The sequence below is a fragment of the Schistocerca cancellata genome, chromosome 6 (genome assembly GCF_023864275.1).
Source record: "Schistocerca cancellata isolate TAMUIC-IGC-003103 chromosome 6, iqSchCanc2.1, whole genome shotgun sequence".
Lineage (NCBI taxonomy): Eukaryota > Metazoa > Arthropoda > Insecta > Orthoptera > Acrididae > Schistocerca > Schistocerca cancellata.
In genome coordinates this window covers 496,553,265-496,625,353 of record NC_064631.1, presented here as the reverse complement: position 1 = coordinate 496,625,353, position 72,089 = coordinate 496,553,265, and positions in this window count along the sequence as shown.

The window sequence follows — 72,089 nt, the reverse complement described above, 5'->3', positions numbered from 1 at the left end:
CGAGATGGCTGCTTCCTTTCCCCATCCTTCCCTAAGCCGATGGGACCGATTACCGCGCCGTTTGGTCCCCTCCCCCAAATCAAGCAACTAACCAAGTGCAGATGGAAGAACGAAAGGATTTTCGCCGACAGGACAGGAGTCACCGGTCGCCCGCCTGAAACCACATCGAGCACGTGGAGAGACGTGTTGCAGCAAGCCAGCTTGGGACCACGTTGAAGAGCAAGCATTCAGACACCCTATTAAGATCCATAGACCACCTTTATTAATGTCCAGGAGTCCATTATAAATCGCAGTTTTAGTGTAATTATTTAGTTTAAATCTTTAATCTCTCTACCTACTAAATTACTGTCTGTACTAGACTGTAGCAGTTCTTTCTACTTATGGTAAAAGTTTCCTCGAGCTACACTGCTACACCAAGAAGAAATGCAGATGGTAAATGGGTATTCATTGGACGAATATATTATACTAGAACTGACATATGATTACATTTTCACGCAATTTAGATGCATAGATCCTGAGAAATCAGTACCCAGAACAACCACCTCTGGCCGCAATAACGACCTTGATACGCCTGGGCATTGAGTCCAACAGGGCTTCGATGGCGTGTACAGGTACAGCTGCCCATGCAGCTTCAACACGATACCACAGTTCATGAAGAGTAGTGACTGGCATATTGAGACGCGCCAGTTGCTCGGCCACCATTGACCAGACGTTTTCAATTGGTGAGAGATCTGTAGAATGTGCTGGCCAGGGCAGCAGTCGGACATTTTCTGTATCCAGAATGCAGTCGTGCATTACCCTGCTGAAATGTAGGGTTACTCTGAGATCGAATGAAGAGTAGAGCCGCGGGTCATAACACGTCTGAAATGTAACGTCCACTGTTCAAAGTGCCGTTAATGCGAACAAGAGGTGACCGAGACGTGTAACCAATGACATCACATATGATCACACTGGGTGACACGCCAGTATGGCGATGACGAATACACGCTTCCAATGTGCGTTCACCGCGATGAAGCCAAACACGATTGCGACCATCATGATGCTGTAAACAGAACCTTGATTCATCCGAAAAAATTACATTTTGACAATCGTGCACCCAGGTTCGTCGATGAGTTCACCATCGGACGCGCTCCTGGCTGTGATGCAGCGTCAAGGGTAACCGCAGCCATGGTCTCCGAGCTGGTACTCCATGCTGCTGCAAACGTCGTCGAACTGTTCGTGCAGACGGTTGTTGCCTTGCAAACGTCGACATCTGTTGACTCAGGGATCGAGATGTGACTGCACGATCCGTTACAGCCATGCGGGTAAGATGCCTGTCTTCTCGACTGCTAGTGATACGAGGCCATTGGGATCCAGCATGGCGTTCCGTATTACCTTCCTGAAATCACCGATTCCATATTATGCTAACAGTCATTGGATCTCGACGAACTCGAACAGCAATGTTACGATACGATGAACCGCCATGGCGGTAGGCTACAATCCGACCTTTGTCAAAGTCGTTAACGTGATGGTACTCATTTCTCCTAATTACACGAGGCATCACAACGTTTCACCAGGCAACGCCAGTCAACTGCTGTTTGTGTATGAGAAATCGGTTGGAAACTTTCCTCATGTCAGCACGTTGCAGGTTTCGCTACCGGCGCCAACCTTGTGTGAATGTTCTGAAAAGCTATTCATTTGCATATCACAGCATCTTCTTCCTGTCGGTTAAATGTTGCGTCTTTAGCACGTCACCTTCGTGGTGTAGCAAATTTGATGGCCAGTAGTGTATATTGTTTGGCAGTAATACATTATGTGAAAGGTACTTTCGTCCGTAGGCTTTGCACATCAGTGAGTGGTAAACATTGTATCCTTGCCTAAAGGGTACTGTTAAAATTTATGTGTGTTTACGTCCCACATATATAATTTTTAAATACCACACAAGTATTTTATAGCCTGAGTCTCAGAATCGTGGATGTGTAATAATTAGCTGTGCATGTTGATAATAACTTCGTAACTGGATCTCATCAACTCCCATATGTTGTACACTAGCTGGTTCCACAGACGTTACCGTGTCTAAATGTTAAAAAAAAATGTTTGTGATCGTTTCCCCTGTATGAGAAAAACTGTTGGAAATGTGTAGAAAACGTCAAAACGAAAAATAAACGTTCTGTTTTAGTGATTGTTGTATCTGTTAGCTGTTGTGGCCACAAATATTCAGTCTAAGGATGAGTACATTCAGAAGCACGTCAATAGGGAATTTTACATGGGAGATGAATCCTGTCCGCATTAAAACTTTGAAATGCTGGAAATGAATAACGTGCCTGAGAAATCACCGACTTGCAAACAAGGCATTTATGTTCCAAAATCAGTTGAAAGGATTTCATTTCGACAGAATGATTTTTTTTCCTTTAATTAAATTGGGAATCAGAACGCAACTCAAAATGTTTTATCTACATTTTGTTTTCTCCTCGGTGTCATATTTCACTTAGTAATGGTAAATATGTAATATAAAAGTGATAATAATGTGGTCACTTTTATATTACATATTTACCTTTACAAAGTGAAATGTAGTCCTACCCCCATGAACCATGGACCTTGCCGTTGGTGGGGAGGCTTGCGTGCCTCAGCGATACAGATGGCCATACCGTAGGTGCAACCACAATGGAGGGGTATCTGTTGAGAGGCCAGACAAACGTGTGGCTCCTGAATAAGGGCAGCAGCCTTTTCAGTAGTTGCAGGGGCAACAGTCAGGATGATTCACTGATCTGGCCTTGTAACACTAACCAAAACGGCCTTGCTGTGCTGTTACTGCGAACGGCTGAAAGCAAGGGGAAACTACAGCAGTAATTTTCCCCGAGGGCATGCAGCTTTACTATATGGTTAAATGATGATGGCCTCCTCTTGGGTAAAATATTCCGGAGGTAATATAGTCCCCCATTCGGATTTCCGGGCGGGGACTACTCAAGAAGACGTCGTTATCAGGAGAAAAAAAAACTGGCGTTCTACGGATCGGAGCGTGGAATGTCAGATCCCTTAATCGGGCAGGTAGGTTAGAAAACTTAAAAAGGGAAATGGATAGGTTGAAGTTAGGTATAGTGGGAATTAGTGAAGTTCGGTGGCAGGAGGAACAAGACTTTTGATCAGGTGAATGAATACAGGGTTATAAATACAAAATCAAATAGGGGTTAAACAGGAGTAGGTTTAATAATGAATGGGAAAATAGGAATGCGGGTAAGCTACGACCAACAGCATAGTGAAAGCATTATTGTGACCAAGATAGACACGAAGCCCATGGCTACAACAGTAGTGCAAGTTTATATGCCAACTAGCTCTGCAGATGATGAAGAAATTGATGAAATGTATGATGAGACATAAGAAAATATTCAGGTAGTGAAGGGAGACGAAAATTTAATAGTCATGGGTGACTGGAATTCGACAGTAGGAAAAGGGAGAGAAGGAGACATAGTTGGTGAATATGGATTGGGGGAGAGAAATGAAAGAGGAAGCCACCTGGTAGAATTTTGCACAGAGCATAATTTAATTATAACTAACACTTGGTTGAAGAATCATAAGGTGATATACATGGAAGAATCCTGGAGATACTAGAAGGTATCAGATAGATTATATAATGGTAAGACAGAGATTTAGGAACCAGGTTTTAAATTGTAAGACACTTCCAGGGGCAGATGTGGACTCTGTCGACAATCTATTGGTTATGAACTGTAGATTAAAATTGAAGAAACTGCAAAAAGGTGGGAATTTAAGGAGATGGGACCTGGACAAACTGAAAGAACCAGAGGTTGTACAGAGTTTCAGGGAGAGCATAAGGGAACAATTATCAGTAATGGGGGAAAAATACAACTGAAGAAGAATGGGTAGCTCTGAGGGATGAAGTAGAGAAGGCAGCAGAGGATCAAGTAGGTAAAAAGACGAGTGCTAGTAGAAACCCTTGGGTAACAGAAGAAATATTGAATTTAATTGATGAAAAGAGAAAATATAAAAACGCAGTAAATGAAGCAGGCAAAATGGAATACAAACGTCTCAAAAATGAGATCGACAGGAAGTGCAAAATGGCTAAGCAGGGATGGCTTAGAGGCTTATCTCACTAGGGGTGAGATAGATACTGCCTACAGGAAAATTAAAGAGACCTTTGGAAAAATGAGAGCCACTGGTATGAATATCAAGAGCTCAGATGGAAACCCATTTCTAAGCAAAGAACGGAAAGCAGAAAGGTGGAAGGAGTATATATTGGGGCTATACAATTGCGATGTACTTGAGGACAATATTATCGAAGTGGAAGAGGATGTAGATGAAGATGAAATGAGAGATACGATACAGAGTGAAGAGTTTGACAGAGCACTGAAAGACCTGAGTCGAAACAAGGCCCCGGGAGTAGACAACATTCCATTGGAACTACTGACGGCCTTGGGAGAGCCAGTCCTGACAAAATTGTACCATCTGGTGAGCAAGATGTATGAGACAGGCGAATTACCCTCAGACTTCAAGATTAATATAATAATTCCAATCCCAAAGAAAGCAGGTGTTGACAGATGTGAAAATTACCGAACTATCAGTTTACTAAGTCACAGCTGCAAAACACTAACGCGAATTCTTTACAGACGAATGGAAAAACAGGTAGATGCTGACCTCGGCGAAGATCAGTTTGGATTCCGCAGAAATGTTGGAACACGTGAGTCAATACTGACCCTACGACTTATCTGAGAAAATAGGTTATGGAAAGGCAAACATACATTTCTAGCATTTGTAGACTTACAGAAAGCTTTTGAAAATGTTGACTGGAATACTCTCTTTCAAATTCTAAAAGTGTTAGTGGTAAAATACAGGGAGCGAAACGCTATTTACAATTTGTACAGAAACCAGATGGCAGTTACAAGAGTCGAGGGGCATGAAAGGGAAGCAGCGGTTGGGAAGCGAGTGAGACAGTGTTGTAGCCTGTCCCCGATGTTATTCAATCTGTATATTGAGCAAGCAGTAAAGGAAACAAAAGAAAAATTCGGAGTAGGAGTTAAAGTCCATGGAGAAGAAATAAAAACGTTAATGTTCGCCGACGACACTGTAATTCTGTCAGAGACTGCAAAGGACATGGAAGAGCAGTTGAACGGAATGGAAAGTGTCCTGAAAGGAGAATATAAGATGCACATCAACAAAAGCGAAACGAGGATAATGCAATGTAGTCGAACTAAGTCGGGTGATGCAGAGGGACTTAGATTAGGATATGAGACACTTAAAGTAGTAAAGGAGTTTTGCTATTTGGGAAGCAAAATAACTGATGATGGTCGAAGTAGAGAGGATATAAAATGTAGACTGGCAATGGCAAGGAAAGCGTTTATGGAGAAGAGAAATTTGTTAACATCGAGTATAGATTTAAGTTCAGGAAGTCTTTTCTGAAATTATTTGTATGGAGTGTAGCCATCTATGGAAGTGAAACATGGACGATAAATAGTTTGGACAAGAAGAGAAGAGAAGCTTTCGAAATGTGGTGCTACAGAAGAATGCTGAAGATTAGATGGGTAGATCACATAACTAATGAGGAGGTATTGAATAGAATTGGGGAGAAGAGGATTTTGTGGCACAACTTGATGAGAAGAAGGGACCGGTTGGTAGGACATGTTCTGAGGCATCAACAGATCACAAATTTAGCATTGCAGGGCTGCGTGGAGGGTAAAAATCGTAGAGGGAGACCAAGAGATGAATACACTAAGCAGATTCAGAAGGCTATAGGTTGCAGTAAGTACTGGGAGATGGAGAAGCTTGCACAGGATAGAGTAACATGGAGAGCTGCATCAAACCAGTCTCAGGACTGAAGACAACAACAAACAACAATAATGCGGTCGAATATGTGTCGAAATATGTGTATGGGTGTTATGTGGAAGTGTCGAATCGTGTGAAACATGATTGTGTTGTAATTATCGTGAAAGTGGGCATGAAATAAAATATCCCGAAGCGGGATTGTTGTACTAAATGAAATAATTTGGAAGCGACTGCTGTGTTTCTAGATTTAAGGTAGGACACGTACGGAAACCGTTCCTGTTCTAGAAAGCAATGAACACGATGGCTCTGTTGGCGGGACCAATGACGCCTGGTTCGTTATGTCACCTACACAACATAATACAGGGGTTTCACTTGTGTACTTCAGTTCCTCACACTGTGGGCACACAACTATCGACGGTCCTACAGCAACAGATTGGTTAGCACGGCAATCAGTTGTCACGCTGTAACGGAATGCAGCCCGATGAGTATTCAACGTAACATTTATTTGACTTCTTACGCGATACTTCAAATTCAGCGTCGCACGATTGGTTTCCGCTGACTGACATCTTATTCGAGCATATTATCTCCGTTTGAATTTTTTTCTCTCTCCTTGTGTAAGTGTGAAACGTGTTTGTGATAACTGATTCGGTTCAGTTTCATTTGGCTCTTAACATTGCTCTGCAGTTCGGTCCGAGCCGGCCGTTGTGGCCGAGCACTTTTAGGCGCTTCAGCCTGGGACCGCGCGACTTCTACGGTCGCAGGTTCGAATCCTGCCTCGGGCATGGATGTGATTAATATCCGTAGGTTAGTTAGGTTTAAGTAGTTCTAAGTTCTAGGGGACAGATGGCCTAAGATGTTAAGTCCCATAGTAATCAGAGCCATTTGAACCATTTGAAGTTCGATCCGATAGAAAATTTGTTTTCTTTGTAGAATGGCGAGTTCCGCCACCTAAACTGCTCCGTCTTAATAGCGGCATTGCAATGTATTTAAACTGTGTGTATTTAGTTCAGCTGTGCGGATTGATAACACAGCGTCCATGCGAATAATCGCAGCTCAGCTGAAAGTGGACAATTGATTAAGTTTGTTGTTACAGTATAACCGTTTCTTGCATCAAAATTCACCTCATTTCGTAGGTAAATCTGTAAATTTGTTTCAGATAAAACACAATCAAATTCGTCTGAAAATTTATAACTGAATCAATTTTTCGTCATTACGTAAGCTACTGGCTTCATTCACAATTTGACAATCAGATTCAAACGACATTTGCGCTGGTAATAGAAAAATAAATTGTAACTGGAATAGAAATAAAATACATTTGCTGGACAAATCGCGAAACAACGCAAAAGAAATATCAAATTTAATTTTATATTAATTTAATTTGTAATTCGTTTTTTCAGGTTTTCCCCCAGATCCTCCAACTGTTTCTCAACTGATAATACTTGATTTATTCTCATCCCCGGAGCATAATGACCAAATAAAAATGAATCTATCAAATAGGCAGTTCCTATGGTTGGTTATTATCGGGAGTGCATACAAAAATTATGATTTTTGCAGTTTGACAAATTTTCCGACTTATCTTTGTAATTGTTCTGATTCTTCTTCATGTAAACTCTTAGAAGACCATAACCGACAAAACAAAAACAGAAGAAGAATTGCGCATATCCAACGTTCGAACCTTTAGTTATGGTCTTAAATTCAGACAAAAGTTCCATAGAGATGGGTTGTTTTGGGGAAGGAGACCAGACAGCGAGGTCATCGGTCTCATCGGATTAGGGAAGGAAGACGGCCGTGCCCTTTCAGAGGAACCATCCCGGCATTTGCCTGGAGTGATTTAGGGAAATCACGGAAAACCTAAATCAGGATGGCCGGACGCGGGATTGAACCGTCGTCCTCCCGAATGCGAGTCCAGTGTCGAACCACTGCGCCATCTCGCTCGGTAAAAGTTCCATAGAATAGATCACTTTCAGGTTTTGACGCATTCTCCATTTTTCCGGGAACATTAACAGTTTTTCTTCACCAAAAAATCTTATTCAGACAATCACGAAGATTTAAAAATAAAATTAGTCAAATCGGACAAGCCATTCTCAACTGACGCGCTTACTAACTAGCTACATTTAATTAATACTCACGTAGTAAATCTGTGTGTTCTTGTGTCTACTGTACGATTTATTTCTGTCAGTTTCCGATTGAGTAACTGCATACACTCAGACATACAAGTCCCTATAACTTTCCAATGTGTGTTACAAGCTGGAGTAATAGTAATATTTATGACTGAGCTGTGGAAAATAATTTATACTTTGAGAATTGGAGCTACTATAATTTTTGTATAAAATGAAAGTACGGAAAATTGTTAATAACTAAATTACGAAGAATTAGCCCGAACATTTCGTGAGAAAACTTCATAAATTTAATTATCTGAAATGAGTGAGCGTTGTTCGTTAACGATGACAGTGCACAGTTTGTTGAACAGGATAGACAGTAACATTCTTTTCAGGCGATTGAAAAAGCCCAGACGTGTGGGACAGGTCTAAACTGGAAACTGCAGTGAGCCTAGCAATACCACTCATTGGTCGGAAACTGATGCGTGAGTCATTATAAAGAACATCTGCGACAAATAAACGAGCATGGGCTTTGTAGTATTAGTAATTAATAGGACTGGAGCCGCGAAATATATCAGAGCGTAATCAGCGCCGACGCTGATATTAATACAGACGGGTCGCTTAAGCATGTATAAGGCTGATCCGTGCTCGCCAATTTCACTCTCATTTTACCAATATATGCTAAGTACACAACATAATGTGTGTTAGAGTCTGTTACCTCGTCCATTTTATGATTACTAATTCTTCTGCCTGCCTTATAGGTTAACAGTTACTGTGATTCATTAGTCAGAACACTGAATTACTTTAAATCAAATCAGAATGCTTGATGGTAAGTGATTTACGAGTGATCTAAGAAGCCACATTGCGAAGTCATGTCTGAGTAAGCATGGTCTATTTTTATTTCTCTGATGATAAATGTGAGTGTATTAATTTGGAATTAACTCAAGACTCTTCTTTCTCATTTTTTGCTAGCAATGTTATGTAGTGTCATCCAGTGTTGCTCTAGTTCGATTTTTTCATGAATTCTTTTTAATCTGTTGTGTTTATCTACTTTTGGTGGAGAGATACGCTATATTGTACTGTATTGAAATGGAAGTTCTCTATTGTTCTCATTAATAATGGAATAGTAAATCTCGACAATGTCTAGTATAAGATTACTTACTGTAGCCATGACTTAAAATTTTTAGAACAGGCCCTCACTTTTGATTAAGGACGGATGAGGCCTAAGTTTGCATATATAATAACTTTTATTATAATGTGGTTCCACAGCACACGTTCACATTCCTTGGTACTCAAAAAATATATTGTAAAATTTACATTCACTACACTCTTTATCCTTTAGCAAACCAATTTTGAAAAAAATACCATCACTATCAAATTCTCTTTAAACCATTTCAATAACACCGAAAATTTAAGCAAAGGCTTTCGAAGTGAACTCAGAAGGAAACTCGCCTCACAACCAGGCAAAAGTTTACCTTTACCTTAAATAAAATATACAAAAAAACTCACCGTTAAAAAGACACAAGCATAATTGCAAAAAAAATATTTACCCAATTAATAAAATTATTGAACGTTCAACATTATCTTAGCAAAATTTCTGCAAGCTTAATTACCAAACATTTAAGCATAATCTACTCAGTCAATTATAGCTCAATAAGAGTACTAAATTACAGGAAGAAAATACAATTTAGAATTTTACAGTCCTGCTCTGGACACATGCCCTTCTTGCTCTCCGAACGGACCCTCATGACCCGCGTACTCCTCCGGGCCAAGGTACATAAACATTGAAACCAGGACAAGAAAGCCTTCTTGAACACACAGAAATTTGCTATTAGAAACATTTCTACCCACGGCCTTATACATACGTTAAAGTCTTTAACATGCAAATAAACCACAATAAAATAATGGACATACAATTAAGAAAACAACCCCGCAATTTAATTACGAGTAAAAAACCTTAACAATTACACGTCTCTCTTTAACTAATGAAAAGAACATTCTGATGTACACATACGAAAACGAAAATGCCTATTTCGCAACCAGTTAGCATGTCCCGGCTTAGTCGAATATTAATTAACGACAAGTAATTAGCAGCACCAGTATCATAATCTTAAATTGAACTGAGAAAGTTTTTATACGACGGACGAGCGTGCGCAATTCTTTAATTTTTGCGATGACCATAGTTGTCATTGGAATGATGCTCACGAGAGAGATTATCGGTAAGACTGAGACTCCAGCAGATGGAAACGGAGCCCCATAACCAACGTCTGAGGGCCGGGGAGCAGACCATCGTCCGATGTTAACACCAAGGCAGTCCAGGCGTCACTCGCCTCTCTCGCACACTGTGCTCCAGCCGCAGCGCACCACAGTTGCGCCTCCTGGTCGCTCAGTTCCGTCAGCCTCACTGCTTGCCTCCGACATGCGCTATATGTAGAATTGTAGAATTTTGGAAAACGTATTATGTTCGAGTATAATGACCTTTCTGGAGACTAGAAATCTACTCTGTAGGAATCAGCATCGACGATCGTGTGAAACCCAGCTCTCGCTGTTAGTCCACGAGACTCAGAAGGCCATAGGCACGGGTTCCCAAGTAGATGCCGTGTTTCTTGACTTCCGAAAGGCGTTCGATACAGTTCCCCTCAGTCGTTTAATGAACAAACTAACAGCATATGGACTATCAGACCAATTGTGTGATTGGATTGAAGAGTTCCTAGAAAACAGAACGCAGAATGTCATTCTCAATGGAGAGAAGTCTTCCGAAGTGTGCCGCAGGGGAGTGTCGTAGGACCGTTCCTATTCACAATATACATAAATGACCTTGTGGATGACATCGGATGTTCACTGAGGCTTTTTGCAGATCATTCTGTGGTGTATCGAGAGGTTTTAACAATGGAAAATTGTACTGAAATACGGGAGGATCTGCAGAGAATTGGCGCATGGTGCAGGGAATGGCAACTGAATCTCAATGTAGACAAGTGTAATGTGCTGCGAATACATACAAAACAAGATGCTTTATCATTTAGCTACAATATAGCAGGTCAGCAACTGGAAGCAGTTAATTCCGTGAATTATCTGGGAGTAGGTATTAGGAGTGATTTAAAATGGAACGATCATATGAAGTTGATCGTCGGTACAGCAGATGCCAGACTGAGATTCATTGATAGAATCCTTAGGAAATGCAATCCGAAAACAAAGGAAGTAGGTTACAGTACGCTTGTTCGCCCACTGCTTGAATGCTGCTCAGCAGTGTGGTATCCATACCAGATAGGGTTGATAGAAGAGATAGAGAAGATCCAACGGAGAGCAGCGCGCTTCGTTACAGGATCATTTAGTAATCGCGAAAGCGTTACGGAGATGATAGATAAACTCCAGTGGAAGACTCTGCAGGAGAGACGCTCAGTAGCTCGGTACGGGCTTTTGTTGAAGTTTCGAGAACATACCTTCACCGAGGAGTCAAGCAGTATATTGCTTCCTCCTACGTATACCTCGCGATAAGACCATGAGAATAAAATAAGAAGGATTACAGCCCACACAGAGGCATACCGACAGTCCTTCTTTCCAAGAACAGTACGAGACTGGAATAGTAGGGAGAACCGACAGAGGTACTCAAGGTATCCTCCGCCACACACCGTCAGGTGGCTTGCGAAGTATGGATGTAGATGTAGATGTAGATACATACCCAGCCATCGCGAGACAAAATCTATACTGGCTAGCTTACATAGTATTTGAACCAGAGGAGATTCTGTTACCTCGATGTGATCACATCACTTACCTACATAAATTTATATGATACATTTGTCGCCATCTATAAATATGTATATAAAGTTACAGCGTTATTAACAAACATCTCGAATAGTACTAGACTGATTTACTTCAAAATTCGTGGCCAATTTACTTCAAATTTCTACATTCAGACGAAAAAATTAAGAAAATTATTTCAAAACTGAATGGCTAATAAACGAAATACATCGTGGTAAACTGACTTGAGAATTACCGCACAATCAGCATAATATTCCACGCATCCAAGTTGCTGACAAGAATAAAATACAAAAGAATGGAAAATAAAATTGAGGATGAGCTAGATGGCGATCAGTTTGAGATTGTGAATATACAGTATTTACAAGAGCCAATGGGGAATAATAAGAGTGTCCTACCAAGAACGAAGCGCTCCGATTAGTAAGGTTGTAAGACGTGGCTGTAGACTTTCGCCCCTACTGTTCAATCTGTACATCGCAGAAGCGATGATGGAAATAAAAGAAAGGTTTAGGAGTGGAATTCAAATTCGAGGTGAAAGGATATCAGTGATACGATTCGCTGATGAAATTGCTACCCTGAGTGAAAATGAAGAACAATTACATGATATGCTGAATGGAATGAACAATCTAATGAATACATAATATGGACTGAGAATAAATCGAAGAAAGAGGAAAGTAATAAGTAGTGGCAGAAATGAGAACAACGAGAAACTTAACATCGGGACTGATGGTCACCAAGTAGATGGGTTTAAGGAATTCTGCTAGCTAGGCAGCAAAATAAAGAGGACATCAGGAGCAGGCTAGCGCGTGGATAGAAAGGCATCCTTGGCCAAGAGAAGTGTACCAGTATCAAAAATAGGCGTTAATATGAGAAAGAAATTTCTGAGAATATAGATCTGAAGCTCGGTATTGTGTGATAGTGAAACATGGTCTCTGGGAAAATCGGAAAAGAAGAGAATCGAAGCATATGAGATGTGGTGGTACGGAATAATGTTGAAAATTAGGCCGACTGATAGGGCAAGGAATGCGCAGGAAAGGAATATGTGGATAAAAAGGGATAGGATGATAGGTCATCTTTTAAGACATCAGGGAATGACTTCCATGGTACTAGAGGGAGCTGCAGAGGCCAAACACTGTAGAGGAAGACAGAGATTGGAATAAATCCACCAAATAATTTAGGGCGTAGGTTTCATGTGCCACTCTGAGATGAAGAGGTTAGAACAGGAAAGGAATTCGTGGCGGTCCGCATCAAACCAGTCAGGAGTCTGAAAACTCCCCCCCCCCCCCCCCCCCGTCCCTCGGAAAAAAAGACAGTAATTCCCTTAGTGAGAAAAAATTACATCAGCAATAATCGTCTTGCGGATGCCACTAGATCACGGGACGATTGAAAGATCGAGAAATTTACAGAAACATGATTGCAAACTCATATTTATTGATTAGTTGACGTTGTTACATATTACATACATCCTAGAAGTTATTTCAGTCCGTGTTTCACAGTTATTTTTATTATTAAAATCTGTTTAGCCGTACAAACCCCAAGGAAAGTAGCGGCTTTTGTATCAACCAAATTCACTAAAACACAGGTCGATCAAAAGGTCGAACAGAACCCCATGGCTTCCCGAACTCTGACGTAACCGTTCGAACCGTCCAAGTCAAGCATAAACACATCTCTACTTCTAATAGAGAAAACTGATCTGCAAATGTAGAACACAAGTTATGTAAGTCTGCAGACTTTCGTGGCCGTTTTCACTGAAGTTAAAGTCTTCTGGGTTGTTAGGCCTCGTCATGTTTCTTCTAAAATGATCGACGTCTCGACTCCTCTGCTCGGATCTTCCTCAGGATCTTCTGGTGTTCACTACTGCTGTGTTATAGTCAGTGAAATGAGAGGCTTAAAGTAGTAAATGAGTTTTGTTATTTGGGGAGCAAAATAACTGATGATGGTCGAAGTAGAGAGGACATAAAATGTACACTGGCAATGGCAAGGAAAGCATTTCTGAAGAAGAGAAATTTGTTAACATCTGGTATAGATTTAAGTGTAAGGAAGTCGTTTCTGAAAGTATTTGTATGGAGTGTAGCCATCTATGGAAGTGAAACATGGACGATAAATAGTTTAGACAAGAAGAGAATAGAAGCTTTCGAAATGTGGTGCTACAGAATAATGCTGAAGATTAGATGGGTTCATCACATAACTAATAAGGAGGTATTGAATAGAATTGGAGAGAAGAGAAATTTGTGTCACAATTTTACTAGGAGAAGGGATCGGTTGTTGGGGCATATTCTGAGGCCTCAAGGGATCACCAATTTAGTACAGGAGGGCAGCTTGGAGGGTAAAATTCGTAGAGGGAGACCAAGAGATGAATACACTAAGCAGATTCCGAAGGGTGTAGGTTGCAGTAGGTACTGGGAGACGAAGAAGCTTGGACAGGATAGAGTAGCATGGAGAGCTGCATCAAACCAGTGTCAGGACTGAAGACCACAACAACAACAACAAGTAGATAGTGAATCAGCGTGAATAACGTGATTGATTCGTATGTTCGGTCTATTGTATTGTATTGTGTGTAACTGGGGACGTACACTCCTGGAAATGGAAAAAAGAACACATTGACACCGGTGTGTCAGACCCACCATACTTGCTCCGGACACTGCGAGAGGGCTGTACAAGCAATGATCACACGCACGGCACAGCGGACACACCAGGAACCGCGGTGTTGGCCGTCGAATGGCGCTAGCTGCGCAGCATTTGTGCACCGCCGCCGTCAGTGTCAGCCAGTTTGCCGTGGCATACGGAGCTCCATCGCAATCTTTAACACTGGTAGCATGCCGCGACAGCGTGGACGTGAACCGTATGTGCAGTTGACGGACTTTGAGCGAGGGCGTATAGTGGGCATGCGGGAGGCCGGGTGGACGTACCGCCGAATTGCTCAACACGTGGGGCGTGAGGTCTCCACTGTACATCGATGTTGTCGCCAGTGGTCGGCGGAAGGTGCACGTGCCCGTCGACCTGGGACCGGACCGCAGCGACGCACGGATGCACGCCAAGACCGTAGGATCCTACGCAGTGCCGTAGGGGACCGCACCGCCACTTCCCAGCAAATTAGGGACACTGTTGCTCCTGGGGTATCGGCGAGGACCATTCGCAACCGTCTCCATGAAGCTGGGCTACGGTCCCGCACACCGTTAGGCCGTCTTCCGCTCACGCCCCAACATCGTGCAGCCCGCCTCCAGTAGTGTCGCGACAGGCGTGAATGGAGGGACGAATGGAGACGTGTCGTCTTCAGCGATGAGAGTCGCTTCTGCCTTGGTGCCAATTATGGTCGTATGCGTGTTTGGCGCCGTTCAGGTGAGCGCCACAATCAGGACTGCATACGCCCGAGGCACACAGGGCCAACACCCGGCATCATGGTGTGGGGAGCGATCTCCTACACTGGCCGTACACCACTGGTGATCGTCGAGGGGACACTGAATAGTGCACGGTACATCCAAACCGTCATCGAACCCATCGTTCTACAATTCCTAGACCGGCAAGGGAACTTGCTGTTCCAACAGGACAATGCACGTCCGCATGTATCCCGTGCCACCCAACCTGCTCTAGAAGGTGTAAGTCAACTACCCTGGCCAGCAAGATCTCCGGATCTGTCCCCCATTGAGCATGTTTGGGACTGGATGAAGCGTCGTCTCACGCGGTCTGCACTTCCAGCACGAACGCTGGTCCAACTGAGGTGCCAGGTGGAAATGGCATGGTAAGCCGTTCCACAGGACTACATGCAGCATCTCTACGATCGTCTCCATGGGAGAATAGCAGCCTGCATTGCTGCGAAAGTTGGATATACACTGTACTAGTGCCGACATTGTGCATGCTCTGTTGCCTGTGTCTATGTGCCTGTGGTTCTGTCAGTGTGATCATGTGATGTATCTGACCCCAGGAATGTGTCAATAAAGTTTCCCCTTCCTGGGACAATGAATTCACGGTGTTCTTATTTCAATTTCCAGGAGTGTAGAATGACAGAGTGGCTTCGTCCCCGCCTTAGTCCTCATTGGTTCACAACCCCAAAACTGGCTACAACCGTCTACTAACGCCACCGAACCCAGGGTTATTGTGCGGTTCGGGCCCCCATTGGACTCCTTCCCCCCTGTCCGGGAACGTCACACCAGACGAGTGTAACCCCAATGTTTGCATGGTAGAGTAATTATGGTGTACGCGTACGTGGAGAAAGTGTTTGCGCAGCTATCACCGACATAGTGTAACTGAGGTAGAATAAGAGGAACCAGCCCGCATTCGCCAAGGCAGATGCACCGAGCGGATTTGTGCCGGGGACCGGCACGTTTCCCGCCCGGAAAGCAGCGCTTTAGACCGGACGGCTAACTTGACGGATTATTTTCGGGCTAACTTTGCATAGCTAAAATTACACAATATGCGTAAAATTTTCTTTAAAATAGCCCCCTATTCCCTGTCTCTCCGGCGTATGGTTGCGTTTTATGAACACCAAATAATACATAATTCGTGAACCTCCTTTTCTCTGTATAACGTAATATTGCCCACATGCCAGAACGGCATAATCAACCGGATTTCGGCGATGTAATATTACTGTCCTATGTGAAGTCAAATAGTTATTCCCAGTAGTTTTTCGTTACATCATACATAAGATGTCATTTGCTTACGAGAGGTGGCACTTATATTTCGATGAGTGTACAACTGCTGGTCGTTTCGTTTGGAAATTGCAGTGGCCTGCACCCTCACTTCCCTACCAGTAGAGCGGACACTGGCCATCTCACAGTAGCCGCGACTCAAGTTAACACTAATCAGCAGTCACAGTCTCAAGACCCACGACATCTCACACTTTCTCTTACACGTATGTTACAAAAGAGACAGATGTACGGGAATGTGGTTTGTTATCCTTAGAAGTACGCGCTATGCAAATGTGTGGAGACTACTGTGGGCAGAGGCAGTGCACTTATTTAACACATTGGTGGCATTTGTGGTCAGAGCAGCTTTCAAATACATGGTCCTGTCAAGAAGTATTAGGAATTTCAATAATTCCTTAATTCTCGACATGAAAATGATGCGATGGCTCCACACACACGTACAGACATTTTACTCAAACCTCTTTCTTTCCGTGATGCATGAAGTAAATCATTACGACACATTTGTCTCTACTAAATATTTAGCGTTTCCTGGGAGTATCCTCACCAGATAAGGGCGGAGATAAGGTATGTGAAGAAATGCAATTACTTTTCGAAACTTAGAACCATATTTCTATTTCAGTCTTTCTTACTATTTGATACAAGGGATTACCGATTTCGGCTAGTATGGAACATCTTAAGATTCTTTCTACTTTCTCACGGTGTAGCCAACTTTGTCGCCTTTGATGGCCCCCTCAAAACTGACAAGGTCTGAAGACTTACTATAACTACCAACACCGGTTATTGTGTACATTAAATCGCTACTGGGACTGAAAGGAAAAGTCAGCTTAACATATTTTTTTGTAAATAACGTGAAATACTTCAAAATTGTCAATTTCTCTCTCGACATTCACCGAGGAATTTGCATCGGTCTTTATTAAAAAACCTTGGTGGGCGCCAAACGTGACATTAGTATTAAGGTTTGGCATGAATACAAGCGTACTTTGGTATGCAAATAATTAATTCATTGTTCCTCAATTAATATTGTAGCTCACAGTTTAGTGGTTACTAAATTGAGATCTCCATTTTTCACGATCTGTTCACGTTTCCATAGTGTACAGTGGAATAAATTCCGCATTCTTTGCTAAAATGAAGTTAATCGTTGTATTCAGAGACTAACTTTTAGGCAGAAATGTATTGTCGAGGGTGATTCTCATAGCTTGACGGCTTTCTTTTTTTTTTTTAAGTGTGGATTTTACTGTTGTTTGCCGCTATAATTTTGGGAAATACTGTTTAGATTTTATGCTGGTGTAACGAATGACATGAATCAGGTTTTTTTCTCTTTACTTTAGTGTTAATCAGAAATCAGCTAATTATGTTTCTCGTTCCGACTGAACTGCAATGCAATCTAACTGTCTGTAATTGACGTTCCAGCGTATTTACCAAAATGAGGCAACCGACTGTGTAAGTGTGAAGGTAAATGTGTCATAAAATGTCCAAAACATTCACGCTCGTTTAGAACGCTTTTGACGTCTGTACGATACGAAATGTAGATCGGGGAGAGTTGGGATATTTTAAGTTTTGTGTTATTTCCAGCAGTTCGTTCATTTAAATGGCACTGCTCCTAAAAATCGTATCGTTCATCATATCTTTGGCATTATGAAATATCATCGTTTTTGGCAGTTTGACAATCGTTCACGTTTACCATCAGAATCAACGTTTAATTAAGCACAACATAAGTTATTGAGAAAGTTGACCTAGTGTGTGTAGGAATGATGTGTCGAAATAGGAGTCAATGTTTGAAGCTGCAGACATTGTACTAGAAGAAGGCTGTCATTTGGAACAATTTGGAGCTTACGGCCTTGAATGCTTTCTACAGGAGATAATGTTTTCGAAACGAATAAGATGTTATGATTAGTTGTTGACAGACGGTAGATATCTGGACGTCATCCATATAGGCCTTTTTGTGCAGCAGCAAGCATTATTTGCAGCCCAGGAAGTAGTAAATCTCTCATTGCATTCACCGCAGTGTTCGAATTAGCTTTTACGAAAATCATCACGGATTTATATAACTTCGTAGGTACAGAATATGAAGACGTATCTCTCTGTGGAGGTAACTGCAGACAAAGCTCTTAGCGTACCTATAGCCAAAATCTATGCAATTTATCGAGGATACAGGTGTAATTTTCATTCACGAATAAGTTACTGGAAGGTGTGTTACACGTACAGTACGATTTCACAGACCATTGTACATGTAACAGCATAAGGAAATTAAAATTTTAGTTCCTTTATAATATGCCAGACTCTAAAGCTCAAAATCATATAGACGAGTGCTACGTGTCCATAATTGCTAGGTTTGTTAAATTAATCGTTATGGCGGTCCAACTAGGTGGGCCTGGAGTACGGCACGACTTCATCCAGCGCCTTAATACAAGGCTCGACGATCTTAAGGATTTTTAATTGGGGCTTTTTCGACATGATTCAGTACCTTCCGTCTATAGGTTGGTGACACACCGAATTTCCTGTCACTATTATAATTCACAACATATACACCAACTAGTTGAGTTTTTTGTAATAACACTGACAAATGCATCGAATCGACTGTTAATAAGCACAAAATCGCTAATGTTAATAAATGACTACAGATATTACACAATACAGAAAAAGGAAAATATCTTGGATGTGGAAGAATAAACCGAAATTTACATCTATCCAAAAGACCATTATGACAGTATAACTGAACAAAAAAACCTGTGAAATGGAAAATTCCTGGACAACTTCTGAGCAAATCTACGACGAAGACTCACAGTACCAAAGAACGTAAAATCATCACTACAGCCATTGATACTAAGAGCGATCAAGCAGCCATAAGGCAAGTAATGAAAAATTTTATTCGATCCGTAATGATTTTCATAGGTATTGATATAAGCAACGCTACTAGAGAGCTGATAACCGCTAGGGTGCTAAATCTTCCCCGGAGTTAGACAGAAAGAACTTCAAACAAGAACTTTCTAACTATGGAGAGGTAAAATGCATCGAAATCCCATACTGATGCAAGATGCACTATTGCTACGGGACTAGATTTATACGAATTTTTGTTACGCCAAATATTCTGTCCCACCCTCTTGTGGGTGGCTGCAAGGCAACTTTAATACATGTTGAGCAAACTAACACGTGACACTGGTGCAAATAAGTCAGGATATCTTCGAGAAAAGTGCCCAGGGTGCTTACTTACTTCACAAAACAATCAGAAACAGAGCATAAGGTTGGAAATACAAGAACAGATCCCTTAAGGTACCGAGAATGCTCACACGGAATCCATTGATGTACCCCTTAGTGTAGCTGAAGAGGAATTCCTGACCTTGATCAAGGAACCAGCGGAAAATGAAGTCCGCAAGAAATCAGACAACGATCAAAAGGATGAAACCGATAAAGACCGGTCTGGAACTACTGTTCAGGGAAGCAGTTACAGAGTCCATGAGATTGCAATCTGACACCAAGAAAACGAAACTGACATTTATATCCAAGTTAAAACATCAAGGAACTGTCTTACATATAAAGGCAGTAGAAGCTCCGAAGAAGATCGTGAAGATAAATGGGCAGAGATACCAAGGAAACAGAACAGCCATATTAAGTTGATCCGAGATTGGGATGGAAACTCATTCAGACACAAATATTGTTCAGTCCCGATAACTGCAATTAGCTAGAGCTTTGAGCCATACTGGACAGAGGTTTACTGAGCACCTACAGTCCAACTGTTTGAATGTTGCAGCTAGCAGAATTTGAAAATACGGCGTCATAAACACGAGGTCCACCGACTTGTACCGATATGTATCGAGCAGAACTAGAGCACAAGGTGATACTGGCACGGGGACAGAAGGTAGCACCTTGTGGGGTGGCGGGTGGAATGATTGTTAAATGTTCCTATTATTTATTTAATGCTGTTGTTTGCCGTTCTCAAAACTGGCTCTCTAACTACAATATTGGCAACCAGAAAGTCATTAGCAAAACGTGAAGCCTGTAATTAGAATTCCTAGTGCCCACTTCATCTGAGAAATACATTTATAGCTACAGCTTATAGCTTTGAGGAATTAGGAGATTGTCTGGGATTCATAATCAAAAACCATTATCTATAAAATGTTCACTATATTCTGAAAGTCACAGACCAAAAAGAATCCACACAATCCAACTACCAGAGCAGTTCAGAGTCTAATGCGCTGATGCAACTATAACTGTTCAAATTAAATGTTTAAGTGAATGCTCGCCATAATTTGATGATAATGTTCATCAAACGCCACGCTAATAATGGTAGAATGTCTGTCCTGTGGCGCCACGTGAAAATACGACATACGCAAACTAAAGATAGATCATTAATGTCATCCCAAAATTAACACTTCACTCGAAAACGATTTCATGGTTACGCGTATCCCGAGTAACTCATTACTGCATCCGAGGATGTTTATATCAACAATACCGATGCGACGCGACTCCCGGCACAGGTGGTCCGCTAATCAGCGTCTGGAGAGAGCTGGGGCTTTCCTACTCTCACGCAGCGTTCTTACGTATAAAGCCGCGGTGCGGACGGCTGAGGGAACGCCTGATCAAATCTGCTCTCCCGACTAGCCGCTGGGCTAGTAATGCACCACTTTAAGTTATCGAATAAATCATCGCTTCCTTTGCTGATGGCCGATGAAGCTTTCAATTTAATTGTGCAATCAGCACACAAGTAAGTAATCATAATAAAAGTCTGACATGGGTAAGTCAAATATTTTGGGCGAGAGAATTAATTTAATTATACTACACGCAGTAGACGAGCTCTGAACTTGCTCTTTGGAGATACGCTATAGCTATAGTTTTATAGTTATTCTGTTGAAACTTCTCACATTTTTATGATTATAGCGGATCTCCCTTCTACTTAAACTTAAACATCCTAGCTTTATTTATTCGCCTACTTAATCTATCTTGCTTCCTTAATTTCTAAGCCAAAAACCAGAAAATCATGAATTTTAACTCAAATTTCAATTTGTGAGATCCAGAATACTGTTTCTACTAAATTATTATGCAAAAGGAATCTAAATATAAAGTTTTAAGTTTCTAGCTCTTTTCTGTTGCGCCAATGATTTTTAGAGAAAAACGTCCAAATTTAGAAAATGGTAAAAATTATTGAACTGATATCCAACACATATTGATTTAGTATTACTCCTGACCTGCTAGAAACGTTTCAGGTTTTTTACTTGATATTTAAAGTATTGCGCAATATCTATGACGTCAGAGCTAGTTACAGCGGACTAGGCTGGCACACAACGGAAAGACTTATGTGAATTTTATAATGTGTGAGTATGCTGCTTCCCTACAACCTGTTGGTTATATGAAATCTTGTCGTTTTATTGTTTTGATTATAAGTAATTATCTTTCACAAATCTCAGTTTCTCAACAGTGTTTTATAAAAAGTTATTTCCTTTTGCAAGCTTCATCCCAAGTTTTCAAAACTCGAAACTTTTGGTTTCTGTGGCTTGGGAGAGGGGTAGGTTGTGTGGTTGAAAATGTGCGGTCCGGCACATAAAATTGAGCACTGTCTACTTCTGTCCTGGGCAGTCCCATTACACACTGCAACCTCGCACCAGTCGGTGTACTCTTAACCAGCTGTGGTCACCAACTGAGCTCATATCCCGGCGATGTTATGAGCTGTTTTACAAGTAGAAAATACTGTACAGTTAAGTATTTGTTATCTGCCTTTCTTGTTAGTGAATGAAGTGTTGTCTAACCATTACACACAGATTTTCATTTGCTATTTTCTTTACGACAAAAATCGCGTTGTTGACTTAACTGAAGTTTTGCTAAGGTACGCTGGAATTTATAGCACACCTTATCTATCAAAAATTAATTGCACACCGGCGCGATTCTGTTGTCGTACTGATAATAAGAGAAATAGTCTAACGGCGTAGTTGAGAGAAGACCTCGAGGATTGGTTCAGGTTCCTAATGGAAAAGGGTTTCTTTACTCCCCGCTTGAAGACCCATTTGCACGCGAAGTATGAGATTTGTGTTTTTAAGGGCAGCTGTTGAGTGTTGGTTATTGCAACGGTCGTTTGGATACTGTGCTGACATGTTAGTGTTGTCTGACAGTGTGAGAATGTTGCCACCACATACCCTACTGAATATTATGAAGGGCATCTCTGACTGATCGCACACCAACAACACTGACGTATGCCCTCATTTCAGGAGGCGAAGAAACTGGTCGCTGCTGGCCAGGAACGTTATGCCGCCACCTTTTCTCCCTTATCCGACCAAACACTGATGGCGGAAATTTCTTGGGTAACGAGCAATCGACCTGGCAAATATCGAGTCTAGGTCCACCGTAGCCATGTCTCAAAGACCTAGGATTTGGAGGATTTTTAAGCTATTTGTATGGAAAATTACTCCATGCGTACCAGGGATGCAGATGTTCATTTATCTTCAAACCCTTACAGTTAGCATAATATGTGAATGTAGTAATCTCGTATGCAAGCGTACTGGAAGACCTACAGAAACTTCATGGTGATTCAGAAGGAATTATTCATTGTGCCATTAATAACAATCGAAATGGGCCATTCGGCTCGACTTAAGAGAAACTTTACTTCCACCTTCGTGCAGGACTGAAGATAACCATCGCGTGCATGTTGCTTTCGGCCTCGGCGATAAATGTGTGGGTCGTTTAATTCAAAGTTTTCGTGTCAGAATTCCATTCGCCTTTCTCTGAGATGGTAACATGAAAATGTTATCGGCAGGAGGAAGTGCTAGCGCGCGTGCCGGGAGAGGTCATTAAGGCAATTTTCACGTCCGTCAGCTGTTACAAAGCGGCGCGCCGGAGCGACGGCACAGCACATCAGGCTGCAGTGAAATGTACGTCCCATCTCGAAGACAGGGATAGCCTATCGATAGAACAGCGTCAAACAAATGATCTGCAACTTTTTTGCACTGACTCACTATCGCGTCACTTTCAGATAGTGATCAATTATTACCCCTCCCCTCCACCCCACCCATAAGAAATCAGTACGAACGGGACAGTGCACGGTACTGCTATGTTAAAAAACGCTGCTGGTGAAAAGGCGAGTTTTCAGGAGGTCACATCTCGGATTCTATTCATCACAAGGCGGTCTAATCTTTTATATATACCTTGGCCTAGCGACCATTTGCGCCCAGAGACCATTTGCGTACATAACGTAAGGACATACATAACGGAAGGACGGGCACACTGTAGCTACCCTACACTAGAGGGTCGAAATTTCAGCATTATACACTTCCTCCAGCCCACGGAAATTCAGCAGATCTATTGCTTCCTTTGAATTACGTGTGATACAGCGTGCGTCTTAGAAGGCTTATAGAGGCAGCATTTATTCTTGGGTGGTTTGCGATAGAATTCCGAAATACCATGATTGTGGGGATGGCCACTTCTATAATCTCTATTTATGGCAAATCGTCGGAACTTTCACCGTACATTGTTCACATGATTTTCTGGAGGACTTTAGAAATTTTTTTCAGTATCGTTATCTGTTACCGAGACAGAGAGGATGAAACATACAGAACATAAGCAGAAAACCGCAAAACCATGTTTTTATCCGTTTTAGCACCAGTGGCCGCCACTATTTAAATAGCTTACAATAGAAAAGGGCTAAAATTTTACATGTACATTCCTTAGAAATTTATCTAGAAACACCATTTTCCCATTTTTGAAATCCTTCATTGGTTATCAAGATTTAGTACCCTTCACCAACACTTCTTACGTATGTACATCTTTATGACCAGGTAGGAGACTTACATAATGAAAGTCAAAGTTACCATAAATTCTATTGTTTATACTAAAAGCTGAGATAAGCATGTGCAACAGTTGCTCTGAAGTACATTATAAACAATTTTAAATATCCTATTCAGTGACAAAGATCCGCACAAGTACGTGAGACAAATATGAGCAACTATGGTTGGCGAAGATTCAAGATAAGGTACGGACAAGTTAAGCTGGAGCACTAATTGTCAAAAGTCTGAATGTCTAACGTAATGCAGGCCAGAAGGACGTAATCTTCCAGTCATCAAAAAAATCTAATGTTTACTCAGCACAACGTGAACTATGAACAGGATCTGGTCCTTCGGATCAACCTTAAAACCAGTTTCATATTATACTACACGTTCGTGACAAATACCGAGAAACTGTTGACCATAAGTACTCGCAGCTTCCCCACAAGGACCACATACTGCATCCAATCTTTCTTACTATGGAGCTAATTTTTATGTCTGGGTTTTGCAAGGTGCAAGGACACGACAGATAAGTGGGCTCACCGATAACAAGAAATGGAAACTTGTATTGGCAACAGGAAAAGTAAACAGTTCACAATTCTGACATGAAGGTTGAAAGGAAAGTCATAAACTCTGTTCTGGTGGGAATAAATATGTTTTCCAACAGTCCACACAGATGTCTAGATGGGTCAGTGTCAGGCTGGTGACCTGATTGGAGACAGCGTCAGTGTCGTGACAGGTGTCCAGATCGGTCGGATGCTGGCCGATCGTTGTGTCCCTGGGTCAAAGTCCTGTCGAAGTTCCCTACCGACTGATGGGCTGCACGCTGCAGCCGCAATGAGCCCAAAGCGAGAGTGCGTCTAACTGCGACCGCGCTTTCACTCATGAAATCCGACGGATAGATTTCCGTGTGGATGGTGTAACGCCCCGATGAAAATTACTGCCGCGACTTGTCGCGCCGCAGTCGACTGCGCACGCTGCCGGACGGGCGATGGTGCTGCCTCTCGGGGAACTCACTGGACTCTCGTCTGTGCACAGAGGAAAGTCAGTGTTGCTGTTGTCCTTCAAGTGCACAGCGGGAACATTGCAGTTGTGGTCTCGCATGTGCTCAGCGCGGTGTTTACGACTATACTCCGGGTTTTATTGGGGACGCCTAGGCGTATGGCAACACGCTAGCCTTGGATGCGTTCCGTGGTACTACGTTGCCAGGAGAGTGGTCAGATACTGCACTTACTGCCACTTGCTTATCAGTGTTTGTGTGTGTGTGTGTGTGTGTGTGCGCGTGCGTGTATGTGTGTGTGAGAGAGAGAGAGAGAGAAAGAGAGAGAGAGAGAGAGAGAGAGAGAGAGAGAAAGAGAGAGAAAGAGAGAGAGAGAGAGAGAGAGAGAAGGGACCAGACAGCGGAGGTCATCGGTCCCTGACTTACACACTACTTAAACTAACTTATGCTAAGAACAACATACACACCCATGCCCGAGGGAGGACTCAAACCTCCTATGGGAGGGGCCTCGTAATCCGAGAAATGGTGAGCTGCTCTGTGCGTATCACATCCACTTCGGAAATTTCCAGGCGAAGTCGTTGGAGTATGATCCGTTTCAGTAGTTTGGAGAGTGTTGGCAGGAGGCTGATGGACCAATAGTTTTGTGGCTGGTGGTGGTCCTTCCTCAGATTGGTAGAGGTACTATGCAAACAATCTTCCAGTCCAATGGGAAGTATCCCAGCAGAACTGTTAAAGATGGGTATTATCAACACATGTGTTTTGTACGGCAACTTCTTCAACCATTCGTCTTTATATTGTTCGGTTTGGATGTTGATTGGTTGCCGAGTCGTCGAATGGTCGATCGGGGCTCCCCCAGTATCGTTAGGAGGGGTTCCGTTTGTCGTGCTATCTCCCGTATGCATCGCGTCATATTCTTATTTCCTCCTCTTCAGCGGCTCCTCAAGTGGTAAGACATTTTGTGGCACTTGTGCCTTGATCAGTGGATGAAACAATGGGTCCACTGAACCCAGAAGCACCAGTTTCGCAGGTCTTGTGTTTAGGAGGGCCCAGAGCAAGCCCAATTTATCCGTGGTGTGTAAAGTGAGAGCAGCCATCTTACGTTCCCCCTTATCTTCGCGGAATTCAGTGATCCTGTAATGTAACTGGCGACAGAGACGCTTAATTTCTCGGCTGTCCTCTGGGTTACGGCACCGGTGCCAGTGCTTTCGCACCCAGTTTTTAAGGTTCTTCAAATCCCGGATGAGGATGAAAATTCTCCACTATGGAATGCTCAGCGTTCAACTGTGACCGCAGCGTGACGATAAGGTCCTTCGGGTCTTCCCAGTCAATGCAGAGACGGCTTTCTCTATGAAAACTGTCGTCGATACGCCTGTTGTGGAGCGAACATTATTGCTAAGGAACGCCTGGGACTGGTTCCAATTTCCGGTCTATTGTAGAGGGCGTAGATGTTGCAACGCCTCTGTGATGATACCGACCAAAGGATTGTGATCAGATCGTTAAAATTTTGAAGGCACAGATCGAGTCTTAGATTGTTCACTATCCCCTACGAGACATCTTGATTATGTAGGGTCCGTCGTCCCGAGGGAGAGGTGGAATCGCATCCGAGTACCCCGCGCCGAGGCACCACAATGACAACACAGGAAACACAAGTTTACAAACAAAAACGGGAGAAAAAGTAATGTAACGTTCTGTGAGATAAATGTAGACTAAACTGGAACAGAATGTAACATTAGATGAAATATTATAAAGTAACTAAAATCTGAGGAGGGTCAAAGGACCATTACCGTTTTCACGCGGAAATAAAGTGAAAATTACACCATCACCTTTCACATCTAGGAAGTGCAGACACGAGAGAGCTGTACTTTATGACACCACACCAAAAAATAATACATAAATAAATAAATAAATAGCAAAAAGAACAAATTTAACATACTTGTTTGGCACTTCTGCCAGTTTTAACATTCACAGATTCATTTGTTGCTTCCTTTTCTCTCAAACTCTAAATACACTTGTTTTCTCCATTCGCACTACTAAGTTATACTCTCGCCCTTTCTCATACTCTTGTGATCCAGCGTACCGGAATCTCGACTAGTGGTGATTTATGCTGACATTCGGCTCTCCGCCTCAAAAGAACAAAAGCCATATAGAGCAGAATTAGAGCCACTGTATCACAAGTTATAGCGACAGCCAAAGACAGTCATGCGTCGTTGTCCTTGTTTGAACTGCTCTATGCGCTGCATTAACCGCTCGGCTAAAAAGTGTCCTACCTATCCGGCGATGAATAGATCCAATGAATGGATCAGATCAGCTTCTAGAGGTCGATACATGTAAAATTCGAAGCTGGCAGTAATTCCAAAGGTACCTCTGACCCATAGAACTGTCGTTATGAAATGTTCACATGCTCGATTCCCGTAATCGTGCCCGGTAAATGGAAAGTTGACCCCGTTATGTTGAACGTAGTTGATTAATAACCAACTTTTAGTAAGTTGAGTGGGGCCCTGTTCAGGCCTCCGTGACCTTCGTTGCTCATAACAACTCGTCACTATTAAAGTGTAATCATAAGTGGAGAAAATCCAGTAAAAACCTGTTTGCAGGGAACGCACTTTGGTTTCCACGATACCCATCGGACTGTACAGTCCCTTCTGTCTGCCTGAGAACGAGTGTAACGCGCATGTGTTCTGACTCTGGTGCGTCTGTGTTACCATGTTCGGATACACTGTGACCTTCCCCCTCAGGCAATGTTGAAACTCCTTGTCGCCCCTGTTACTGGGGATGGAATTAGAGCGTACATTAATGCTCGATCAGATTTCACTACTACTGATTCTATGCGGTAGCAAAAGGATAGGTTTTTATTTTATTTTATTTTATTTTATTCTTAACACGTCAAGCTCGCTGGGACCAAATTGAGGAGCAAATCTCCAAGGTCATGCAACGTGTCAGTACATGAAATTACTACGTAAAAGTAATAACAGATAAATATAAACGCTTATGAACCCGCAAAAAGTCAATCACAAATTTAAGTAAACGCAATCAACAATACAACAAGAATCAGCCTAATTCTTCAGGGAACTCCTCGACAGAATAGAAGGAGTGACCCACGAGAAAACTCTTCAGTTTCTGTTTGAAAGCTTGCGGATCACTGCTAAGATTCTTGAATTCCAGTGGTAGCTTATTGAAAAGCGATGCCGCAGTATACTGCACGCTTTCCTGCTGAAGACTTAAGGAAATCCGAACTACATGCAGTTTTGATGGTTCAAATAGCTCTAAGCAATATGGGACTTAACATCGCAGGGCATCAGTCCCCTAGTATTAGAACTAACTAAACCTAACTAGCCTAAGGACATTACATACATCCATGCTAGAGGCAGGAATTGAACCTGCGACAGTAACAACAGCGTGGTTCCGGACTGAAGCACCTAGAACCGCTCGGCCACAGTGGCCGGCTTTTGATTTCTGCCGAGTATTAACTGAGTGAAAGCTGCTAATTCTTTGGAATAAGTTAATATTGTTAACAAGAATTGACAGTAAGGAATATATGTACTGAGAAGCCAATGTCAAAATACCAAGACTCGTGAACAGGGGTCGACAAGAGGTTCGTGAACTTATATCACTAGTTGCCCGAACCGACAGTGTCTGATTGTGAGCCAAAAATATCCTTTTAGAATGGGAAGATTTACCTCAGAATATAATACCATACGACATAAGTGAATGGCAATAAGCAAGGTAGACTAATTTTCGTGTCGAACGATCACTCACTTCTGATACCGTTCGAGTAGTAAAAATGGCAGTATTATGTCTTGGAACAAGATCTTGAACAAGGGATTTCCACGACAGATTACTATGTATCTGAACACCTTGAAATTTGAACTGTTTAGTTTCACTAATCATATGCCTGTTCTGTGAAATTAAAATGTCAGGTTTTGTTGAATTGTGTTTTACAAACTGTAAAAACTGAGTCATACAGTGATCAAGCGTTAGTTTATTTTCTACAAGCCATGAATTTAGGTTATGTACTACACTATTTGAAACCGAGCCAATGTTGCACACAACATCCTTTACTACCAAGCTAGTGTCATCAGCAGACAGAAATACGTATATCAGAATTAGCCGTAATACTAGAGGCATCTCATTTATATAAATAAGGAACAGGAGGGGCCCCAAAACTGATCTCGAGGGTACCCCCCACTTGACAGTACCCCACTCAGACTCCACATCACAGCCGTTATCAAAACTGTGAATAATGACCTTTTGCTGTGACTACGTAGGCTTTCCCGGCGTAATAAGTCTAGAAAGTCTCTTCGGGTTTGCTGCCGGATCCTAAAATCAACTTGACTCGATATTTCGGCGATCCAACTCTTCGCCAACTTCAGGAAATGCTGCTTCTGCTGATGAGTCCCGCTGAGAACTGACGCAAGATTGCAATTCGACGTCCTATATACGCCACCGTTCAGTACACGGCGCATGCGCCGCCCGTCACGGTTTCTGGCTTCCAAAACAGGGAGGTGGCGCCGCCCTTAGTGAAATTAGGTTGGCTGATAATTTAATCAACAGGGACAATGGGTTTCCTCTTAGCAAAACGTGGAATCCTGTATTATCTCGCATCAAAACTGAACGTTCTTCGATGCGGCCTTGATTGCGATATATCGTTGCCAGCAGTGTTTCACTAAGGGCCGCGCCACCTCCCTGTTTTGGAAGCCAGAAACCGTGACGGGCGGCACATGCGCCGTGTACTGAACGGTGGCGTATATAGGACGTCGAATTGCAATCTTGCGTCAGTTCTCAGCGGGACTCATCAGCAGAAGCAGCATTTCCTGAAGATGGCGAACAGTTGGATCGCCGAAATATCGAGTCAAGTTGATTTTAGGATCCGGCAGCAAACCCGAAGAGACTTTCATGACCTTTTGCTGTCTGTTCCTAAAGTAAGAGGTGAACCAATTGTAGCTACTCCCCGTATTCTGTAATGGTTCAACTTCTGGAGCAATATTTTGTAATCAACATAATCAAACGCTTCAGTTAAATCAAAAATATGTGCCTAGCTTTCGAAACCCTTTGTTTAACTTATCCAGTACATCACAGAGAAAAGAGAGAATATAGCATTTTCAGTTGTTAAACTACTTCTAAAGCCGAACTGTGCCTTCGACAGAAAGTCGTGTGCTATAAAATGATCAAGTACCCTGACGTACCCAGCCTTTTCTATAATTTTGCAAACACTGATGACATAGAAATAGGTCTAAAATTATCCACATTATCCCTTTCTCCCTTCTTATAAAGCGGCTTTCCTACTGAGGTCTTTAATCTTTCAGAAATTGACCATTCCTAAAGAAAAAATTAGACATCAATCTCGGAAAGGCATTTGTCAAGAAAGTTACGATTCCCTGTAGAAAGTAAATTTGTATTTAATTCACCAGCAATACTCAGAAAATGATTGTTAAATATTCATACATCTGATTTATCAGTAACAGAAATATTTTTACTGCGAACTGACTCGACCTTGTGCTCCTGACCAGAAACATCCTTCACAACTGACCGAACCTTACAGTACTGTTTGTAATGGGCTACTGTAGTTTGATTGTGACTGCTTCTAACATTTTTTATGTAATTCCCGTTTTGTTCTACATGATATCCATAAGCCACTCGTCAGCCACCTTGGCTGCCTATTACTGCTAGTACCACGTTTAGAATGTTCTAATGGAAAGCAACTCTCAAAGACCATGAGAAATGTGTTAAGGATAGAATTATATTTATCATTTATGATATCCTCACTATAAACATCCTGCCACTCTTGTTCCTTGACAAGGTTTAAGAACCTTTCCATTACTGTTGGATTAACATTCGAACATAGTTTATAATTAAAGGTGACATTTGTTTGATTACTAAAGCCTTTTAGTGTTAGTATTTGTACATCGTGGTCTGAGAGACCATTCACTTTTTCCTAACAAAATGCCCATATAGTAATGAAGAATTAATAAAAATATTATCTATAGCTGTGCTACTGTTCCCGTAAACCCTAGTTGGAAAAAACGCAGTCTGCACCAGATGATATGAAAATATGAGATCTACCAACACCCTTTTTCTTGCACCATCAGATAAAAAATTTATAATGAACAGCCATATATAACTAATTTATCATACTTCCTACAAAGTGAATCAAAAACCCTCTCTGACTTCAGAAGAAAAGCTCATGTCAGAGTTAGGTGACCTATAAAGAACAACTATTGGAAGTTTATTTTCACTAAATTCAACTGCCCCTGCACAACATTCAAATATCTGTTCAGTGCAGTACCGTGATACATCTACGGACTCAAATGGAACACTGTTTTTTATGTACATAGCCACTCCCCCACCCCGCAAGGAACTCCTTGAAAAATAGCCTGCTAATCTCTATCCTGGTAAAGGAAGCCTCTGAATTGTCAAATTATTTAAGTGGTCGTCCTATATACTGATCATTTAGGAGTCAGCATCTATAAGCAGTTGACTAACTATTTCTCTAATACCTCTTATATTTTGATCAAATATGCTAATTCCTTCTCTACTTGGAAACATTACATCCTCTGAAAGGGAGCCTTTAGTTAGAGGGGCTTCCTTTTTTAGCAGTATACCTATCAGCTAAAAAGGTGCAGCTCTAACACCAAGTACTATAGGAATTTTTCCATGAGTGATCCCACCACCACCACCACCCACTACACTGTCGCATATAAGCTTTGCCAGCCTCCCCTTCCCATAACTATTGAGGTGCAGGCCATGCCTAGTGAATCCCGATCTACTGATAGACCCTTCGGGCACCACTGAGATGTGACCCACGCCCTCTGCCATCAGCGCTCTCCCCAGCCCCATGTTAACGCGCCTAACAGCTGCATTAAGATGAGGCCGATCATGACGCTGAAACAGTTGCAGGAAATGCACATTAGTGTCACCAGTTTGAGTAGCTATCTTTACCAGCTCATCACCTATATCATATTCCCTGTCACTATAAATACTGTTCCCCGCTCCACCCTCTATCACTACCTGATCATCCTTCGCCAAATTCCTACATAATTCCCCTATGCTGTCAGTCACTTGAGCCAACCCTGTACTAGGCTTCACAATGCTTGTGGCCTGGTGCTCACTACACAAAACTCCTGCAACTGCTGGCCGATACCTTTACAATGCGAACTACCTCGCAGCACAACCTGCTTCTTTCTGTTTAACTTTCCAACTGACCTAGGCCTCCTAACTGCTCACGACTGCTGCATGTTCCCTATATCTACAGCTACATGAGGCTGCTCTCCACTCTTTCAGTTGGGCAAAACTATTACATATTCGCAAAGTATAACTGCCTGAATATGTCCTCCTCCTAGCTACCTTCTTGACAACTGCTGTTCTCTTTCCCTACCACCCTTCACCCACCTCTTCTTTCGCGCATTGTAATTGCATGATCTTAAGCTGCTGCCCCTCTATCAACTTATTTCCTCTACAGATTCCTTATTCCCAGGAGAGGATCTCGCTAGAATGCCCACTGGCTTCCCCACTGCATTCCCCCCCCCCTCCCCTTCCAATGAAAATACTTCGTACAAATCCCACACCGTAACACACTACTCACAAACCTACGACAGAGACCACACTTCTCATTCATGTTAAAATTTTATGGTTACTGAAAGTACCTATACATCTACGTTACCAAAGTTCAGTTTCACTAGTAGAAGTGTTTATAGAGCTACCAAATCGGTCTCGAAATTCTCTGCTTACTAAGAAAGCAACAACTTGTATTAATGCTACTACACTATGGCTTATACTAATACCAACAAAATTTCACGAAATTATTACGTAAAACCAAAAATTTCACTAGAAACAATAAGAAACATCAGCTGAAAGCCAAATCACAAAATTTATTAAACGATTTCAACGCACAGGAAACTCGAAAAAACACAGCGAGCGAACATTCCTAGAAGTTTACTAAATCATTATTGCACCAAACAGCATGAAACACATCTGAAAACTGTTAAATTTAATAACAGTATTACAGTGCACAAATACGTTTGTCAGTACTACAGCCGCACTGCACACCGCAAAATGTAAACACTACTAGTTATTCCTCCCTAATGGCGTGCGGAACTGAGTTTCTCATCAAGTAACTAGTTAAACGTATCATAAGGCTGAGATAGGAATGCAGGTGGATGCCACGAGGATCACAAATCACATCAGTTAATGCAAATGGCTCTGAGTACTATGGGACTTAACATATGAGGTCATCAGTCCCCTAGAACTTTGAATTACTTAAACCTAACTAACTTAAGGATATCATATACATCCATGTCCAAGGCAGGATACGAACCTGCGACCGGAGCGGTCGCGCGGTCCCAGACTGAAGTGCCTACAGCTAATGCAAGACAGGAGACAGGCAAACTATAAGGCAATAATCTCCTGGGTTCCATGATCAGGCTTAACTCAGAGGTAAGATCGCACCGTGCGTTCTGTAGCAGTAACAAATGATATTCAGCCGAAAAGAGGCTGCTGTAGCTCGCATCGCATTCCTTTCATTCTTGCCCTCTGTGTCGTTTCATCTCGCTCTCCGATGTTTTTGAAATATCACCACCTACAATGTACGGCACTGTGGTCGGAGGCCGTTTTCGCTACCTGAGGCGTGCAGCGGCCAGCTAGTGACCTGGCCTTCTCCCGAGTGACGTGTAGCACTGCGGAACGAGGTAGCAGCGAGGACCGCCTCTTGTCGTTGTGGTGATAGCTTTTCCTTGTTGTATCGCTGAGGCGGAAGTCATGTATTTGGAGGCAGTTGTGACTGGATTTCCGTCGTGCCGTCATGGGCAGCTCAGTAGAGTTGCGTGTTGTTTAGTATACTTCAGTGCTGCTGAACTGCATCCAGTATTTTGTCCTGGCTTCTCATTCGTCGAATGTTGGGAACGTCTGACTGAATTCGTACTTGCAGCCCGTAGTGAGAGTTATATCCTCTTGCGACCGACCAACTGACCTCCCCGTTGTTTGCGGCGAATGTAGTCTGTGTTTGTGTTCCTATTATGTGCTCTGAAATACGTTGGCACCACTGGGAGTGGTTTAGCAGACGATGCCTAGTAGGCGATTACGTGCTGTGTTTGTTTGATGTGCGAACCGCGTTTATTAACTAATTTGATTTAGTGTCTGTCTCATGTTTTGCATCAGTGAACGTGGGAGACACTGGCAAGTTTTGGCACCATGGTTAGTGAGCAACTTTTGATCGCTTGACGAGTATTCCCGCTTTACGGGCCATTCCTATTGTAAGTAGGCTGTTTATGTTTTCTTATTGGCAATGTTACGTAGCGCTCTGTATGGATTTCACTGTCTGTGCTGTGTGCAGTCTGTGGCTAGTTTGCATTGTTGTCTGCCATTGTAGTGTTGGGCAGCTGGATGTGAACAGCGCGTAGCGTTGCGCAGTTGGAGGTGAGCCGCCAGCAGTGGTGGATGTGGGGAGAGCAATAGCGGAATTTTGAAATTTGTAAGACTGGATGTCATGAACTGCTATATATATTATGACTTTTGATGACTATTAAAGTAAATACATTGTTTGTTCTCTATTAAAATCTTTCATTTGCTAACTATGCCTATCAGTAGTTAGTGCCTTCCGTAGCTTGAATCTTTTATTTAGCTGGCAGTAGTTGGGCTCGCTGTATTGCAATAGTTCAAGTAACCAAGATTTTTGTGAGGTAAGTGATTTGTGAAACGTAACGAAAATATTGTGTGTCAGTTTAGTGTTGATCAGAACAGGTAAAGAGCGAAATGTCTGAGTGCGTTCAGTTCTGCTCAGCTGTTTGAAAATCAAATAACGTAAGGGATTTACCAGCACAGTAATTCACAAATTTTTCTAAGGGGACGTTCCATATGTCGACCCGTAGCCGGGATACCTCACTGGAATCTTCTGATTTTTTTTCTTGTAGTTTGTGTAATTAGTGTAGCTTTTGTTTATTGCTAGCGCGTAATTGTAGAGAGAATCTCCTTTGTAGTTGCAGTCTTTCATTGTTGTACAGTAAAACAGTTGTGGCATGCATGTAGATTTGCACCAAGTATTCCGCAGTACTGCATGCAATTAACGAGATATTATTTTCAATGCAATGTTAATGTGTTTTCTTATTTTGCTCTTCAAATTGTGCTTTTCTGTGTAGTCATGTGAAGTATTCTGACAATAATGGCGTGTGAAAAACGTAACACTAGGCTCCAAAGTAAACTGAGAAATAATAGTGACGACGAGCGTAGCTTATCAGCGCCGCCGAGTAATGAATTAACTAATGTTCAAAGTAGTAATTTGGTAATTGTGCATAGAGAAATGGAGTGGGCTGCAAATAATGGTGTAGGTAGTGAAACAATTAGTGAACAGGGAAGCATTATCGATCGATCGGTCGGCTACAGCTTGCCTCAGGAATCCAAAACGACAGGACAAAATCTTGCAAATACTGTAGATTCAGGTTTTGCGTCCTCGCCGTTTTCTAAAATAAGTCAAGACACATTTTCTGCTTTTCAAAATGCGAATATTGCCGGTTCAAATGCATTGCCGAATAGCACTGAGGAACATGTTTCAGACACCAGTGCATTGTTATTACTATTAATGCAACAAATGGGACAAAAGCTTCAAAAGTTAGACACAATGGAACAACACCAGAGGCAAACACAGCAACAATTAGACACAATGGAACAAAATCAGAGACAAACACAGCAAAAGCTTCAAAAGTTAGACACCACACTTGAACAAACACGTGAAGACTTAACTACTGAGTTACATAACATTGAATCGAAATGTCAAAAAGTCTGCAATGACGTAAAACCCCAAATTTGTGAGCATTTTCAACCTATTTTTTCGCGGCATGAAAATGCATTACAGAATCACGAAGCAGCCATAAAAGAACTGCAAACCCAGTTGCATCTATCGATTCGGTTACGCTACTTGCAAAAACTCAGGAAAACTTAAAGAACACAGTAGATACGAGTTCTACACAAATGGACACTCTGAAACTCGGTTCAGAAAAACACACTGAGGAAATAAGTACACTATCGGAGAAAGTAGCCGAACTATCGGATCAGTTCACTAACTTATCTGCAAAGGTAGATGATGATCTGAATGCACAAGACCTGTAGCCATCACTGACACAGAAGAGTATGAACAAATTAAGAAATTCAAACAAAATCAGAATCAAATAAATACGCAATACAAAAGAGAAATCCGGGAGGTTCAAGATCAGTTGGCACAAGTAATACAAAAATTACATATTTCAGAGGACACTCGTGATCCAACACGGGAAGAGGAACTTAGAAATACGGAAAAGCCACAAAATAATAACGCAGGGCATTCCGGAAATTATGAAAGAAATTGGCAAGGTGCACCGAATTTTGAGATGGAACCGCCGACACGACGTAACAATGACTGATATGCTACTCGCCGACACGATGATTTTGACTGTAAGCTGTTCATTACTACATGTAAATTCAAAACATTTAAGAATTCTAGCAAAGACATTCATCCACAAGCGTGGCTCCATCAATTCTCTCATTGTTTTCCTCCCAACTGGTCATTAGAGCACAGATTAGAATTTATGTGTGGCTACTTAGAGAATGAACCAGCTGAAAGAATGCGATCGGTCATTCACGATTGCCACAGTGAAGGAGAATTTTATCATGCCTTCCTCTCAGCATATTGGTCTCAAGCTACACAAGACCGAGTAAAACATAGCATCATAATGATGAAACATTTCGAACAATCTGAATTTTACAGTCTTGTGAAATATTTTGAAGTCATGTTGCACAAGAATCAGTACCTGTAAAACCCATACAGCCCCTCAGAACTCATCCGCATTTGCTTAATCAAACTACCTGATCATTTAAGGCATATTATTTTGGCAGGACGTTTCAAAGATGACATTGAAGCTTTTCAGGGACTGTTAGAAGAATTGAAAATTGACACTGACAATCACGGAACGTGAAAACAGGAACACAACAATTACAGATCACATCCGTCACAATTCCGCGATGATAGAAATAATAACTGGACACGACAAGGCTATTCTTACAACGTAAATTGTGACCAAAACAGACACCACCCTTACGACAACCGTTGGCAGAATAATAGTTACAGAGAAAGATCGTATTTCTATAGTAATTAATATGACAGAGACAATCAGAGAAACAGACAATTTGGGAACCAAAATAATTATTATCACAGGAGACAGAATAACTTCAGACACAACGGTCCACCATGCAGTGATAATTCAGGGAGGAATTCTCCACCACTTAACTGACAAGAAAGAAACTACAAGAACTACCGACATGACGACAGACGATATAATCATAACGACAGACGTGAATTTCATCAGAAGTGGCGGGATTCTAACAGGGCTGGGCCCTCTTGGCAAGGCGAATATGTAGAAGTTAGGTCTCCAAATCCCAATAACGACGCGCGCTAACAAAGAGACAGATAATGACTTGCACCGCAGGCAGCCACGTGCACCAGCTGCATCAGAGAAAAATAACATAGATGCTAACCTTGAAAAAAATTTTAGCATTCCTTACCGACGTATACCGCATGATAATTGCGTTCAAGTTGAACCTCTGTGCACTAGGAAGAGTAAAGGATTGCACCACATTTCACATGTAAAACCGTTTATTGACAGATAATCTGCTTTTTAATTTAGTCTTTGCTATAAAATTTTTCACTTCACCTTACTACTACTCTTTTGTCACATTTAGAAACTGTTAACATGCAACAATGTTTTGAAGTTAAATATCCAGTCAAGAACCAAGAGAACTTATTTAAACAGAAATTATGAATGCATTGTTAATGTGAACAGACGACACAGTGTTATGGTGTGTGTACATTCTTGCTTGTTAATTGCACAATTACATAACGACTATAAGGCTTACATACTTAGAACATATACTGCTAATGAAATTTTAATGCAACATTTTGGTTTACTAGAAAATACATTCTGGATTTATAGTACTTTCTGTGAGATACCAGACGACACAGTGGTTAGTTTATGTGACAGTTACACGATTTTATCACGACGCTACTAATGAGTGACAATTTACAATGTTGCTTTTGCGGTGTTTCTGTTTTATATCTGCACAGTTTTTCTGAAATATTCTGGAAAGTAAAACATGTTTTAGTAGTAACTTTTGTGGTATAGCTACAACGAGACAGCCTTTTCCATAGCACAACTTTACGTTACAGCACAGCACTTTCTTCATCACGGCTATAAGCGTAACACCTACGATATCTATACACATAGCAATTCACTTTGTTTATTACGAGGTAAGTACATTGACTATTACAGAACCTTGCTTATGGACGACGATAATTACGACACTTGGCACATTTTTTACCCTTAAGTAATGACAGAGATTATGTTACAACAAGATGCACAATTTAGCGCTACAGGACATGCATTTCAGTGATTAATTTTGTACTTCAAATATTTAATTTTAAAGATTTTTGAATTACAATGATACAAAGGTTTTCCATGATACATTTCATTCCATTGCTGTAATCTGTAACACCTAAGGGTATAATTACGTTAATCCTCAGGGGGGTACACACCTACTTTGTGTACCTTGTGTGTGGCAAGCACAAGGAGCCGTAGCTAATACGGTATTGGCTTATACAACTTTACACATCGGTACCATATTTCTCCAACACAGAATTACACAGCTACCTGATTATTTAACAGAGAAACCAACATTTTTTTTACTACATCAGTGATAGATGTTTACGTAATTACACCGTTGGATAACTTCACACTTACGAAATTGTATTTTGTCTGTACTTTGTGAACTGTTCATGTTTTTTCGGAACCATTGTGATATTATGAGAGCTTTGAATGATGTATTTGGTAAGGTAGAACGATTTTAAAGTACGTTTGAGGTAGATGACACTATTGAAATGAGCAGAGAATTTTTTTTAGGTTTTGACATAATTGCGGAAAGCTACGACGTTTTTGAGGTTTGACTGAGGTGTTATGATGTTATTTTTACGATGACGATGTGTATTATGCTGTTGAGGTATGTTTATGATCAATAAGCTGATGTAATATGAGGAATTTAATTATGCTACGTATTTATTAAGATGAAATATTGAAGAAGTGTCGACGAATATGTATATGTGTAGTAAGGTAAGGAATAACGAGTAGTGGTTACGGACTCTGACTTGTGAAAAAGGATGTTGGAAACCAAGAATCGTACTTTAAGAGTTATGAAATGTGTGTAAATGCGTGAATGTATCACAATCCAGGCGAAAATTTTTTGCACACTGTTATATTCATAGGATTTTGTTTCTACACATTTGCAACGCAAATTCTCGACCTGTGAAATTTTTTATATGAGACTGTCACTGTAATGCAAACTGGTGTCATAAATATTTCAGTAAGGAAGTTAAATGACCACCATCACGTAATGAGTAGTGGGCACCCAGCTGCGTGACAGTCACCTGGAAAAGAGCCATTAGTGTGTGCATTTCAGAGGCACAGGTGGAGAAAGAAAGGGGCCATTATCTTCGCTATTGACATTCCTTTGTAGAAAGCATCGCAAATATGACACGCTCAAACTTGAAAACATATAATTACACTGTGGAGCTCTTAATTTATGATATTTACTAAAATGCCTAATGAATTGATGAGAAACATTTTACATCTATTGTCTTTCTAGTTGAGAGAATTTTTTTTTTGTTTTGCCTTTGGAGAAGCCATTTGCCTAGTGAATGACGTTTCATATGTTGCTTTATATATATATTTGCACATTTTGTTTAATATCAAGTTTCTAGCTGCACTGCAGCATTGGTTAAAATAAAATTTAATAGATGTACTAATATCAGTATTTTCTGTCTACAGACCCAGTAAAGAATACGTTTATGATGTACTTTCTTAGAACAAAGAGCACAAATAATCGTTTCCCTTCACAGGATTTGCATGCATAATTTTCTTTTCAACGACTTGGTAATATTTCTCATAGAATAAGTTGTGGTGCACCACATTAATTACATAGACATTAAGATGTGAATATACATTTCCCTTGTCTGCATCGTTGACTTTAGTGTAATATTTTTTCTGCTTGAGCTATGTCGTGTTTAGATATAAGTTATTGCATTTGCTGCTGCTGTTTGCCAGGCATAGTGCTACTAAATTGCTCTTTACATTACTCTGTTAAGCCAGTTTTACTATTGATTTATTTTTCTTGTTTGCTGCTCATTGATTTATATTAGTTGTAATATTGCTGCTTTCTTTGTCAATTTGCATTTTTTTGTCATTGCTGTTTGTGTTAATTGTTTTGTGCTGCTGCATTGCCTCGTCCCTTAGTTTAGCATCTGAGCTCAGTAGATTTAAGTTAGTTTAAGATGGGGTAGACCATATAAGACAACAAGTTGTGATGAATTGGAAGAACTGCATTGAGAAGCTATAAGAAAATGGTTTGGCCAAAAAAGTATTTTGAAAGAGGATATGAACAAAAAAAGTAGGGTTTAGGGAAAACAGGTTTAGGTAGGATTTTCTTGGAAATAAATGATGAGGTATGGTAATGGAAAATAAATAATGAGGTAAGAAATAAGTGAACATATAAATACAGAAAGCATGCTTGGATAGAATTTTTTTGGTGGAAACAAATGTTGAAATAAGAGGAAAGATATATGGAATGAAGTTTTGGGGTGGACTGCAGTACCACATGTCACACTGAAAACAAACCCTGTCCTGTATTTTTGTGTTATTATGCTATGTGAATTTGTGTTTTTCCTGTCTTTATGTGTTTAGCTAATAAGATTTACATTGTCGAATTTTTTGATAAAATGTTATTTACTTTGTAAAGATGTTTAGACATTTTTTATTCTATTTTGTTTTAATGCTCATGTGTGAAGTTGATGTTTCAAAAGTTATTCTGATCTTACTTATGTCATAATTCTTGTAACACTGATGTATATGTTTATTTCTATTATTTTCTAAAGCGTGTTTTACTACAAGCGTTATCGGTAATGTTATGTTCTTTAATGATGTATTTTGTACCTTTGTTATTGTATTCTTATGTTATAAAATTGTAATTGACACCAGTTCATCAAATTAAGTAACTTGTAAGTTACATTTCACTGCATGCATTCTGTTGGTCATAGTATATGGACAATATGTGAGAAGTGGGGACTGTTAGTGTTTGGACATGTGTTAATAATCCAGCAAGGGACTGGTTAACAGCATTGCTGGTTCAAAGGACAATTAGAAAAAAACTTCGTGAGTGCACAAGTGGTGGTTTATGGACTTGCAATATTCTCCACAAGTGGTGGTTTATGGACTTGCTATATTCTCCGCAAGACACTTCGGTGGTGATTGTGCAACAGCACAGTCGCAACGAATGGCTGCTAGCCATCTCTACAAGGACTGCAGTGGGTCTGCACCTCTGGTGGTCCACCAATACCATAATGTGTACAAGGACTGAAGTGGGTCTGCACCTTTGATGGCCCAACAATACCGTAATCTCTACCAGGACTACAGTGGGTCTACTCTGTGATGACCTATCTACCAATATTCTTCAAAACTTCGAATGACTCTGCTGTGGGTTTGCTCTGTTGTGGCCCATTACCTGTCTGCATGTCGAGAGTCACCACTGTCTTTCCGTTGGAAGAACAACACTACTTCTTCAATACTGCATGGAAATCCACTACTTCCATGTGCATTCTCTTTTACTGCTCAGACTTTGAGAAAAACACTGCAATTTTACTGCGGCGAATGATCAGTACTGTCTTTATGGACTGTGAGAAAATTTTAGCTTTTGACCTACATTGTATCAATAAGTGTTTGCATTTGATATCTTTGTTATTGTAATTATGAAAAATGTTATCAAATCATTATTGGCCACTGCCAAAAACCATTTATAAAATTTCTGTGTGGAGCATGAGGGCTACGTAAGTGGCTGTTTATGTTTTCTTATTAGCAACGTTACGTAGCGCTCTGTATGAAAATCACTGTCTGTGCTGTGTGCAGTCTGTGGCTACTTTTCATTGTTGTCTGCCATTGTAGTGTTGGGCAGCTGGATGTGAACAGCGCGTAGCGTTGCGCAGTTGGAGGTGAGCCGCCAGCAGTGGTGGATGTGGGGAGAGCAATAGCGGAATTTTGAAATTTGTAAGACTGGATGTCATGAACTGCTATATATATTATGACTTTTGATGACTATTAAAGTAAATACATTGTTTGTTCTCTATTAAAATCTTTCATTTGCTAACTATGCCTATCAGTAGTTAGTGCCTTCCGTAGTTTGAATCTTTTATTTAGCTGGCAGTAGTGGGGCTCGCTGTATTGCAGTAGTTCGAGTAACCAAGATTTTTGTGAGGTAAATGATTTGTGAAACGTATAGGTTAATGTTAGTCAGGGCCATTCTTTTGTAGGGATTTTTGAAAGTCAGATTGCGTTGCGCTAAAAATATTGTGTGTCAGTTTAGTATTGATCAGAATACGTAAAGAGCGAAATGTCTTGAGTGCGTTCAGTTCTGCTCAGCTGTTTGAAAATCAAATAACGTAAGAGATTTACCAGCACAGTAATTCACTAATTTTTCTAAGGGGACGTTTCACTATGGATATTTACGTTTTCCATACCTGCGAAACGTTTGAACGTTTAGTCCACATGAGTTGATTTCCGATACTTCCTGCTGTCAGCTGTACATTTTGATCTGAATTGTGCAATCCAATTAAATCCAATATGCGATATCCATATTGGTGGTTGCAGCGTTGCGTGTCGGGTTCGGTTATGTGAAACGAAATCGTCACGGTTTTGGATCCAATGCAGTATGCGCCAGGAAGCGTCTTTTTGAATTATTTCTCTCGTCCTCTCACGTTGATTAGTAACTTATTGTAAAATTTGAAAATACTGCTAGATTCGGCCATCTTCTATTAGCACCAGGTTAGATCTTGTTTATGGCGACAGGCAACGACAAGCTGTTGTCACCGTGGCTGTGTAGTGTGTTTCCTTGGCACATATGTTACTGGTCTATGACGTATCACGAGTTCGGGGATCTGTGATACCTCCGTTGTTATAGCCTCACTGTGAGTGTTCCACTTCGACGTGTAACAAGTGGTTAGGCAGAGAAGTACGGTCTGTGTTTGGTACTCCAATTAACTGAATGATCGGGGATCTATGATACCTCCGTTGTTATAGCCTCACTGTGAGTGTTCCACTTCGACGTGTAACAAGTGATTAGGCAGAGAAGTACGGTCTGTGTTTTGGTACTCCAATTAACTGAATGATCGTTGCCTTATAGTTTGCCTGTCTGCTGTCTCGCATTAGCTGACGTGCTTTGAATTCCTCATGGCATCTATTTGTTTCCGCATCCAAGCGTTATGATTCGAGTGACCAGTTAATTGACAATAAAGTCAGTTCTGCAGGTTATTTGAGAGGAACGACCAGAAAATGTCGCATGTGTTATGCTTGGAAACTTGGGCAACTAAATTAACACTGGACGCTTCATAGAATGTTAGATGGTCACTCTACGGTGTCGTTCGATGGTATGTGGTTTGTAGTAGACGCATCTCACAGAGTATTAAATTTAACTAGTTGTGTTTTATCAATCTGATACGATCTTGTTTAACGTACGGTTGCTCGATGAACGTGGGAGTGCGTAGTTGCGACGTCGCTTTGTGTTGCTGTGTGAACACTCTCGTCGTGATTTGAATATTACGTACGGGCTGAACACACGTCTCGTGACTGTGTGGCTTGACGATTGCCGTTGTGCTTTTGCTAGTTCTAAGGAAAGAGGCTTACGTTGTTCGTGTTATGTGAACATTTCGGACACTTTTCCGTGCTGTATATTTTATGGACGTGTGCCTATTTACTAGGTTGTACCCCTCTGTAGTGTTATATTCATTAAGTTGACCCCTCCGTTGCGTCACGAAAAATTAACATGGCTTTGTCACTGTTACTAACTTTTTTCAGTGGCTTTACTGAGCACTCATCGGCAACGCCATAAAGCGAGAACTGTCGTAATTTTTTAGTGCTAAATTAGTCTAGAGCGCTGTTACTAGTACGCCATCGCCGTATGTTCGTTTACCCTGGTCTAAACTGAAAGCCTAGTTTAAGCTACAGCTAGTGCCGGTTACTTCAGTCTCATTTACCCGTAACTGTGTACTAGTATACTTTTAAGTGATGTTAAGCTCAGTGTAGTTAATAAGTGAGGTACCTAACTTAAGTAACTGTGACTGTTGCGGGAGTGAATTGTACCTGCATAACTTTTCCTGGTTCTGAACTGATATCACTAAGGGACGTAACGCATTGCTTGTGTTATTGACGTTACTAAATTGGCTGCAACCATTTGATATATATTTAAAACCCAACTGATAAATTTTTTAAATGTGAAGGTTTTGGTAATTAATATGCAGCTTGGCTGACTTCAAATACCTGTTAATAATTGACAAATTGCTTAGTTTCTTCATTGTTTAAAAGATCTTTTGTTGAATTCAATTTCTAATCACATTTCTTCGTTAATATTGGACAAGTTGAACTTGTTTTTAAATCTATTTTACTGACTCATAAGACGGTTGTCTTTTATTTAAATTAGATTATTCATGTTTTCAACTGTGAGCGTTCCTTTCTTGCCCTCTGGCCCAACCCCACCGCTGAACTGCATATTGATCTGCTTTAGGGTTTCTAGCTGTTCTCATCCAACCTCCGGGGACGCCTTACTCAGGAAAGTTGGGCTTTGAGTGGAACCTTATTTCCCTAGCTCCTAGTGGAACCGAGATGCAACCCTCTAAATTTCTTCCTTTTGCTCCTCCACATCCCAGCAGAATGAGTGGACCGCTCGTTCGTACCAATACAAGTCTCACTAGAGCCTTCAAGTGACGAGTTCTCCAGATTCGGGATTTATTCACAGTAGCTTAGTAACAGAACACATTCTGTAGCTCAGAATTGTTCTTTGATACATCAGCGACGGGAGGTAGGTTTTAGGGAGTTTCCCCTTTTTAAATTCAAAAAAAAAATTAGAGTTCATCTCAAGTACATTAAAATTGTTCAAATGTTTAATCTGTGGGACCCTGTTGATCGAAACCTTTAATTCCTAACAAGAGGCAAACCTGTGGAAAGCGAATTCCCTTGGGGGAATATGCCGTTTAAACTGATACACACCACTTTATACTACATCAAAGCTGTTGTATGATGCAATGATCTGGTGGACATTTCAAAAGAAGAACTGATAGCTGAATGGGTCCAAGAAGGCATTGTTGATGTGTGAGTATCTAGATAAGGGGGATGGTGATCTGGTCAAATCCGACTCGTCCATCCTCACTTTCAGTAGCACGAATCTACCATAGTATGTCGTTTAAATGAGCACCCTTATGTTCCCAATCCAAAATGCTGTTTCAAGTGGCAGCGTTCTGGGCATACTATCCCTGAACGTAAGAGACAGCCAGTTGTGAGAAATGTGGTAACGCCGCTCATGGACGAGCCGTTTTTCATCACCTTCGAAATGGGTGAAGTGTTTTGGAGATCACCTGTATAGATTAGCGACTGCAGCGTATATCTTGAAGACTCTAAGATAGAAGAAACTAAAACTACATAGCGCATCCTGTATTATGAGGCTGAAAAGATAAATGCTGCCCCCAAAATTCGCACCTGGTTTGCATCAGCTCTTAAATAACCTGTTCAGAAAACTGATCACAACTAGTACCATCACTTGTCAATGCACTTGTCCTGCTGCAGATATTCAGGAGCCCATGACTGTCCTCAGAGCATCAGTAAAGACCGTGGTTGCTGAGATGCGGAGTTAAATTCAGACAGGTGCACCGTCCAGCGCTGCCACTGTCACAGTTTTTGATTCCAAAGCCAAAAAATCAAAGGCCTAGCTTCAGCTGCTGATGGTGGCGGGAAGTATACAGTCCGACAATGGAAACGTCCTTTTATCTGACGTCTGTCATTGTTCGCTTTCCAAACAATAGAGTTTGATGTCGGCCTGGGGCATTCATCTTGCCCAAGCCTCCACCGATTGCCACTTCCCATCCCGGTGTAAAGTAAGTTGAAAGTGGAACTCTCATGATAAATGGCTCCCGTGCTAGAGAGAAAGATAGGTTCAGTATATCTAAGGAGGAACTGAAACCCCGAGTACAGGAAAGCACCCACTTCTTGTGTTTGCAGAAAACGCCTTTTGAGGCATATGATGCCCCCATACTGCGGTGCTGTATCCACCATTGCAAAGATGACCTGACAGTGGAAAGGGCAATAGGGGGGTACCTGCTTTTGCCAATAAGTGGCAAGATTCCTTTACCCCTCCACACCCCTACAAATTGCCAACCCTACCAGATATTGATCTACGAGCATTTACTTACACGAGATGTGACAGCCTCTGAGGCTTGCACAGATCATGTTACCATCCAAAGAAGTGTGACTGACGCCCGAACAACAGGGACTTACATGCATTGAGAACAGAAAATACACTCCTGGAAACTGAAATAAGAACACCGTGAATTCATTGTCCCAGGAAGGGGAAACTTTATTGACACATTCCTGGGGTCAGATACATCACATGATCACACTGACAGAACCACAGGCACATACACACAGGCAACAGAGCATGCACAATGTCGGCACTAGTACAGTGTATATCCACCTTTCGCAGCAATGCAGGCTGCTATTCTCCCATGGAGACGATCGTAGAGATGCTGGATGTAGTCCTGTGGAACGGCTTGCCATGCCATTTCCACCTGGCGCCTCAGTTGGACCAGCGTTCGTGCTGGACGTGCAGACCGCGTGAGACGACGCTTCATCCAGTCCCAAACATGCTCAATGGGGGACAGATCCGGAGATCTTGCTGGCCAGGGTAGTTGACTTACACCTTCTAGAGCACGTTGGGTGGCACGGGATACATGCGGACGTGCATTGTCCTGTTGGAACAGCAAGTTCCCTTGCCGGTCTAGGAATGGTAGAACGATGGGTTCGATGACGGTTTGGATGTACCGTGCACTATTCAGTGTCCCCTCGACGATCACCAGTGGTGTACGGCCAGTGTAGGAGATCGCTCCCCACACCATGATGCCAGGTGTTGGCCCTGTGGGCCTCGGTCGTATGCAGTCCTGATTGTGGCGCTCACCTGCACGGCGCCAAACACGCATACGACCATCATTGGCACCAAGGCAGAAGCGACTCTCATCGCTGAAGACGACACGTCTCCATTCGTCCCTCCATTTACGCCTGTCGCGACACCACTGGAGGCGGGCTGCACGATGTTGGGGCGTGAGCGGAAGACGGCCTAACGGTGTGCGGGACCGTAGCCCAGCTTCATGGAGACGGTTGCGAATGGTCCTCGCCGATACCCCAGGAGCAACAGTGTCCCTAATTTGCTGGGAAGTGGCGGTGCGGTCCCCTACGGCACTGCGTAGGATCCTACGGTCTTGGCGTGCATCCGTGCGTCGCTGCGGTCCGGTCCCAGGTCGACGGGCACGTGCACCTTCCGCCGACCACTGGCGACAACATCGATGTACTGTGGAGACCTCACGCCCCACGTGTTGAGCAATTCGGCGGTACGTCCACCCGGCCTCCCGCATGCCCACTATACGCCCTCGCTCAAAGTCCGTCAGCTGCACATACGGTTCACGTCAACGCTGTCGCGGCATGCTACCAGTGTTAAAGACTGCGATGGAGCTCCGTATGCCACGGCAAACTGGCTGACACTGACGGCGGCGGTGCACAAATGCTGCGCAGCTACCGCCATTCGACGGCCAACACCGCGGTTCCTGGTGTGTCCGCTGTGCCGTGCGTGTGATCATTGCTTGTACAGCCCTCTCGCAGTGTCCGGAGCAAGTATGGTGGGTCTGACACACCGGTGTCAATGTGTTTTTTTTCCATTTCCAGGAGTGTAGTTAATTGAGAATGGCTAGCTACTAGCCGAAATCTGGATTTGCGTAATAAAATCTAAAAGAGGACTACTAATTGCTGCACTCTATAATTTATAAGTCTTATGAACAACTCTGGGTGATTCCAAATCCGATTATGAATACATTGTTGTGGAATAAGTGAAATCATTTTCCTAATCCAGCTACTACTGGTCTTTTCTCCTACTGGGAGACTTGAATGCCCATGTGGGGCTTTGCCTCTGCTTGCTCTCTGTGTCAGCTTCTGGAGAACCTTGTTACGTCTTGTGAGATGTGCACTTCAACACAGACAGTCCCATTCTGTGCTGCTACTCGATTATCCTCAGCCATCGACCTCTCTCTCTGCTCTCCAGCCCTAGCAGACTCTGTCCAATGGGAAGCTACTGATGACCTTCAGTAACCACCTCCCACTCTGGATTCACTACTGGATGGTGCTCGATCTGAAGTGACTCACTCGCGATGGTTGATCATTGGAGACAAATGGACACTTCCGTCAACTGGCTGTGTTTTGACGTTGTGACAGCTTCCACGATTTGGTGGACCACACCGCACTAGTGATCCACCATGCTGGTGACTTCTTCACGCCGACGTCGTCACGTTTGTGGTTTTGAGACGGCGAAACCTTTTAGATTAGCGAGACCAAGGCTTGACTATCACAAAGAAAAAAAATAAAACATCATGGCTGCTTTTTTCTCTATTCTCTCGTATTTCTTATTTGACTTCCAACCTTAGGAACTTTAAAACAGCCTATTTTGCAGACTGGCCCACCCTTGTTTCTTGTATGTGGCCAGACGTTACATTACTCTGAGCTATCATTATAGTTCTTTTGCCGTTTTACTTACGTTCCAATGTCACATGTAGCACCTTCCCCAATTCTCCGTTGTGAGAGTGATTGTGTGGATCAGCGTGACTGAGGTGGGAGTGAGTGTGTGCCGTTTTGTAGGCTGACCCCTCAATGTGTGAAAAAGTTTTTCGTCATTTTAGCCATATTCATTTAACGTAGTCTTTGAAGGACCCTAATAACCTAGCATGTAAACTAGCAAACAAATGCGCGCACACACACACACACACACACACACACACACACACACAAACACGCAAGCACACGCACAATATTAGTGAAATTCGTTCAAAAATTCTGTTATCACAGACAGAGATCATCTTTTCAAACTATTTGTTAGAGTGAAAATTTCTTCTTGTAGGTGCACAGATATATAAACACAAACAGCACATGAACTCTCCTTCGATTTTTTTCTGAAGGCCGACCTACTTAACTTCTGAAGTGAATACGACGGATGATTAAATTTCAGCTGTACACACTTCTATTGCCTTCTTATATATGAGACGCTCTAGCTACCTAAATTCAGTAGTAAATACGACGAAAAATTAAGTTTCAGCTCTACACAATCTTTACTGCCATCTTATACATAAGACAGTTCATACGTCCTCAATAGCAGACAAAAACAGATACACTAACTGCAACGTTATTACAGTTTCATTAAAATGGAAAACAGATTTTATGTTTTCTTCAAATTACATTTCATCGATTGATTCCCAATGAAAACCAGAGTTTCGCAACAATATCTTCTGGCTAATGCTGGGCGTTGCTTCAGTTGTTGCAGCGCCACAAGCATTGATTATTAGACCGGCAAAGGCACACCTGTTACTGATATGTGACGCCACCATCTTACCTCACCAAACGTCACGAAGATTTGTATCGTTCTCCTACGATTATCTGTAATGGAATAACGTTGTAAGATTTACGAGGTGATATAAACAAGTTTTGTATTCGCTACTTGTTGAATTTGAAAATACCTAGTACAATCCTGTTATGAAAACAATATAAAGCTACATATACACACCTTTCACCTTCTGCTTACCAGAAAATCTGTGTAACGTTACATTCCACACGGGCCGCTCTGGCCAATGTCTTTTAAATTGATATAAATTAACACTGTTTTGACTGTTTATCACGTGAACCACCTTTGAAGTATATATACTTTTAAAACTTTTATTTGTTGAAATTTTACATTTTAAAAACACTGTTTTTACCCTTTTGCTGGTGGTGTTTTAAGAATATATACCTTACTCTCATTCTTCTTCAGGTGTCGTTATAATATAATTATTACTGCAAATTTTCATAAGGTCCAAGAAACAATAGCCGTATTCTCGGAGCATATAGGTTTGGTACACTTATAACATTTAATTTTACTTTCTCTACCTTTAATTTTCTACAGATTAGTCTAATATTATCCTTTCCTTAGCTGGAGGTTTCGCTGTCCTTACTGGGCCCGGTGGTACTAATGGATTCATTGATTTCATCAATCCTGCTAGATGATTTCCGAAACTGATGATGAAATTTGACGTTTCATCCCATGTATGGATTCATTACACTTCCATCGTTAATGTTGCAGAAAACCACCAATGGCCAGTACCTTGAGTTGATCTTCACTCTCTAGCATCTCGTCTTGTGGTCCATGGTGTCAACGGCACCCTTTATGGCATTATATGTCATTATGACTTCAGGCTCCTCTACTACTCATGCTGATGCCACTGGATTTTCACGAAGAAGGCTGATGACGGTTATAACTTTGTTCTTCATAGGAACATAAGGGGCTGTAGTCATATCTGCTTGAAAACCAAATAATGTAGAGTGTACATCACGTACCTTAGGTGTAGTAAATTTTCTGCAAGAGTTCACCATTGTTTTTTTTCGATAATACCAACAAGTGACAGGTCTTTCAATAGGAAATAATGAGCTAAATCGAGAGATGTAAATGACTTATCACATGTGGTACTACGTCTGGACTTTTCAAGTTCAATCGCCAAGGTTTTCACAGTATTCTCTCCAAGTCGTACCACTCTGCTTTCTTCCTCCATATGGTCTCTCACGTTGATCACCAGAAAATAAATATGTAGCCAAGAAAACCTAACTTGTAGAATGTTAACAACGTTTTTGTTAAAGGGTGTTAAAAGCTTTTGTATAAAAAATTCGGAGGCATTACTTTGTAGCACGCACTTGTACATAAGCTGTTAAAAGACTGGTGCTACTTTAGATAAGACAAACTGTAATATAATTCTTTTGGGTTACATTCAGTACAAACGAAAATATATGTAAGGTTTTTCTAATTACGTGCATAGTGAGATAAGTTCCTTTCGTTAAATTTTCCATCTGTTGTACGAAAAATTGCAGCCAAAACGATGCATTTATTAACATTTATATCAAAACTCTGAAGGTAATTGACTTATAACTCTTCATCTCTATGTCTTACGACGATTTTATCAGTACACAACCCACGGATTCTGCACGCCTCCTTCACAACTGAAGTGAGTGGTTAGCGCAGGTTCCAGTGTGCTACAAAACACGACCTCTGTCGAATGCTATTCGTATGAGAAATGAACGTGCACGTACAATAAAAGTGGAGAATTTTAATACGTCATCACTAACATGTATTGCAAGTAAATATGACAATATAAGACTCCAAGGTTATTTAACTTTTCCCGGGTGTAACTGAGTATTAAACCCACACAAGTAAATCACTACACATTATCCAAAATCAAAAGTAGTCCGTAGCAAGGTACTTTAATAAACATACTGGGGACGTGCCTACAGTCTGCTTCCTGTCTACGTAATGGCGGATACTGCACAATACGCATATTTTCTCAGCACATAATGACAATCCACAATAGGCACAAAAATAAAAGAACATACAAATTAAACATTGACACCATCAAACAACACAAACAGATATGCATAAGTTATTCAACAACGAACGAAAAATGAATAATGAATAACTTTGGTCGGACTAATAATAATAGCATTTATTAGCAATAATATGGACTGTGCAGGAAGTTAATGGGTTTGCAGAATTATAATGTCTATGCTAAGAGTTTTAATAAACGAAACAACTTTTAATTGTATTTCCGTATGATACTGAAAAGAAAAGAATGCCCTACAGTGTCTTAATTTGCAACTGCATAAATTCAGTTACAATGAAAAACTACGACTGCTTTTACAAAATGGCTCTACAGGTTGATTTAGAGAAATAGTTGGCGAGAAATGAGCTTTTTTCAGTGTTATTCAACGTCAGACTCCACTTAGCTTATGCTGTCAAGAAGTCATCGACGTCCGCGTCTTTGGTTCCTAATCACTGAGCAGGCGGTCCAGCATTATCGGTGTATTGCTGTTCCCCTTTATTGTAGCCGGCCTTTGTGATAGCAACAGGAACGCGCAATGTTCGTAGAATAATCTGAATTAGAGCATCTACACGCAGAGTCGGAAGTAAGCCATGCTTCATTCAAATAAAGCATGACGTGTCCCGACGTCATAAAATTTGTTAGCCGTTACTAAAACGTGTTTCAGATTTATGTGTTTACTTTTGATTGTGGCTCAGCGCATTTTACAATACAACTGTCTACAGCAAGAATGAACATTAATATATATTCAATTTCAATGAACAGTCCGCTTTATGTATCGAACTAGTCGTACTATACAAAATAGTTACGGTACACCGTACACCGTACCTGTCACACCCCGATCTGCACACCATTCATTCAAGATTATTACAGTTATTAATATCAGAATGCGACATGGAAGTGTGTTAGCTTATTTACGTTTAATTTTACGGTCTGTGGTGTGTACCAAACAGTTTGTGTTGTCTACAATCAGAAAATTGCACTTACAGCGCTCGTCGGGCGGCACATCATAGTTTTTAAGATAGTATCGAATAGCAGTGCCGACTAATAAGCAACGTGACACGTAAAGTTATTAGTTTCTTTTACAGGGTACCCAACGAAATCGTAAAAGAGCATCATTGATTGAATAGTTACTTTTCATCGGTGAAAAACGTCAGTATACGTCCAAGCGCACCAAGACATTAATGGTCTTGTTCTGGCTACAGATTCTTTGTTGATGCTTTCGCTGTCAACCCATGTATGTGGTTGTACGCTGAAGCGAGGCAACAGTTATTCGGAGTGCTGGACTTGGCTTTTATTAACTGACGAAGTTGAGCTGAACATACTTTATGTAAACATTGATTTGTGGCAGGTTCGATAACACTGTAGGCTTCAGTGGCTGCGATATTAGCAAGTCGGGCACCGCCGTTCCCACAGTAATGGTGACACACCTGCAACTGAGGTTGGTGATAGAACCGTGTCCCAACTACAAAGTCACCAATCTCTTACATACGGCAGGCAATAGAGCGTGTGAAGTGAACATGGTATGAGAAAACAATTTTTCGAATATTAAAACTACTGAAAACCATTACAAATTTTTTTAATTAAATAGGTTCTCGTTTTTAAAAATTTCAAATCGGATTTCGGGGCTTACCTTACACGAAAGATTAAATTTTAAACACGCAGTATTAACGAAACAGGATAACCTCGAAGAAATAAAATAATGTAAAAGAACCGCTAAGTTCCGGACATTCGTAAAAATAGAACCATATTCCCATTACTCTTAATTATGTTATATTACCCACTGAAAATTTGATACTGTCACTGTTTAACTTTCGTTTTAAACAAACTTCCGCCAGACAACAATTAAAGGTTAGCGAGACCATAGTTTATTTAGTTTGTCCTCATTGACGCGAATCACTTCACCATAACAGTTACATCACACAGAACAACCAATGAACCCTGTTCACCAGTCACTACTAGACACTAGACATGTATCACAGAACTAAACTACCAGTGCTCAGTGCACCACCTGAGTTACATGGCATTACGCGCTACGCTTTCCATACGCCAAAGCTTCCGCAGTTCAAGCAATTCATTTCTCGCTAAGCGCAATTTAAATAGCTTAAGGCGTCGTAAAGTAGATATACTGTGAATCCGTCCAGCATATCAGCCCACTGACTTCTGTATTTATCAGTTAAGCTAAATAACTGATTAGTACTGTAGTCCAAGGGACTGTGGTACACGCCATCTAAACTAAGAGTTAGGGGGCAGTCCTACCGAAGGAAGATTCCTATACTGCTGCCTGTAGTTAAATTAAATACAGCAATGATAACCAATACAAAAGCCAACGCAGACTGCGATTTATCACACTTACAGAATCATCAGTTTTCTGCTCACAATGTGGCACTACTATAAATATACTTCTTGACATCTTTCACCAGACTACATAAAATGTGCAATGCTTTCAGAGGTACTACTGCTGCCGTGCGTGTTGAAACAGAAAAATTGAAATACAAAATCTTGCACGATCGGAGCAAATGCATAAATTCTGAAATCACGCCCCGGTCAGGGGTATAAAACGCCACTGTAGAACACAATTATAGCAATAACTTCCGAGAGGGAGAATGAACAGCCCACAACTTTCTGTAAACTCTAGCAAGATACACAGCAATATCATAGTACAACGCTGAAACATCTGACGTGGGCCGCACTCCGTGTAAAGACTATACATCAACTCAGACAATACTGACCTTGTTCCGCGCTCGTTAATGGCACAAAAATGCTTCAAATGGCTCTGAGCACTATCGGACTTAACATCTGTGGTCATCAGTCCCCTAGAACTTAGAACTACGTAAACCTAACTAATCTAAAGACATCACACACATCCATGCCCGAGGCAGGATTCGAACCTGCGACCGTAGCGGTCGCGCGGTTCCAGACTGTACCGCCTAGAGCCGCTCGGCCACTTCGGCCGGCCCGTTAATAGCACATATGACCCTTCGCACGAAGTCCGTAGCTAGTTTGTGGCATCTGCTGTCCATATGTTTCCATAAATTTCCAGTCCTGGTCGCAGCACACGCAATAGCACCACCCTGCACTAAAAGATACTTTCTCTTCACCAACAGTGAACATTCGTGCATAGCGAAACAAAGAGTTTGCGATACCAGCAACGATGGTACAAATTCCAACGGCACCTCACTCATAATTTCACCCACAAGAGCGCGCCTGCACAAGACGACCACTAACTACGTCAATGACGTTAAGGAAAACTGTAACAGACCTGAGTTTGACACAAACCAATCAAACTGCCAACATGAGTAACGTAGATGTAAATATCCTCGGAGTAGTGAAACAAATCACTTAATAAGAATAAAGTCTTCTGGTCCTGACTGTATATCAGTTAGGTTCTTTTCGGAGTATGGTGATGCATTAGCTCCATATCTAACAATCATATACAGCCGTTCACTCGACGAAAGATGCGTACTCAAAGACTGGAAAGTTGGACAGGTCACACCAATAATCAAGACAGGTAGTAGGGGTAATCCACTAAATTACAGGCCCACATCGTTAACGTCGATATGCAGCAGGATTTTAGAACATATATTGTGTTCGAACATAATGAATTACCTCGAAGAAAACGGTCTATTGACGCACAGTCAACATGGGTTTAGAAAACATCGTTCCTGTGAAAGACAACGAGCTCTTTATTCACGTGAAGTGTTGAGTGCTATTAACAAGGGATTTCAGATCGATTCGGTATTGCGGGATTTCCGGAAGGCTTTTGACACTGTACCACACAAGCGGCTCGTAATGAAATTGCGTGCTTATGGAATATCGTGTCAGTTATGTGACTGGATTTGTGATTTCCTGTCACAGAGGTCACAGATCGCAGTAACTGACGGAAAGTCATCGAGTAAAACAGAAGTGATTTCTGGCGTTCCCCAACGTAGTGTTGTACGCCCTTTGTTGTTTCTTATCTATATTAACGATTTTGGCTACAATATGAGCAGCCGTCTTCGGTTCTTTGCAGATGACGCTGTCGTTTATCGACTAATAAAGTCATCAGAAGATCAAAACAAACTGCAAAACGATTTATAAAAGATATCTGAAGGGTGCGAAAAGTGGCAGTTGACTCTGAATAACGAAAAGTGTGAGGTCATCCATATGAATTCTGAAAGGAACTCGTTAAACTTCGGTTACACGATAAATCAGTCTAATCCAAAAGCCGTAAATTCAACTAAATTACAGTTACGAACAACTTAAATGGGAAGGAACTCATAGAAAATGTTATGTTGGCAGGACACTTAGAAAATGTAACAGACCTACTAAGGGGACTGCCTACACTACGCTTGTCCGTCCTCCTTTAGAATACCGCTGCGCGGTGTGGGATCCTTACCAGATAGGACTGACGGAGTACATCGATAAAAGTACAAAGAAAGGCAGCACGTTTTGTATTATTGCGAAATATGGGAGAGAGTGTCACAGAAATTATACAGGATTTGGGCTGGACATCATTAAAACAAAGGCGTTTTTCGTTGCGACGGAATCTTCTTACGAAATTCCAATCACCAACTTTCTCCTCTGAATGCGAAAATATTTTGTTGAAACCGACCTACATAGGGAGGAACGATCACCAAGATAAGGCAAGAGAAATCAGAGCTCGTACGGAAAGATGTAGGTGTTCATTCTTTCCGCGCGTTATATGAGATTGGAATAACAGAGAATTGTGAAGGCGGTTCGATGAACCCTCTGCCAGGCACTTGAATGTGATTTGCAGAGCATCAATGTAGATGCAGATGTAGATAAAATTCAACATACACGAACGGGGTCCGTTCAATAATCGGACTTGCGAATTTTCGATGAACGACTAACACACTTTTGTAATAGATTCCTTTGAGATTAATAACACAGGCCAACGAAAAAAAATTTTTAAAATCTTTTTTACTTTGATAGATGATCTGATTTTTATGAGGTGAATCCAAATCTAGCCTTAGTTTTTTTTGTATCACTCATAATTTTCTGTCAGTATGCTTTTTACTATACAGTATAAAAATCATATGCTATACGGTAAACGGGAAGATTAATGAAACGCGTTGATACAACATAAGTATGGTTTGTATTTACAGTAAGCTACTTAACACAATGATATGTGTTAACAGTGGTTTCACTTGTCACATGGAATCGGTCTCTATTTTCTTTCTCTTTTTTCTTTGCAGCTTCTTGTGTAGCTTATTCCACGATGAGTCGCTTGTTGACCTTCTTGGTGATTTGACCAACAGTCATCCCCCATCATGTTGGTGTTCCAACGGTCATGGTAGCGTTTTTACATCACTAGTTTTGGATTAATCATTAGACAGCCTTCAGTCTTCCTTTTTGTATTCGCTACCAAACTCATTCATCAGACTGTCTGAGCAGTAAACTAAATCACCTTCTTGTTGGAAAAACTTGGAAAATTGCTGCCTCTCATCCTATACATGTATATGCTGGTTCCAACTGCCAATAAGTTCTTTTCTTTTAATCTAGAGCCAAGCAATTCTGCTTTTTCTTTCGTTAAGCCCAGATCCCTAACCAAATCGTTAAGCTCGGTCTGAGTAAACATTTTGGGCTCTAGACTCTCTGTATTACAATGGAATTCATCATCAACTGGTTCATCTAAATAAGATTGTACATCAGATAATACCTCTGTTGGAATAGAATTTAAATAATCAGGTGGTACAGGAACCGGCTAATCTACAAGAGGCCCTACTGGTCGGATGGCGGACGGAAGGTAAGGATAGCGTATTACCTTCTTGTTTTTCGAATTATGACCAGTAATATCAAAACTGCAAAAATAGCAATCATCGGAATGATTTCTTGGCTCCCTCCATATCATAGGAACAGCCAATCTAAAGGCCTTTTTCTCCTTTTTGGACCATTTCCTCAGATCTTCAACACACACATAACATACCATAGGCAGCGTCCAAGGTTTATCTTGAAATATCAAAACTGCAAAAATAGCAATCATCGGAATGATTTCTTGGCTCCCTCCATATCATACGAACAGCCAATCTAAAGGCTTTTTTCTCCTTTTTGGACCATTTCCTCAGATCTTCAACACACACATAACATACCATAGGCAGCGTCCAAGGTTTATCTTGATCAACAAGTTTAGATCCAAAGTATGATAGATAAACCTTTTTCACAAAGCCTGTAATGTTTCTTTGGTCTTCTTTAATCAAAAATCCACCACAAATGTTGCAAAAACTTTCATAAGAATTTTTATGACTACGATTAGACATTGTACTGAGCACATGTACGCGAGACGGAAAAGTAAGGTTACGTTGACAGTAAACAAAACACCATCTGTTAACACAAAAATAGGATCGCCCTTTTCTTGCCAGAAAATGTTTTTCAGCAGTACTACCAACGTCATCTACATTCATTGCACTTCCTTTTTAAATCATTTTAATAATATAAAAGCTTTAAAATTCTTTATAAATCGCTTAATTTAGTAAATTTAACTGTAAAATGTGGAGAAATGGTGGGTGATACAGTTTTTAAAGTATCATATTTGGATTTCCTACCCTAAAAAAACATAGGAATAAAGTATTTTCAGGCAAAAAGATTTTCCATCATTGCCCTGTGTAATTGATACGAGTTGTGCGGAATTTACAATTGTAGGAGCTGTAGATAAAATGTGTAGTGATCAGTGTGTAGATCGAAGTGGCCACCGACATCAAACGTTAACACCACTTCGGTGATCAAACTAAAACTTTTAACGGGCCCCACGTCACAGAGACAACTGGCTGCCTCTCGTGTCCACCGTACACCGCATTTCCGCCTGCAAGTGGGCTACAACCTAGCGACTAACTGCATTTGTGTTCACCCATGCCCCTCTCCTCCCCCCCCCCCCCGCCCACTCTCCACCACCAACGATATCCGGGGCCAGCAAGCAGACGCGTTAGTCCTATCCGCCCGACTGATGGAAATCCGGCACAACAATACGATTTGAAAAATTCCAACGACATCGATTTATATTTTCATACAAGGTTATAAAAGAACATATTCCAGTCATGGAAAATGCTTTTAAGTAACATGTTTATAAACATGAAAATATAAAGCATCAGAGCAAAAGTAAATAACAATAACCTTCATTACAAGTGTATGATGTAAACGGAAATATAGTTGCAGTATGAATTAAATTTACAAAACTCATTCTGAAATAACTATTACAATGTGTCATGAACGTAAAGCAGAAAACGAAGAAAAACAATGCATAGGAAAGAGATAAAACTCGATATCCCTCTGAAGGATTATTTCTCCAAATGACATTAATGGTACTCTACGTGGTATTGCGATAATGACAGTGTATGTGCCCGGGTAGCGGACCGTTCAGCATCTCTGGCACCGCAGCGAAGACTCGCAAATTGCGCGGGCTTTGGTCTCGTCACGATGCATGCGATTAACAGTTGTAGAAAATTACAAATTAAATACATGAGTTCAACCCGATTACTTCCACACATAGGCACACTCCTCACCTACAGGCACACAGGTGGTAACAGTGTCAGTGTGACAGCTTCCGATGTACTGCTCCACTACAGGTGTGATCCGAGTACTGTACTTGCAAAGTAGGCCGGGTAGTGTTGTCCTGTCGCCAGCGTTTAAGCCTGCAAGCCAAAACAGGTTAGCGTGCTTGGTCGCCGCCGTGAAGAAGCAGCGACTTAACTTATACTACTTTCATCGTCCGGTCAGCTGTTACGGACGCAATATCGTAACTGCAATGTGTCTCAGCTGAGCTTTTCAGAAGCGCTGGAGGGTGTTTTTCGCAGCGCATTTTGCCTATCTTGCATTCTGAATATTTTATCTCACTTCTCACAATGTGGCCACGTTCATGACGGTAACTCGATCCCTATGACGTCATTTCGTTGCATTGACACCTGGCAGTTCTATGCTCCAAACTAGGCTGTGGTAGGGATGGCGGTAATCGCTGAAACAACTGTTTTTCGGTTATATCGTTTCTTTCCCACACCAGTTTAAACTGGTTCTTAAAACCGCTCAAATAAACGGTTTCGGAAATAAAAGACTTTCAGTTTTTCATTCCTATTATTTCGAGTAATAAATGAAGAAGAAAAATTTTTACTCTCTCAGTATCAAGATACATAGAAACCTAATATCAAATAATATACGTAAATAAAAGAAAACTTAGTCCGTCCACCGCCCGCTGCTTTTTTCGAAAACTGGTAAGTGGTTGAATACTACAAAAAAAATCAGGTGTATTCTTTCATTAGTTCTATTTTTTGAAACTTTGCTCAAAAGTCATGTTTTTTATCGGGGACAATAACACGATTTTGGTATTAGGAATAGTGAGTGGTACAGGGCAGAAACTGAAGTTGAGGAACTCCATTTTTCGTGTTGATTTGTCTGTTTTCATGGGCCACAAGCAGATATAGACATACCTGTATTACGTAGCCATAAGCAGGTATTGTCTATTTATACTGTATACTACGAATGAAGAGAAGTTTGTTAACATCGAATGTAGATTTAAGTGTTAGGAAGTCTTTACTGAAGGTATTTCTCTGGAGTGTGGCCAAGTATGGAAGTGAAACATGGACGATAAACAATGTAGGTGACAAGTGAATAGGAGCTTTCGATTGCGGTGCTACAGAAAAACGCTGGATTTTAAATGGGTCAATCACGTAACTACCGTGGAGGTACTGAACAAAAAATGGTTCAAATGGCTCTGAGCACTATGGGACTTAACTTCTGAGGTCATCATTCCCCTCGAACTTAGAACTACTTAAACCTAACTAACCTAAGGACAGCACACACATCCATGCCCGAGGCAGGATTCGTACCTGCGAACGTAGCGGTCACGCTGTTCCAGACCGAAGCGCCTAGAAGCGCTCGGCCACTGCGGCCGGCCACAATATTTCAAACCAATTAAACTTTTTCGGATAAAAGTTACTCATTTAAAAAAAAAAAAGTTTATTGAAGAACGGAAAGTTTTAGCACAGCTCCTTCAAAAAATACCGGTAATTAGTAACCAAAGTACCGGTATTGGTGTTAACAGGTCGGTTTTTCCCATCTCTTGCTCGTGGCCTACGTTTTACTCCCGGACCGGATATCGCATGAATCACGTGAGGTGCAGTATCCGCAAGGGCTGATTGGTGCTGCCCGTTATTACAACGAGATCGCAAATATATGCGGAAGCGTCAGAGAAATAGCGCCTGACGACTCTTACGTCAGACGTACGGTGTATAAACGGAAACATTAAGTGAACATTTGTTTTTCTTGGGAGAATATTTCTCAGATTCTGGGTCCGTGGCATGAGAGAACTCGTAAAAAACAAGTTTTTTTTTTTTTTTTTTTTTTTTGGTTGGGAAAAGAGTTATTTCGTTGCACAGAGTGGTCGCCGCAAAGAAACAGCTTGCTTTCCCGGCAGAGCGTATCCGCCGCTCAGCGGACCGCTGTCTTCCCCCACTCCTACCCTTTGCTTATCCCTCCCACGCGTTCCGCTCTCGTCACCAGCCAGCCTTGTCCTCTAGGCGTGACGATAACAACTTCCCTGCAGTCCGCTGCCGGACCAACTTCCGTGCAGAGTTCGCCAGTTAGTCTGACCACGGGCACACATATTCTGTTAGCAGCTCTACGGTGTTGCTGACCTCAATCACTGACCGAATTACCGTTATACATGCAGAGTCACAGTGAGGTCAAAATAATTTACATAATACGCTATTACGTACCTCTGTGTTTAGAATCATCTGATGTCGCATGATCAGTGAGTCCAATATTAATTTACTCTGATTTGTCTCGCTTGTTCCAATAGAAAAACTTCCATATAAATTCTCAACAATAATCGCTACAAAAACAATAACTCAGTTCAACTAGATCCTGTTATTGTATTGTCCTTTTAAGCCCTTCACAGATTAAACAATATTTTATTCCTTGTTGAGATAAAAACTGCTGAATAAAAGAGTTTCTCCTTCTCGTTTTTGCTTAAATATAAAATTTCGCATTACAACAATCTGTAAAAGAACTATTTACCTCAATACTGCTTAGAGCACTATTATCCATTCCGTTAAACGTTAAGGATGTACATATTGGATTAAACGATACAGAGTGTGTCTGTCTTAGCTATCAAAAGTATTTTAATAACTCCAAAATTCTGCGAAATTAATTTTTTTCAAACCTTTCAGTATATCCTTACAGAAAACGGAGTTGTAATAAATGTAAGAGCTATCTCAAACTTAAGTGTATATCAGGCACACCTTCAAGAGACTACCAAATTTAACCCTATGTTATATTTAACCCCATGATATACGCTATACATTTTTGTATTGTTTGTATTTATTAGCTCGTTATAGACTTTCTGTAATTCTGTAAGAAATATGCGATGTATGCGCTGCCTGCAACAGGCAAGACTTAGGAGAGTCTCTGACCAGAGACCAGTATGTAGTTAGTTGTTGATTGTCGCTAGTCGGCATTAGTCTTCAGCAGTAGTCGACAGTAGTCTGCGTGAGTCTGCAGTAGTCTGTAGTAGTCTGCGTGAGTCTTCAGTAGTCGGCAGTAGTCGGCGCGTGTCGGCAGTCTGCCCTGGTCGGGACTCTGGAGGATGAGTATGATTGTAGAAGGTAAAGAAGCCGCCTTGCGCATATCTAGTAATGTATGTTAACTGTCATCCAATTTCTCTTAAAAAATGCCCCAATCATAATTTTTATAATATAAAGTAACTTTAAAAAAAGGGACTCATTTCAATTTAAAGATTTTATTCAATTGATTATCTTTCCTTTCATGAATCACAAAGCATAGGCCAGCATTGCACGTAGATGTGCCGAAAATTTTTTATGTAAGAGCAGATATATTCGCAGTTTTTATTGAGGTAAGAAATTTTGCTTTTTTTATTCAGAATACAGGGCCGAGGCGCAGCGCTGCTGTCGTCATAAAATTTACCAGGTTACTGAATTTTTTTATTATTTGGTGTTCAGGAATTTTTCTGTTTCGAACTTAACATTAAATGAGAAAAGAATTTTGTGGGAACATTAAATGTGAATGCATTTCTGCACAGAGATTATGAATGGGAACCAAATTTTGTTCAGAAGTTACAATTTTTAAAATTCATTTAATTATTATTTTTGTAGGAGGTTACACTTGGTTCATTATAATATTTTTTGTGGGGAGGTTACACTTGGCGACATCCGGCCAGGATCGTATTTCTTTCTGAATCTTCTGAGAAGTTGTCATATATCTGCTCTTATTTACTTAAATGTAGTTTGCATGTGGCTCAACAAATTCACTAATTTAACACTCTTTCTTTCACAGATCATCGGCAATTTGTTGCTCTTTGTTGTAATTGTGTTTGTTGCATTTTTTGCATTGTCCCTGTTTCATTTTTGTGCGTAATTTTGATTTGTGTAAGAATGCCGCGAAAAACTGTTAACAGTACATCGCGATGTGCAATGAGTGAAATAGCAGACTCTAATAATTTGACCGATAATACTTGCGACACTCAGTGTCTTAATGATCATCCTCTATTTACTGACAATCAGTGCGTACTGATCACTAGTAATGATTTTAATGCTAATGATGAGCAAACAAATTCAATTGTGTCCGCTGTTAATTGAACGACAATTGATGACGCGGGACGTTCTGTTACAATGAACGCTGCCCAGTTCGACACGCCCGATTTGCAAAATTTACGTAGCGAACAGATAATTGTTTCTAACGATAATTAACAGTGTACTCAAAGTAGGACAGATTTATTTGATTCCGAGGTAGTGACTAATAGTGCATATCCAAGTGGCGAAGCTTTTCAAGAATCACAGAATGACCAAGTGGTTACACAAAACGCGACAAAAGCAGATACACCATAACACAGTACAGAGAATACAGTAGCTAATTTTGGCATGGGTCGAGTCATAGCATTAATGATACAACTTAACGAGAATCTCAAACAACAATTTGATGAAAATGTTAAACAACTTCTTAATGAAAATTCCAAACAACAGAATGAAAGACAAGACAACAATCACAAACAACTTAGTGGAAATCTCAAACAACAACTTAATGAAAATAATGAAAATCTCAAACAACAACTTAGTGAAAAAATAGATAACAATTCCAAACAACTCAGTGAACAGATTACAGCCGTTACTGTGCAATTTCATGATACTAAAGAACAATTACGTGACGAAATTTGCTAGTAATAGTAGTGAAGAAATTAGATCTGTTGCACAAGAATTAGGTAATAGACATGCAGGCACAACAGAATTACTTAGAGATGATATTAATGCAGTCACTAAACAATGTTCAGAAAACGCAACACAGATACGCGACGAGTTTAATTTAAAGTCACCAGAACTTTCACACACTCTGGATACGGAAGTCGATAAGAAATGCGAACAACAGAACAACCAAATTGACGAACGTATTAAAGTGACAGAAATGAAAAATGTTTCAGTCACTAACACGTCACAGCAGACGCCACATTCCTAACATTTGTCACACTCACACAGCCAGTGTAACTTAGGTAATTTACAGTGACTACGCGACTTAGAATCCGAAAAGACACAGACAAACTGATTCTCATTCAATCCTGAACCTGTTCACACATTCAGAGACGATAACGTTGATTATAAGCAATTTTTATCCGTGAGAAAAAATAAAGTATTTAAAAATGACAGAGCACAGGTACGCGCTTTGAGCTGGATACTCGATTTATTTTTGAATTTTCACCAGCTTGGCCTGTAATGCAGAAACTAGAATTAGCATGGATACAGCAATTTGCTTTTGAATTTTCACCGGCATTGCCTGTAACGCAGAAGCTAAAATTTATTTGTAGCGCGTAATAGACCTCAGGGGATTCATTACGCTTTAATGAATATGTGCCGTAGCGTGCACAGGGCCCCGAGCCGTAGTAAGTGCTGTTTCATCTTTAGTTTTCTGCACTGCTGCCTTCTCTTCTACTATCCTTTATATCTATCAGAATAGCTCTTCAACTATCGATCTATCTATAATTAAGAATGAGTTAAGAAAACCGGATATGACAAATTTTACCGAAAGTGACAGTTCTCTTTAGACACTCCCGAAATGACAACTATCGCCGTAATTTTAATAACAGATAAAATTGTAAACATCAGTATGTACAGCACTTTCAGCAATCGTCAAAATTATCAGCAACCTCGAACGCATTTTGGTAACAATAGAGGTTTTTCCCAACAACAGCAACAAAACCAACCGGTTAGCATACCTAACCAACAATGTAATGTACAAGGTCAACCAAGCGTTAATGTTTCACCGCATACGCGTATAGCGTCGGCCCCAAGAAATATTAATGCACAGCAACAAGGAAACCAGTACGTACAGAAAACACACCATTTCAATTCCTATCGCAATGCACCGTATAGAAATGACTATCATGACAGACGTAAAAGTAATGAGCACAATTTTCAGCGTACGTTTAATAACAGTCGGCCTTACCAGCAGCAAAATCATCCGCAACAACAAAATATCATGAATGAACCAGACAGTAGATATCATCCCAAACGTAATACGTCAGGAAGAAATAACAGAACAGTACAAATAGTGGAAATGCCACAGCGTCCTCCCAAAAATAATAGTACGTCAGAAAGAATCTGACTAGATACAGTACAGGTTGCATCTTCCAGCAATGTAAGCAATACTTCAGATACACAGAGTCTTGTTCACGGGAATGTTATTTGAAACATGCCTTGTTGAATGCACCACTTTTATCACATCCAGATCTTACTAGAAATTTTTCCATTGCCACCGACAGTTCTAACACCGCTTTAGGCGTACATATTTTTCAGGAAATTGAAGAAGATGGTTGTATAGTAATTAAGAACATCGCCTTTGCGAGTCGCATTCTGTCACCTGCTGAGCGCAATTATTCTGTTACAGAACTTGAAACGTTATGTGTTGTATGGGCATTTACGAGCTTTCGGCATTTCCTTTATGGAAGACATACGACCGTTTACACAGACCATAGAGCGATACAGTTTTTACTTTCCGCTAAATTTACACACGACAGATTAAGCAGATGGAAACTTTATTTGCAAGAATTTAATTTTACAATTGTTCACATTCCCGGTACACAAAATATTGTAGCAGACGCACTATCCCGTTCTCTCAACAACAATCAGCAAGACATCACAACCAACTTCTGCAAAGCAAATTTCAGCGTCATGTACATTCAACAAGTTGCATTTGAGAATTTCATTTCGTCGTCATTACAAGACATAGCACAAGAGCAGAGTAAAGACAACGTATGGAAAGAAATTAAACACCTTTGGCAAGATAGGAATAATGTTACCATTAGAAACCATTACACTGTACGCAATGACATTCTGTTTCGCCGCTCTCACCCTGACAGCAACTATTGGTTATTATGCATTCCTGACGACCTTGTTAACAAATTAATCTGGTATACTCATTTGAGTTACGCACAATACGGAGCCAGAAAATGTTATTGAGACAGAACTGTTATTTTACCAACATGGAGAAACGTATTCGACGGGTTTTAGCGTCATGTAAAATCTGCCAGAAAGCTAAGTCAGATACGACTTCACATATTCCTCCATTACATCCCATTGTACCTGTTAAATTGAGACACATGGCCGTTGTAGAGATTTTTGGTCCAATTCCCAGAACTAATAGAGGTTTTTGCTACATCTTTGTCGCTGTTGAACTCACTTCAAAATTTGTTACCTTCACTCCGTTACGCAAAGCTGCTGCTAAAACTGTTTCGAAAGCATTTGTAAAACATTTTCTATTGCATGTAGGGGATGTATTGAAATTAATTTCCTACAATGGATCACAGTTTCGATCTGCTATATGGAGACGTATGTTACGAGAAACAAACATTTCTCCGATCTATATATCCAGGTACCATGCTTCTTCGAACCCTTGTGAACGATTAATGAAAGAAATTGGTAAACTGTGTAGAATATACTGCCTTAAAAAACATATTGATTGGGACACACGCATACTCTCGTTCCAGGATGTAATTAATTCCATACCAAATGAATGTACTATACTATCTCCGTCTGTTATACTGATAAATGTTGAACCACCTAACAATTTTAAAGAATTAGTAACCTTTCCTACATCTCGTCGACTACGACACCATGAAATAATTGACATTGCGCTGAACAACATCAAACGTGCCGCAGAGCGCCGGAGAAGACAGCAAAAACAGGTTTGTACACTCCGTGACTTTCACATTGGACAGAAGATATTAGTACGCACACATTATTTATCTAATAGAGGAAAAAGTAGAAGTAGTAAATTTGAGCTTCTATACGCAGGTCCATATCGAATTCGCAGCATGCCTCACGCCAATGTAGTACACGTCGGAACTCTTAGAGCCAAAAAAACTAAAGGGAATCACCATATCTCCAACATCAAACCCTTTATTGGATGAACATACTTTATGATTTATCACACTGTAATGCCATTTCCTGATTTTTTATGACCACTTATGCAATTATATTCACATGAACACTTATGCAATTATATTCACATGAACACTTACTGATGATTATCGTATTTTTTCTTGGCAAGTGCCCGGCAAGGTAAGGTTAGCAGGTCGCTTTTCTTGTTGTTACACATCAGACAGTGCACATTCTTCAATTTTTATGTATGTATCATTGTTTTACTGTTTTGTTTGTATGCACTATGAAATATTTAAGATATAACAAACACCAGTTGACTTTGACATTTTGCCTTATGATATCTCAACATCGTGACTATTTTACATTTTTTTGCTGCTACATTGTGATACTCTGTGTACATTTTTGCATCTGAACACACGTTTTCTGTCATGCTATGCTGTATGCTCAATTATATCACTACAAACCAGCTTTTATTTAATGGGTATATGATTTAAATGCAAGACATTAATCATTGTTCATCATTTTCAGACTGAAATAACGTGTAAAAAAATAAATTAAACAGAAATGGGAATTTCACCTTCGGAATGAACGAAAGAAGATGCAATACCTCGTCACGAAGAGTAAATGGATCAGAATTAACAAGCATTAACAAGAACATACTATACACATCGTATGATAGCAGTCTTAACTAATTTTTTGTTTCAGAATACGAGGCGATTGATGCAGACTGTCAGACAGAACTACACATCTTAGTTTTAGTGATGAAATATGCTAGAAATAAGGAACTCTATACTATGAATAGTTGTATAATGAAGTGACTTTTTTGTAGATGATAATGAATGGTGAAGAATAATGATGAAGAATATAGTGATATGGATAATGAAGTTTTTCTTTATAGGTGATGATAATAATGGAATTATGTTGATATGGATAATGAAGTTTTTCTTTACAGGTGATGATAATAATAGAATTATGGTGATATGGATAATGAAGTTTTTCTTTGCAGGTGAAAATAATGATGAAGTTTATATATTTACTGTTGTTAAGAAATGCTATGTAGTTATTTAGGTATTTGCTGCAGTTCGTTTTGACAGTATGTCTTATGTCGCATGGTATGATGACTGAAGGTTTTGGAAAGGACAGCTGGAGAACATATATATTTTATACACATTTCATCACCTGTTAATTCGAAGTTCACTACTTTTCAGCATAATATGTGTTTCTTCTTTCAGCTTAATAATCCATTTTGTATTTTTTTCCAGGAGAAATTATTCATGAATTAATGTGCTATAGGCAGTTGGTCATTAATCCTGTGTCATTCATGAATGTGATCACATATACTCTATTTGCTTCATAAACTTGCTACAGCTGACTTATGACAAATGGCGTTACACATCTTCATTTGCTGCATTAAGTCAAATAAAAATATTATTATGCCCCAGCAATTAATTATCGATCCCAACGCAATGCATTGCTAGCACAAAAAAAATGTATTACCAGTCCCAAATAATGCTACCAGTTTAAAAGAGTTATGAGTAATACTGAATGATCTTTTCTAATCACAGACTGTGGGTAATAGTTACAGAGTGTTACATTTTTAAATATGTCATATGTCACTTGAATGATAAGTTCTGTGTAACAGTGAATGATATTTTGTAATAATGCATGCATGCTCTACACTCATTAGCTCCTGTTTTGAATGATGACTTCTGATGATTTGTAACTGACCAATGAGTGCCAATGTTCTCTGTAAATAGATAACTTATGAACAGTATTCTGTAATACTTCATACATGGTACAGAAATGTTCGGTAACTGGGCGATGAGTGCCTCTAATTAATCAAATCAGTTGATAGACTAGTAATTATCAATGATGACTTGCATAAGACTTAATGTCCTTCACCTTCTGATATAATTACCAGAAATTACTGTAATATCCGTTTGTCCTATCTATCCTCATGCGCATGCAGCACTATATTTGGTTTTGCACTAATTCTACGTTGGTGTACCTTACAAGAACGTGGTGTTGACACGACATGCTGTCCACCACCTTGAGCGATGGAGATGTTATTATGGTCCCACTGTTTGGTGTACCTAATGTACTACCAAAATGATAACATGGAATATTACTACGACATTTCAGTGACTTGGGTACACTGATTAATACTTCAGGGAAAATAACTTCAGATTGCCTCACTTGGTGTTGTGCTTCCGTAGAAAGATATGGTCTTTCAGTGCAGCTGCGTGCAACCTACTGTGCTACAACCATGATGCAATCCTTCCCTTTCGTATCCTAGTTCTTGGAAAATAGTAAAAAAAAACTACAGTGCATGTGCACTTTATGTCATTTGTTAATATGATTTGTACTCATTGCGTATACTTTTTGTGATTTCCTGATATTCTGAACTACAGTGCGTGTGCACTTATGTCATTTGTTAATATGATTTATACTCATTGCGTATAAGTTTTGTGATTTTCTGATATGTTCTGTACTACAGTGCGTGTGCACTTTTGTCATTTGTTAATATGTTTTGTACTCATTGTGTATACATTTTGTCATTGCTTGATATGTTCTGTACTAAGTGCATGTGCACTATATTTTATTTCATGTTCTGCATTTATATATATGTATATATTCTGTGATTGTAAACTTAGTTAATTAGGAAAAAATTGTTGCTCATGGGAAGTCCAGTTGACTCACCATCGCTGTCAAATTTTTGCCCCCCCCCCCCCCCCCCCCAGTGGAGGGTTATGTAAGAGGTATGCGATGTATGCGCTGCCTGCAACAGGCAAGACTTAGGGGGGTCTCTGACCAGAGAGCAGTATGTAGATAGTTGTTGATTGTCGCTAGTCGGCATTAGTCTTCAGCAGTAGTCGACAGTAGTCTGCGTGAGTCTGCAGCAGTCGACAGTAGTCTGCGTGAGTCTGCAGTAGTCTGTAGTAGTCTGCGTGAGTCTGCAGTAGTCGGGGGTAGTCGGCGCGTGTCGGCAGTCTGCCCTGGTCGGGACTCTGGAGGATGAGTATGACTGTAGAAGGTAAAGAAGCCGCCTTGCGCATATCTAGTAATGTATGTTAACTGTCATCCAATTTCTTTTAAAAAATGCCCCAATAATAATTTTTATAATATAAAGTGATTTTTAAAAAAGGCATTCATTTCAATTTAAAGATTTTATTCAATGGATTATCTTTCCTTTCATGAATCACAAAGCATAGGCCAGCAGTGCGCGGAGCTGTGCCGAAAATTTTTTATGTGAGAGCAGATATATTCGCAGTTTTTATTGAGGTAAGAATTTTTGCTTTTTTTATTCAGAATACAGGGCCGAGGCGCAGCGCTGCTGTCGTCATAAAATTTACCGGGTTACTGAATTTTTTTATTATTTTGGTGTTCAGGAATTTTTCTGTTTCGAACTTAACATTAAATGAGAAAAGAATTTTGTGGGAACATTAAATGTGAATGCATTTCTGCACAGAGATTATGAATGGGAACCAAATTTTGTTCAGAAGTTACAATTTTTAAAATTCATTTAATTATTATTTCTGTGGGGAGGTTACAGTTTGTTCTTTTTAAATTATTTTGTGGTGGAGTTACAACTTGATTATCATTTCTTCCCTGCTGAATAAAATTCGCTTTCGTCCGCTGTTCTAAGCAGTTACCAGTGCGCACAGTCTCCAATCCAACTAAGATATTTACTTCTCAAAGGATGTCGAAGCACACTGAAGAGCCAAAGAACTGGTAAATCTGCCTGATGTCGTGTAGGGCCCCCTGAGCCCGTGAAGTCCGCAACACAACATGGCATGACCTCGGCAAATGCATGAAGTAATGCTGGAGGGAACTGGCGCCATGAATCTTGCTGGCCTGTGCTTAAGTCCGTAAGGATACGAGTGGGTGGATATCTCTTCTGAAAACCACGTTGAGGGGCATCCCAGATATGATCAACAGTGTTCATGTTGGGCAAGTTTGGTGGCCAGCGGGAGTGTTTAAACGCAGAAGAGTGTTTCTGGAGCTACTCTGCAGCAGTTCTGTACGTGTGGGATGTCGCATTGTATTTCTGGAATTTCCCAAGTCTGTCGGAATGCACAATGGACATGAATGGATGCAGGTGAACAGACAGGATTATTCCGTACGTGTCACCTGTCAGAGTCGTATCTAGATATATCAGGGGTCACATACCACTCCAACTGCACACGCCCCACACCATTGCAGAGCCTTCACCAGCTTGAACAGTCCCCTGCTGGCATGCAGGTTCCATGGACTAATGAGGTTGTCTCCATACCCGTATTCGTTTATCTACTCGAAACAATTTGAAGGGAGACCCGCCCGACCAGGCAACATGTTTCCAATCATTAACAGCTCCGAAAGTACATATCGATAATGTTTCTTGGAATTATTCGCATTCTGACACTTGTTGATGGCCCAGCACTGAAATCTGCAGCTATTTGCGGGAGCATTTCACTCGTGTCACGTTGAACGATTCTATTCAGTCGTCGTTGCTCCCGTTCTTTCAGGACCTTCTTCCGGTCGCAGGGATATCGGTGATCTGATGTTTTGATGGATTCCTGATATTTACGGTACACTCGTGAAATGGTCATTCGGGAAAATCACCACTTCGCCACTACCTCGGAGATGCTGTGTCCCGTCGCTCGTGCGCCGACTATAACACCAGGTTCAAACTCACTTAAATCTTGATAACCTGCCATTGTAGCAGCAGTTGCCGATCTAACAACTGCACCACACACTTTTTGTCTTATATCGGCGTTGCCGACCGCAGCGCCGTGCCCTAGCTGTTTATCTCTGTATTTGACTACCCATGCCTATACCAGTTTGTTTGGCACTTCAGTGTATTTTATTGGTTATACTATTATAGGTGTAATGAATGCAAGAGATGTTAATAAATAGTGTTCAGGTTTCTTCCATTATAAACTTCAACGTCAGAAGTGCCTCCTCTTGCCTTTACCTTTTCTAAAGCCAAACTGATCGTTCTCTAAGCCATCCCGTTGTTTTTTTCCATTCTTCTATATTTTATACTTGAGCCGTGGTACTGTACAGTCCTTCTCCAGGTGGCGGGAGAACCTATTTATGTCCGTTGTGTCGAAAGTGATTTACCTAGAATTGTTTTCACTTGAAAATATATACCGTTCTCAGAACTGCCACGTTGTAATATACACTCCTGGAAATTGAAATAAGAACACCGTGA